General features: G+C 38.2%; 2 protein-coding genes across 2 annotated transcripts; one reads left to right on the top strand and one right to left on the bottom strand.

The window, feature by feature from the left end:
* On the top strand, positions 22681-31906 carry LOC109833908. Its single transcript, XM_020401770.1, has 12 exons — positions 22681-22918; positions 23059-23146; positions 23276-23375; positions 23474-23547; positions 23678-23749; positions 24629-24706; positions 26202-26326; positions 29135-29207; positions 29603-29664; positions 29748-30125; positions 31031-31130; positions 31501-31906. The coding sequence occupies exons 1-12, from the start codon at positions 22833-22835 to the stop codon at positions 31699-31701; spliced, it is 1437 nt and encodes a 478-aa protein (XP_020257359.1). The 5' UTR covers positions 22681-22832; the 3' UTR covers positions 31702-31906.
* Positions 32943-45718, bottom strand: LOC109833907. Its single transcript, XM_020401769.1, has 7 exons — positions 45454-45718; positions 44859-44944; positions 41331-41477; positions 41131-41239; positions 37093-37216; positions 36703-36973; positions 32943-33380 (listed from the first exon to the last, which is right to left on the bottom strand). Exons 1-7 carry the CDS (start codon positions 45584-45586, stop codon positions 33273-33275), a joined length of 978 nt encoding a protein of 325 aa, XP_020257358.1. The 5' UTR covers positions 45587-45718; the 3' UTR covers positions 32943-33272.

Here is a 63647-nt window from a genome sequence, read left to right as displayed (position 1 = left end):
GAGCCACCAAAAGGTGGCTCGGCTTTCGCCGAGCCACCTAGAGGTGGCTCGGTTTTGGCCGAGCCCTCCCGGTGTTTGGTTTTGTGCCGTTTTTCGGTTTCGCGGTTTATCCGAACTTCATTGTTGATCTGGACTCTGATTTGGCAGTCCGGATCCTGATTTGACAGTAAATCCTCTTTGGTGTTGTGGTTTAACGATCATGCTTGGATATATCGCCCGATGGTTCGTTGGTTTATCGAATCACCGTGCCGAGCTGTGTTAAGGGACCTATAAGCAGTTTTATACGCCTACATTAAGGTTCTGAGGTTTTAAATATAGCAATGATATGCTTAAGGAGGAGGTTGAGAAGTATAAGAGGTTTGCGGAAAGACTGGAGCCTTACATGCCACCAGATTGTTCAGAAGTTCTTATAGAATGTTCCGCATGATTCATGTGATCTTCGATTCCTTCATTTTGATCATAGTGTGATATTGTTTCCTTGGTGCCTTGAAGTTTTAAAGAAACAACTGCTTCGATTGTTTTTTCAGGTGCAGCTGTTTTTTTTTAAATTGATTACAACATTATGCTGCAAATTCTCTTGACAAGGATATTCCAGGCCTCGACTCTCACTCGGTACAGTATCTGATGATTCTCTAGGGGAAGCTGAGTGCTCTTCCTATTTTCTTCAAATGTGAAATTGTCAGGGGATGCAACTGATGTTTGATGTTCATTAGTCTCTAAATTTGCACTAACAGATGATTTAGAATATATACTTTTTTATATATAGAAATGAAAGTTTCTTAATATATTCAAGAGAAAGCTTTGCGTTATAGCATGCACTTGTATCATATATTCTATGCGAAAAATGTATTTAATAAATAATAATTGTAAAATTGATGAGTGAAAAATTAATTGACCTTCAAATATGTAACTCTTGTTGTTCTTAATATACATCACGTGCAACGCACGTGTGGCATACTAGTCATAAAAAGAAAGGAGAGTTGTAATCAGAGGTTAGAGAGACTTTTGAGCATTAAAAGAGGGAGATATTGTGAGCAAGTTGAGAGCTTTGGTTGAGGGTTAGTTTGTGAGTTTTGTAAGATTGCAACCATTTGTACTCTCTTTGATTTAGTGAAATCTCCTCATCCTCTCCCCGTGGACATAGGCAATTGACCGAACCACGTTAAACTATTGTGTTTGGATTTGTGCCGTTTTTTTGGTTGTTTTGGTCTTTATCTCGACGTTTGGTTTGATTTGGTTCTCGAAGCACGCCCGTTTGTTTGTCCCGCTTCCGCGCCGCGCACAACAAACAATTCAGTAGTCATGCTTTCTATTAATGCATGCGACTAATAACTTTAAGTAAACGCATGCGACTAATAATGTAACATATACATGAGAGAGCAGCAACAAAACCGAACATGCGCGGAGACCAATTGAAGAAGTCTCGTTTTTGGCGTTCTCTTTGTTTGCGGTGGACGCCAAAAACTAAGGTTACGTTTGCTTTGAAAGAAACCGGAGGAAAAGAAAAGGAAGTAGAAGAGAAAAATAAGTGTCTACTGTTTAGTTAGGATAAAAAAACAAAAAAGAAAGAAAATGAAAACAAGAGATTTCAAAAGGAAAATGAGATGGAAAAATGTCTCGAAGCTTTTCCTCCCCCCGAACCCAGGGGAAATGGGGGGAAATCTGTTGGGGCGGGAATCGAGCGAAGAGGAGAAGACACCTGCCCTCTTAATTTGCCAAAAAAGTCCACTCAGTTTGATTCCATGTGGGCCCACGTAGAATAATTAAACCAAAAATCCTTAATCAACTTGTTATGCAATTATTATGCAATAAAAGGATGAGACCTTGAAAGATGACACCTCACGTATTCCACCTAACATTATTCTCTGTTGGCCCCCTATTTTAAATCCTTGTAGCAAAGCTCTAATTAAACAGGCTCCCATGTTTAGTTGGCCAACAAAGTTAACACTGCTCGCTTGGTTGCATGTGGGGCCCAAGTAAACAGCGTTATATTGGTAGGTTTGGTTGCATAAAGATTTTTATTAATATTATCTATACACTATCCTCAGTAAAAAATTTTAAATTAAATATAATTTCAAAATCAATGAATAATATTAATGGGGGTTACTATATGACATGCATTTAATTGTATTTTTTCATCATCATGATCATGAAGTAGCAGACAATTGCTTTGTTTATAATATAAATTAATTTTATTTTCTGATTCTTTTTTGTATTGAACTAATTCAAATTTTCTTCAATTATGCTTTTATAATAATCTTACAAACCTAACAGCAAAAAAAATAATTTCTTTTTTTCTTTTCTTTTTTCTTCTTCTTTCTTTTCCCTTCCTCTTTCCTTTTCTTTCCTTTCACTTCACCTCAAACCAGACACAGCCTAAAACTCGCAGGAACAAAATCCAGGGAAAGTAAAAGGTGGAAAAATCTCATAGAAAAAAAGATGTGTAAAGAAAGAAAACTGAATTTGATAAAATAAACGGAAAAAAAAACACTGGGATTAGCAAAGCTAGGGGTTCTTTTTTTCAAAAAAAATCTTAATCCCCTAGATAATTCGTACCAGGATTGCAAAAGTAAGGGATGAGGCGGGTTTCATTTTACTCCCCTTTTGGGGGATTATGTAATCCATCCTTAAAAATAGGCAGGATGAAAAATAAACAAGGCAATAAAATATTCATCTTTCCATTCAACCAGCTTTGAACTCACCCGAAGAGGCCTCCACGGGAAAATCCTTTATGGTGCCAAAGATGCATAAACGTTACAAATTTCAAAATATATATACATCGACAAACGATATGTACAAAACCCACGAAAATAAGGAAACTATATTATTATTATGAGTACACGGATCATCAAATTAGGCAGAAAATAAACCATCAAAGGCAGCGAATCCCAGTAAGCTCTTGGGCTCAACGAGCCTCCTCTCAATCTCCTCCCCAATCCTCTTCACGACATCGAAGAGCCCACCGGACGAAGTGGCCCCCGAGACCGAGCTGGGCCCTTCGCCCCCCACCAAAATCCTCTTCCTCCTCTCGAAGTCCTCGACCACCAGAAGAGCTACCTCCGTCATCACAACCTCTCTCCGATTGTTTTTTTTTTTTCCTCTTCTTTGTTTAAATTCTCGGTGATGAGTGCGAGGATATATATATGTATATATATAGTGGTGAGGGGGTTTTAGGTAAATTGAGTCGGTGATGGATTGCTATTTAGGGGTGGATAAGACCGACTGGGTTCATTTTATGTTTTCGTTTGCATAATTTCATTTGTTTTGTTGTTGTTTCTTTTTGACCAGTTTTTTAAACAAATTAATACCATGGGCTCGGTCGGTTTATACCGCTTGTCTTTTGCTAGTAGTTTTCGGAACTTGGGGCTAATAAAAAAAATATAAAGCTTCTAGTGGGTCCGCAGGGTACGTAAACGGGTCGGGTCGGTTCTGTCCGCACCAGTGTAACTTTGCTGGGGACTCTACGTGAATAGTAGATGGGCAAAGAATAATGTGTTAATTTCAGGAAACCCCCTCAACCGGGAGGCGTATTACAGATAACCCTGCTCGACTATTTTAATTTGAAAAAAAAAATCCTTTTAAATTTGAAGGTGTTATAGATAATCTTTTTAAATTTTGAGAATTTGATTTGACCCCCGTGAGCCTTTCTCACTTAGCCCTCGCAAAACTAGCAACATTAAGTCTAACGTGTCATGTGACATGTGGGTGAGTTGGAAAGATCAAGACACCCCTCAATCATAAAAAACTTACCATGATCTTTCGTAGGATGAGTGAAGAGGGGGGATTGGGGGTACTGAAAATTGGTCGGAGGTTTTTTTTAACCCTTTAAGAGATTTTTCTTTAATTAAAATGGTTGACTCTAAAAGAGTATATTGTTCATTTCACATTTTAAAGAAACAACGTCAATGAGGTTTATTGAGAAATGTGAGAAAGATTAGGGGGTTCTATTTGACACGCCATAGAATTTTTTTTTTGCTCCCAATACCAAAAAAAAACTTTGAGATACCCCATAGTTGGGAGGGAGGGGCGGAGGATTCTTGAATTTTCTAAAATGAGGGAGGCTATTTGTTACATCCCAAAATGTGAAGCATATCTTGACATGCATGACAATGGCAACATGTACGAAAGTACATGCTAAGCCTATCATGCACTTAATTGAGAAAGACTATTTAAAAGTATTAATAAAGGTAAATGGTGAGGGGTTTGAGTGTGAAATTTTGTAAATAATTCTATTAGGAGAGGAAGGTTACTCTTATTTGAGAGTACCTTTCAAAATTATAAATTTTTTATTAGCAATAAATAAAAAATTTCCCTCCTTTTAATTTTTCTTCTCTTCTTCTTTGTTAATGAAGATGAAGATTTGCTTTCAAGGGGGCAACCCCTTACAATGTAAGTTTTTAAATTTTTTATTTTCTTATTTTAGAAATTCATATTTTAGGATTTTATTTTTCTTTATATTTTTATATTGGTAGATTAGATTTATTTCATGCCTTGTAGTGTAGATTTACCTTCATACTCTTTTAATGTATTATTTATTTTTCATGCTTTGTAGAATTTATTTTCTTGCATCTTTATTTTATAAGTGTACATTTATTTTTATTAGTTAGATTTCCTTTCTGCTCATAGTTTAGATCTTTATTTCCTTATTCTTGTTCTTATTTTTATAGCTGATTTTCATTTTTCTTATAATTTCGATCACTTTCTTTTATGTTTTCTAATCTAGATTTATATCCTTATTTTTATTTTGTAAATTTAGTCACTAAATCTTGTAAGAGTTCGAGAATTGTATGAAACTAATTTTATTTTTTAATGATTTATGGATTGTTCACTTATGCTTAATATGATCATGTTTATGATAATCAACTAGAAAACAAATTGGTAAAAGAAGAACTTGATAACTATGCTTATCTTAAGTTGTTTGATATGTTATGTTTATAAAATTCTAGAATTATTATCTAGTTGTTATTTTTTCATGAATGAAATTTTGCGTGCATGATAATTTGATAGATTATGCTTTCTTTTGATATGTTATGTTTATAAAATTCTAGAATTATAATCTAGTTGTTATTTTTTTCATGAATGAAATTTTACGTGCATGATAATTTGATAGATTATGCTTTCTTTTAGTAGTTTGATAATCGATGCTTCGTAAATCTAAAGTAAAATATGATACAAAGATTGTAGTTTATAAATCATAAATGAAATTAACTAGTGGATTCAATTTTAGATTTCTATCTTTTCTACTTAATTTCCTCCATCTTTTACTTGTTTTGATTTTCCTTTTTTGATTATTTTTTCTGTTTGATTTTATTCTTTTCTATTTTCTTTTCCTTGCTTATTCTTTATTTTCTTTTATTTGTTCACTCTCTTTCTCCCCCCATGTTCTAGTTTTCTTTTATTTGTAAATAATTACACACTCTTTATATCTCTATACTTTTACTTCTTGTTGTTTACACAAATGTCTATAATTAAATTTAGAAATTTTTCTACACATCTTCTTCGTAGGATCAATATTGTAACTATACCATAAATTGTTAGTTGTCCTCTTGCAACTTTAGTGCATGTTTTTTATGCCCCTCGTCACATATAAAAAAATATTCATGTGTTCTCATATTCTATCAGAAGATGACATGTTGACACCTAATATTTCTTCACCTAATTTACCATTTTCATCAAATTAAAATTATTCATAATTAAAAAAATTCTAATAATCAAATATTTGGTATTCTATTGACATGTTGATGCCTAATGTTATCTTCACCTAATTAAGAATTTCTCATCAAATTAAAATTATTCATTATAAGAAAATTCTAATAATCAATTATTTGGCAATCCTCATATAATGATAATTATTAAAAAATAAAAAAAATCACATAATCATATCCCCCAGTATATATAAATTGGTGCACTGCTACTAAAGACTATGTTATCAAAAATTAACATGTTGACACCTAATCATATCTTTAACAAAAATTTCAAATCAAATTAAAGTAATTCATAATTAGACACTTCTAATAATCAAAAGCCTCCTTTTTAATCCTCTTTACCTAATAACTCTTATCATTATAATATTAAAATTCTATTAATCAAAGTCCTCCTTTATATAAAAGGATTATTCAAGATTAGAAATTTATTGACTACCCATTCAAAGTTCAAAAATAACAAACAATCTAATTAAAATCTGAAAATTATAAACTATACCCTAAGATCCAAAAATAAAATAAAAATAGCCTCATAAATCTAAAATTTCAAAACACGATAAATCTAAAATTTCAAAAAGGCACATAAAGATAAAAATTTTCAAATAACCCCTTAAGATTCAAAAACTATAAATAAACCCGTGAAAATATATGAAAATTATAAGTAGCATCGTAAATTCAAAAAAAGTTTAAACTACGGCTTTTAAAATCCTTAAATTACAAACAATCCCTTGAAAGTACCAAAATTATAAAAATCCTATGGTAAGTTCAAAAATGACAAATAACCTACTCAAATTTTACAAAGTATCCCTTAAAAATTTTACAATTGACCCCTTAATATTTTTAAAAATTATAAATATCCTCTTAAAAATTTTACAAATAGACATTTAAAAATTTTACAGCTAGTTCCATGAAAGTTGTAGTAACAACTACTACCTAGCTAAAATTTTTGAAATATTACAAAAAAAACTCCTTAAATTTTTTACAAATACCCCACGAAAAATCTAAAATTACAAGAAGTCCTATGAAAGTTGTAAACAACCCCTTAATATTAAAATTTTTTAAATAAACCCTTGAGAAATCTTATAATTAAAATAGCACCATAAAACTTAAAAAATTACAAACTCTCCCTCTAAAATCCACAAATTACACATAATTTCTAGAAAAATCAAAATTACCAACGATCCTCTGAAAAGTTCAAAAATTACAAATAGTCCCATTTACAAACAATCCCCTAAAAATTTTATAATTAACCCTTTAACAGTTTAAAAAATTACAATTATTGCCCTAAAGGTTTTAAAATAGTTACTTGAAAATTTTACAAACAGCTCTAGGAAAGTCGATAAAGTAATAAACATCATGCTAAAAATTATAAAATATTATAAATAACTCCTTAAAGATTTTACAAATAACCCTTTAAAGTTTACAAAATTGCAAACACTCTATAAGAATTTATAAAAAGCCCCTAGAAGTTTTTGTAAAATATGAATAACCCTATAAAAACTTTACAAAACTGCCCCCTTAAAACTTAACAATTACCCATTGAAAGTTTTAAAAATCACAAACAACCCTCTCAAAGAAAATTTAAAATTACAAAAGGCCCCCTAATTTAATATATTATATTATACTGCTATAATGCATTGGTGTGGGGAATGTGTGAGGTGAGAGGGTATAATGATAATGGGAAGTCTTATGTCTTGAATGCTAGGGGATAATAAAACTCTCTATTAGCCATTTTGGGGATTAGAGGAAAGTCGTAATTGTTGAACACAGCGAAAATTTCGGCAAAGTTTTTGGTGCACAATAAGAGAGAAATATCGTAATAAGAATTCTCGTCTCACCAAGGAAATAAGAATCTGAAGCGAATATCTAAACAAAGTGAGATATCAGCTCTTCCTCTCATCAGTTCTAGGACTGACTTGTCGAGAGAACCTAATAAACTATTATAATGGCCACAAACAGCAAATCACACAAGTTTACGTGGTTCGGCAAATTGCCTACATCCACGGGGTAAGGAGGGGAGGATCTACAATTAGAGATAGAGAATACAAATAGGATTTACAATCATACAACTTAAACCCTCAAACAATATCTCAAATCTCTCACAATCACTCTCCTCTTAATCTGAAAAAGCACTCTATTTTCTTCTCAAAAGGACATCCGCCACTCTGCAATTTTCTCCTCTGTCTTGCCGACTTTCCCCCTAGCACTTGCTCTTGCACGCTGCCAAAGAAAAGTGAAACAACCAACTGCACAAACCCCCTTTCGCACACTCTTGCACACAGCCCTAGAACCGCAGAAGAGAAATATATATAGCTGCTGAAATCCCTCAAGTCTTCCGGTGGGCCATCACATAGGGGAGATGAAACCAGGCATGCTGCCGATCACGTCACACGGAACGATGTGCCCCCCACATGGCTTTGATTTCACGCGCACATGATTGCTTTGTTGCTGCTATCACTTCACACATCCGCTGGCCCCCACGTTCACAGTAATCCACCTCGGCGAAGTTTTCCCAAAATTGAGCCAACACCAACCAAAACAAATGTCTCGCTTGTTGTGTCTAGTACGAAGTAAAACGATTCACGACAACGGACTTAATCCATAACAAGTCGAGAACCCAAATGAGAATGCAAACACTCTCCAAATGTCAGTATCAACTCACCAAATCAGCTGCATCATAAAGACTGCCTACATATTGTAAAACCCCAAAAATTTAAATATTTTATGATAAATAATAATAAATATGTTATACATTTATAAATAATTAGTTAAGAGTTTATGTGTTTTACATATCGTTTCAGTTAGAATTTGAAAAAACTCAAAAGACCAAAGTTGTAGGTCTCTTCAATAGCTTTCCAACGAATCTTAGATCACCTCATTCTGAGGTCGTATCAGAACGTTATGGCTATTATACCAAACCTCAATCTGTGTGCAGACTGTCAGACGGTCGACCGCAGTGGGCTCGGCGGTCGACCGCTGGGCGTACAGACGCCAGTTTCAGTTCTGTTTCGGGTTGGGTTTTGTTTATACCAAACCCGGTTGTTACCCTAGGTATATATACTCGTTTTGAAGCTCTCAGAACCCTCTTTTGAACCCTAATAGCCTTAGCCCCCTTCTCTCTCTCCTCTCTAAACCCTAGCTCGGAATTTATCGTTTTTGGGGCGTTTCAAAGGATTTTCGGTGGGGTTTCGCGGTTCAGATTGAAGGAGGATCGTCTTTTGGGGATTTGTCAGCACCTGAGGCGAGTAACATCTCGCCCAATCCCTCACCCATATTTCTACGAATTTTTATAATGATTTTCATGAGTTTTGATGAGCCTAAAAGGTATTTTTGTATAAAGATGGATTCTCTATAATGTGGATTGCAAGAATCAAATGTTTCAGTTTATAAAAGCTCACCAATGTTTTGTTTAGTGAAGATCTAGATCTGAAATTTCTTAAACAAGAGTTAAATCACGATTTACTATTTTCAAAACGTTTTTAACATATTTCATATGTGTTTAGAGTGTTGGGGATGTAGTTTACATGTTTAAATTTCGTTGTTTTCTTCCATATGACATATTAGAAATGTTAGATTTTTGTTAACATAGAAATCGGAGTGTTTTGGCTGAGCAGTAAGTTTCTGCTCTGCGCGTGGTCGACCGGAGTGGCCTCCGCGGTCGACCGCCGCACAGTTTTGGTGCACTATTGGTTTTATTATTTTGTTCGTGCTTTCGAGGGATTTGTCTCGATTATCTGATACTAGGTTTCAGATTTACTATATCTCTATGCATGATAGATGACCGAGGACACCAATTTAGAATCGTACACCGAGACACGTGTGAAATTTGTATAAGTATATCTTTTCACATATCTCATCGATATTTGCACAGCTTGTTCAGTCCTCGTGTTGGACTATAATCCATTGAAGTCCTCGTGTTGGACTATAATCCATTAAAGTCCTCGTGTTAGACTATAATCCATTTCAGTTCTCGTGTTGGACATTTACATATTAGACTATGTGTTAGATAATTGTTAAGCTATGAGTATGACACTTATCTGAATCAGGACATGACATGATTACATAAGATTTGGACATGGTAGCTACCTAGATTGGACACGACACTTATGTGATATTGACCTTTGACATTTATATGGTTTTGGCGTGACTTTTGATTAAGTATTGAGATGGGCTGTTTCTTTTAGTTTATTATTCATGTATTAGACTTCGGGTTTGGTAATTAGGGATTTACAATTTGAGATACAAGGTATATACATGAGGGTTTCCTTGTTTGGATTATTTCGCTCGACGTACCTATGCTCGTGTTGTAATTTCCTAAATACTAAAACTCATTATTTGCTAGGATCAATGATTTTTAATTATTATGTAATTAACTATATTTTCTGTATACAATGAGCCCTTGGGGTTGGTTGTGATGTTGCTCGCTAGCGCTTTGACGCTCGCTGTCCCTCCCCCTTTCAGGTAACGAGCCAGGAGTCCGGAGAGTCGTAGGTTGATGGCGATGCACTTTAGCTTCAACTATCTATTTAGTTATATTTTCTTTTGAGCTCCACTGTAGACTTTTGTTTAGACATTTGAGAGTTTTATTTTAGAAGTTGTAAAGGTTGTGTGCCTTATTTCCTCTTGTCAGACATTTTGTATTTGAGACTTGTTGAGAACTCAAGTTTATTTATTTTAGAAATTTACTTGTATTTCAGTATATTAGATGATGAAATATTAATTTGATCTCTATTATTTCATCAGTTGATTCTTGTATTATCTTTTACTTGCTTTTGTACCTACACCTGTTATTGACTCTACTAGAGAGATAGTAATTGTGATGGTAAAACATGTTATTGCACGGTGTGGTGTATGGCAGGTTTGACATTCCTGGTTTCACCTTGGACTGCAGCCTTGTGTGAACCCAGGGGCGTCACACATATCCTCTTGCCCAAGGAGTCAAGCCTCACGTAGTTCATCCAAATGGCCTCCAAAGGTTCTCAATCAAATAGAAAAGTTGCAACTCTTCACAAATATCACCAACGGATCTGTAACTAATAGCGCTCCCAGTGGCCCCAAACTCATCATCTGCATCCAAATCCAAATGATATCCAGATTGTGTCACCTCAGCTAGAATCCCAAACGATGTAGTATGATCTGGAGTAATCTCCACCCAATGTGAAGTAGCATCACTCTCCACCCGCTGTGATGCATCTAAGGTCTGTCCAAAACTCTCCACCTGCTGAGAGTCAATCGGCTCCCTCATCGAAGCCTCATTCAATGTGACATTATCAGACCAAATATCCAATTGAGTTTTACCTCCAATCACAGCAATTGACAACTCTTTAATAGGATGACCTAATTATGTCGAAGACTCAGTCCAGAAACTCTTCTGCAAACCATTGCTTGACAACAAACATCAATCCTCCTCCAGCAAGGCACGGTTCTCCAAATTTGCCACCCTATCTAGTTGCCCCAAGATTTCCTTTCCAACGAAGTGTCTCAAAATGTCGTGAGCTCGGCTCCAATACAGAATCATGTCCATCTTGTACCTCCCACCAAAACCAGAATGAAGTACCTTCACCTTTCTGTCAATCTCACACTTCTTCAATCTGTTGGAGACTACTAGGACTTTATCCAAAGGGGATTTGGTTGCAATCCAAACTCACCTAGAACAGTCACCAACAAAGGAAACCAAATATCTATTACCTCCCAATGATGCCCCTTGGAAGGCCCCCAAACATCCATGTGAACACCTCCAGAACGACCCTTAGCACGGTAAATAGAGGTGTCAAACTTCACCCGGTCTTCTTGTTCACATCAACATGTTCACTGGACTTCAAACAGCAGGTCTTCGTACCCTTTTTCAATCTATGTAAGGAATCAATACTGGAATGGCCAAGCCCTAAATATTGCAGTCTAGTGGAATCAATAGAAGTCGCCACTTCTCCACCTGTCATTATACCTCTAGTCAAGTAATACAGGTTATTCCTCCTGATGCCCTTCATCACAATCTGAGAGTCTTCCACAATCTTGAGAACCATGTCCTTAATTCGAACATTCAGACCCTCTCCAACCAAAGCTCTAATCGAGATCAAGTTCTTCATCGAGGAAGGAACATATCTCACATCATATAACTCCCTAACAGTCCCGTCAAACATCTTGATATGAATTCTTCCTATCCCAAGGATCTGACATGTATGGTTATCAGCCATGTATATCATACCACTATCCAGCTTCTCAAAATTGGAGAATCATTCCCTTCTAGGGCACACATTATAGGTCGCACCACTATCCAACATCCATTCAGATTCATTCGAATAGCTATCTGTAGGACTGATAGAAAGCGAATAAATAGAAGAGTCAGAAATATTATCATCCAATATAACAATGTTTGCTTCTGATAATAGTTGCTTCTCTTTTTCCCTTCTACTTATTCTTCATCCATTCGTCAAGCTTTGGGCAGTCTTTCTTCCAATAATCAGTCTCATTGCACCAAGCACACTGATCTTTTCTAATTATAGGATGTCCTACTCTAGACTGTGACTTCTAATTCTTTCGGTTTGAACCCTTCCCTCTTGTGGCCAACGCCTCTACTACCAGCTTAACTGAAGCCTCCTTATCCTTCTTTCGAAGCTGATAATTCATAAGTATAGCAGTTACCTCACTATACGAAAGAGATGCCTTCCCATTAATCAGAGTAAGAACGAAGGTCTCATGTTTCTCGTCGTGCAAGGAACTCAATAATAGCAACGCCTTGTCCTCATCTTCAATCATGACATCCACATTCGCTAAATCCGTAAGAAGCTTTATGTAGGTGTTCATATGATCACTAATTGAGGTTCCCTTCTTCAACTGGAAATGATAAAGTCTCCTCTTCAAATGTAAGCGGTTCTCAACACTAGCTCTTTGTCAGATACTTGTTTTCGAGAATCTTCCAAATCTTCTTCGCAAAAGTCTCATTCATCACATTATATTTTAGATCTTGAGTCAAACAAGACCTAATCTCGCAAAAGTCTCATTCATCACATTATATTTTAGATCTTGAGTCAAACAAGACCTAATCACACCACACGCCATTCGATTCATCTTCTTCCAAACAACAAGACCTAATCACACCACACGCCATTCGATTCATCTTCTTCCAAACCTTCTCTTCAATATCATCTGGCTTGTCATCTAACTCCAATGTATCCTCCAAATTCTGCGCGTTCAGCGCATTCAAAACCTCGCATCTCCATAATCCAAATTTGTTTGTACCATTAAACTTCTCCATATCTATCTTCATAGAATGGATATTTAAACTCTGAATGGTCTTCGCGCCAGAAGCACCACCCTCAACACCTGAAGCATCTCCTTTCCCCGACATCTTACTCAACGCACCAACGAACGAAGAATAAATCCAAAACTGAAAAGATAAAGTCTTTTACCAAAAGATCTCACCTTTATCACCAAACAAAGCCCTAGACGAACTTTCAAATCGATCTACTCCTCCAAACAGCACTTTTGGGCCATTACGCAAGGGAGATGAAACCGGGCCTGCTGCTGATCACGTCACACGGAACGACGTGGCCCCCACACGGCTTTGCTTTCACGCACACACGATTGCTTTGCTGCCGCTATCACTTCACACGTCCGCGGGCCCCCACGTTCACAGTAATCCCATTATGTCCCAATCTCGGGTGAACCAAATGTGCGCATTGATTAAAGTCTTTGATAAATTAAAATCCCAGTCATTTAGAGATTTGTAGAGGAGAGATTGATTCTTAAGCTATCTAATTTTGAATTTCAAACTTAAGTTTTTAATTTATCAAAGAAGAATTCTACCACTCAATATATCCCCTTTAATTGATGGAAAAAATCTTTATTATCTTATTGTCATAACATAGCAAAAACAGGTATTCTTTGTCTCTTCCTTCATAAGCATTTAATGTATTAGTCAACAGATGATTTATAAGTTATAATCTACAAAGAAATATAATCAATTATCTATCTTATTACACTAGGATAGCTTAGCATATTTGAATATATAAACCAAAGAAATCAACACAATCCATGCAAGCACGGACTTAATATTTGTCTACATACAGTTAGAAAATCAAATATGAAAGATTTTGCGTAATAGTTCAGACTTGCTTGGTGCAGAAAGGAGAAAAAGAATTAGTTCACAGCTAAAAAGTAGGCAAGTAGTGCTAGATCTTTTGGACATATATAGCACAAGTTGCAGAACGTGCACATAAAATACTAAAATGCTTAATGTACAATGTAAAAAGTGCTATCCAAAACTGGTAATATAGCTCATCTGTTTCTAAATCAAGAATGAACTAGGCAGTGTCCAATTCCTCTGACGCGTTACGCCATCATGATAGATTCATTGGATGCATTACTCAATAAATCCCCTTTCTTAATTTTATGTCATGCAGATATGTTATGCCCAACTGATCTATACCTCCAAAAAGCCCAAGCGTTGCCCGGAGCTCTGATACCACTTGTTGTGCCTCGAGAATCCAAACCAATCGCCAAGAAAAGATAAACCAACACACCAAATCAATGGCACAAACAATCAAACACCAGTTTTACGTGGTTCGGCAAGATGCCTACGTCCACGGGGCAAGGAGAGGGGGGGGGGTTCACTATTAGAAATCAAGAGGAACAAACTAGGGTTACAATCTCTCACCAAAAACCCACAACAACTCACTCTTGATCTCTCCAAATGCTCCTAGAATAGAAGCCCAAAGAAAACCCCTTTCAACAGCTCAAAACCCTTGCCTTACAAACCCTAAAATCGTGTTTGGGTATTTATAGAAAACCCAAACGAAACGGGTCTGAAAACAGACCCAACCCAAAACCGCAGCGGCGGTCGACCGCGAATCTAATTCTGCTGCCAATTCTACAAATCTCCACCTCGGCGAAGATTCTACCAAACTGAGCCGACACCGATCAAACCAATACCTCAACTGTTGCACCCAGTATGCCATGGCAACGGACTCATGACAACGGACCCCATCCACAACACGTCGAGACCCAAATGAGAGTGCGAACACTCAACCCCAAAACCAACCGTGTCTACTCACCAAATCGAACTGAGCCTACACCGACTACACCAAATGTCTCACTTGCTGAGACCCAAATGAGAGTGCGAACACTCACCTCAAATGTCGATGTCGCTCACCAAATCGGCTGTATCAGAAAACTGACTGCCTACGTATCCTCTCCAAGGAATCAAGCCTTCACGTAGTTCACCCAATGGTCTCCAAAGGCTCTCAATCCAACCTGCGGCTGATAGCATCATAAACGACCCCAATCTGAAAACAGTCCAACACCTCCACCTGAGATGAAACAATGGCCGTGTCCAAAACATATCCATCAGCTGCATCCATATCAACTACCTCATCATCTGCACCCATAAATAAATGACTCTCATGATGTGCCACCTTAGCTGGAATCCCAACCAATGCAGAATGACCTGGAGTATGTGGGGAAATCCCCACCCAATGTGAAGTAACATCAACCTCCACCCGCTGCGATATCCCTCTGACCTGATCAATACTCTCCACCTGCCGAGAGTCCAAAGTGACAAACCTGCTCAGACCAAACTCAGAAACTCCCCACTGATAGCCGAACGAGCCTCTGAATCCTAAATGCGCAATCGGATCCAATCTCACATCAGCGATGTGACCAAGTGCTGGGTAGCCCAATATCCGACGCCAACAAAAATCTGAAACAGCTCCACCAGATCTAACAACTCTATACGCAGCAGTCGGCAACCTCATAAGACGACCCAAACCTATCGAAGCCTGAATACCAGATCCACTGCTCGACAACCAATGCTGATCCTCCTCCAGAAAAGAACGGCTCACTGAATCTGTCATCTCATCACGTCGCCCCACTATCTCCTCTCCTCTGAAGTGTCTCCCACTGCCATGAGCTCGGCACCAATGCAAGAAAGGACTCCTACTAGAACAAGTACGACTGGTAACCCTTCTGCCCATACACCTCCTCCAACTATTACGGACTACTAGGTCTTTATACCAAAGGGACTTGGTTGCAACCCAAATATGCCTAGTACAATCCCCAACATAGGAAACAAAATAACGATTACCTCCCGATGATGCCTCCTCGGAAAGCCCCCCAATGCCTGACTGAACACCTCCAATAAGACCCCTCATCGGTGGATAGAAGTGCTGAACTCCACCTCGGTCTTCTCGCTCATACCAATGTGCTCACAGGACTTCAATCTGCAGGTCATAGCACTCCTCAACAATCTGTGCACGGTATAACCAATAATATATCCCAGCACCAAATAATGCCACAGTCTAGCCATAGAAGTAGTCAGCGCCCTATCAACTACCGTGCTCCCAAGCAGATAATACAAGTTACTCCGCCTGACTCCCTTCATCACAATCATGGACCCCGATGTGACCTTCAAGTAAGAATCCGCCAAAGTCACCCTATAGCCTGATGCCTCCAATACCCCAAGTGAAATGATGTTCTTCCTCAAATCCGCCAAAGTCACCCTATAGCCTGATGCCTCCAATACCCCAAGTGAAATGATGTTCTTCCTCAGTTAAGGAACGAACCTCACATCAGCCAACTCCCGGATCATCCCGTCACTCATCTGAATCTGAACGATACCAATACTACCAATAGGGCATCTGTGATCATTACCCATAAGAACAGCATCCCCTCTTTCTAACTCCTGAAAGCTGGAGAACCAATCCCTTCTAGGACATATGTGGTAAGTAGCACCAGAATCCAACATCCACTCGGTGGAGTCAGCAACATCAACTGATGGAAGAGCTGGGCACGAATAGCCCAAAGAATCTTAATCTGAAATATCGCCACTAGTCTTGGCAACATTCACCTCTGAAGCTTGAATAGCTTTCCCTTTATTCTTCACGGCTTGCAATTTTTGGCATTCGGCTTTTCAATATCCATCCTCTCTACAAAAGACACACTGATTCCTACCAACTGCAGGATGCCCCCCTCTAGACTGCGATCTTCTCCCACAGTTTGGACTTTTAGCTCTTGCAACCAATGCCCCCGCAACCGGCTCGATGGAAGTCTCATTGTCCTTCTTTCGAAGTTGATAGTTCACAAGGGCTGCGGTGACCTCACTATACGAAAGAGATGCCTTCCCATTAATAAGAGTGAGGACGAAGGTCTCATATTCCTCGTCGGGCAAGGAACTCAATAACAACAATGCCTTGTCCTCGTCTTCAACCTTGACATCTACATTCGCCAAATCTGCAAGTAGCTTCGTGTAGTGGTTCATGTGATCACTAATGAATGTCCCCTTCTTCAATTGGAAGCGATAAAGCCTCCTCTTCAAATGCAAACGATTTTCGATGCTCTTCGTCAAATATTTGCCCTCTAGGACCTCCCAAATCTTCTTTGCCGAAGTTTCATTCATCACATCATATTTTAGATCTTGGGAAGGCAAGACCTAATCACACCACACGCCGTTCTATTCATTTTATTCCAAACCTTTTCATCAATGTCGGCCGGTTTCCCGTCCAACTCCAATGTATCTTCCAAATTTTGCGCATTTAGCGCATCCATGACTTCGCATCGCCAAAGCCCAAAATTATTTGTGCAATCGAACTTTTCCACATCTATCTACATAGAATGGACATTAAAACTTTGGACGGTCTATCGCCGAGAAAAGATAAACCAACACACCAAATCAATAGCACAAACAATCAAACACCAGTTTTACGTGGTTCGGCAAGATGCCTACGTCCACGGGGCAAGGAGGGAGGAGTTTTCACTATTAGAAATCAAGAGGAACAAACTAGGGTTACAATCTCTCACCAAAAACCCATAACAACTCACTATTGATCTCTCCAAATGCTCCTAGAATAGAAGCCCAAAGAAAACCCCTTTCAACAGCTCAAAACCCTTGCCTTACAAACCCTAAAATCGTGTTTGGGTATTTATAGAAAACCCAAACGAAACGGGTCTGGAAAACAGACCCAGAATCAACCCGCTTTGGCGGCGATCCATCACGGTCGACCGGGTCGGTCAACCGCCCTCCATCCAGCAGCAAGCCCAAAAGGTCCAGAGAGTACGGCGGTCGACCGCGTCGGTCGACCGCTACCATCTTCGGTCGACCGCGTCGGTCGACCGCCACCAATCCTGATGCCCAGAAACTCCTGTGCACGAACGCGGTCGACCGGGTCGGTCGACCGCCACCCTGACAACCTGAATCCTGAGCTTGGAACCTGATCTCTGCCAATTCTACAGGCCGGGGATCGATATTGCTGATTCAAACTTCTCATCATTGATGTTGAATCTGAATGCACACATGTTTTCTGGTTCAAAATTATTTCTTTTTGCATATCCAATCCAGTGGAGCCGTGGAGGGCTCCATGAAGAAGAACTTCATTAGGATTGTAGCAAGGTTGAAAATTAAGGGGCTTCACCAAGGCACCTCCATTGTCCACTGTCAGTAGTGTATGAGAACTTGCATATGTGGATTCAGCAAACATAGCTATCAAACATCTGTAGGAACTTCCACCACTTCACTTACGGTGGCTAACTAGATTATATCACTCCTAACTAAATTATTTGAGTAAATTATTTGGACCATGACCTTAGCTCTGATAGGGCCTTAAACAGAAGTTAGGAATCAATTTTAACCCAAGAGCTATAACTATCAAGTATTGACCCAAACTCCTATTTAAACGTATCACTCATTCTTATCTTATCCGATGTGAGACTATACTCACATATTAATCACCTCCACACCCCGTAGTGTATGAGAACTTGCAGATGGAAAGTTTTCCTGACGATTACTATTCTTCAGGAGTTTCCGAAGTTCCCAATTAATAGGATTTAGCAAGTATATATCAGATTCAGGATAACGGGCATAAGCACGGTCAAACCATCCACAAAATTCGATAGCTCAAAATGATCTTAATTTCCCATGATTAAGGGGAGTAAGAACACTCCATACATTTTTTCCTTATTACCGATACTGAATTATATTATTTTAATTTTTGCAACTTAATTAAGGATGTTAATTTATTGATAACCATGTAGCTTGAAGATCTTTCATGTTGTAATTTCAAGAAACGGATATACTAGGTTAAGAGAAGTCATTGCTTGCGGACGCAGCAAAATCTAGCAACGAATTTTGCAGGGAGTTTGGATAGTATGACCGGCACAAACAGGGGCGGATCCATGCTTGTTCAAGATGGTTCACTTGAACCACCTCATTCTTCAAATATTGTACATATACTATACATATCAGTTTGTAAACAAGACTAATTTACAGCCTAGTGGTTTAAGAGTTGGTTACGTTTAGAGAGGTCATAGGTTCGAAACCTCTTTGAAGCTTTATATTTTAACAAACCAAGTTCTCCATTTTATGTTTCTTTCTTTTTCTTTCAATTTATTCATTTGTGAATTCTATTTTGGATGAAGATGAGCCAAAGAATTATCTTTATATTTCTACTTTTCTCCTATTCTCCTTATTTTTGCTTCTTTAAAAAAAATTCTTCTTCTCTTTACTACTATTTGTCTATTGTTATTTAAGCCTCCATTAGTATAGTATTTGAGAAAAAAAATAGTGTTTATTTCGAACCACCACACGAGAGGTTGTAGATCCGCCACTGGGCACAAAGTCAAGTGGTATACGAAAGCAAGGCTACCAATTTCAGCTCCTATTTTGGACTGTACACATAAATTTTATTGAACTTTAATTAATCCATAATTATCAGAAAAAAATTATTACAACAAAAGATAAATACATGTATATTATTCTTGTTGGTGATTCTCTGTTTCTTTTTGAAGCCGTCTTCTTCTTGTAACAAAAAAATTATTACAACAAAAGATAAATCCATGATCATCAACGTTATGATGTGTAGTATATATAGGTTTTTCTAAGGAGGAAATAAAGGCTAAGAACACCTTGTTATTGGGTTTATTAGATTTTCTAGAACCGAATAAACTATCTTAACAATTTTAATTGAGTAAGTTATCCTGCTAGATTTCTAAACTATCTTCTTTTATAAGGTAAATTCTAAGTTAATATGCACATATATTTCTCGGAGTTTTGCTCCGGATAATAGATTTTCTTTAATTTTTAAATTGAACAAAATCGGAATAGTGCAAAATAGGAAAGGTACGTATTATCTTCTTTTTATATTTTTACTAAATTTATGATCTTTATAGGATGTAAAATTTATCTCGAACTTAACGAATGTTTATCATATACCTTTTTATCTAAGAAAAGTTCTGATAATGTTCCACATTTCATAATAAAAAAAAAAGTTCTATGTTAACTGTTTCAAGTCATGTTTAAATTCCAAACTTAAAAATAATAATACAGGCAGCATTTGAAATGTTTATCTACATGGAGCTTTTAAGAAAAGGCATTGGAAGGGAAAGGGGGGGGGAAATATTTACAACACTGCTCAGGCCGCTCAGGGTAGCATACTAATTTGGTGTGGCATTGGTCGGAGCCAAGAGTCGAGGATACCATATTGACATAAATCGTTTGGATGGAAGGGAAGTTGTTGTCTCGGTTTTAAGTTGATATCGACTGCAGCTGGAGCTGGGGGCCTAGAGCGCGTCAAGATAAATTAGACAACAAGGGAAATTTGATAGTTTTCTCATTCGGTTGACTTCAAGATCTTTTTCACTGAAATGGCAGTGATGAGAGCAGAAGCATTCTAAATAATGTTGACAAGAGTTATGGTAAATCTTCACGGCAATAAGGTGATCTTGTGAGTTTAGTGTTTGAATTAGCTTTTCTTTCTCCCTCCCCCTTGCTTTGCACGTGAACGTACATGTTTTAAGTTTTGAATTTTTTATTCGAATAGTAAAACCATGAGTTAATAAATAAAAATTGTATAATAAGATTGCTTAAAAAGAAATGTACGAATTAATTATTATTGTATAGTTATTGTAATTGATTATTTTTCTTATAATAATCGCCCAATGTTAACCTTTTTTAAATTACGTGCCCAAGTCTAAAATTGTTCTTAAATAAAAATATCAATTCTCTAAGTTCTCTTTAATATGTCCCTTCAAATTGAAAGTTATTGACACAACTCTAAATTAACTAAGTTGCATAAACCTTGCTAGTTTTTCTTGATGTTACCTAAAATAGATACATTTGATACCCGTAACATATTGCAATAGTTACTTCTCATTATAATTATTTAATAGGGTAAATTATACTAAACCCTTATGAATTTTCAGCCCGCATGGACTTTCAAAATTACACTAAACCCCTCATGGATTTTCTGCTTCAAAAAAGACCCCCAATAATTTTTAAAATTTTGCAAATTACTAAATGACCCCTATAAATTAGAATTAGAAAATGGCATAAAAAGGTATTTTGAGAGTTGTTGGGGCTTTGGTGTAACTTATCTAAAAGATATTGGGGGCTTTCTACAAAAGTTATTAGGGAGTGATTTCAGAAGTTCATAGGGTCTATTTACTGTAAAATGTTGAAAGTTCATGATACTATAATTTATCTTATTTAATATTATAATTAGTTCAAGTAATATTATTAAAATAATTATACTGTCTATATACTATAAAATATTTATCAAATTTAATTGTTTAATTATAACCTTAAATAATTTAGTACTATAAATATTTATAAAGTTTTATTATACTATCATTAATAATTAATAGTACTATTGTTAATATAAATAAATTTTTTTGTAAAGGTTAGTTTTCAATCATTATCAAATATAGATTATTCAGTATCATGTAATAATATTTGAGAAGATACTATAAAAATATATTAATTAATTAATTTAATTTATTTGATTTATTTTAATTATTTTATTATGATTCATAAATAATAATTATTATAATTTAATTGGTTACTATTAATAATTGTGTATACTTTATTTTTATAAATTATTTTATTCAAACAATTAATAGTTATAGTATAATTGATAATTATAATTATTTAGGAAAGTGAGAAGGTGCATAACTAATAATAGGTTATATTTTTTATTTAATGAAAGATTAAGTAGAGATAATGACATAGTTAGAATTTATCAAAATTTGAGAGGACAAAAAAAAGTAAAATTTTTAGCAACTCAATCCTCTTTTTATATTAATATAGATATAGATATATTGGTAACGCTTTGGGTATGTTTCCTTAAGACCTTTTAATGGTAAGCGAGGGGCTATGTCTTACTGTTTTTCCTAAATAAATACATAGAGAGTAACGATCAAAGGGCATAGAAGAAAGAGATTTCTATTTTTTATTTTTAAAGCAGGCAGTTGCAAAGATGAAATGCAAAACTTCCTCTTTTACAGCTTGTAAACTTTTTCGACTTTGATGGCGAAAATGGACAAAAATGAGGAACATCATTAATACTTTCGTTGTGTCTTAAATCAGTATGTTAGAAAATCACAGGAGTCATGAATCAACAGAAATAACTAAAAAGTATGGCAATAATGCTATTAAGTTTTGAAATAAAACAAAGGGAAAGCCGTAGATTTCAAAGAATTAATTAAATCGAAAACGATCAATTAGATCAACAAGACTTGAAATATTAAACTCGAACTCAATCTATTCCTCTATAAAAATGGGAGGATTCAAGATTCAATATTCATGCTACAAAGTAATTTGCTGTAGCATTTGTTATTGTAGCACAAATAGGAGGATCCCTGCTCTACTATTCATGCTACGTAAATTACTGTAGTATTACTACTGTAGCACAGTCTGGAAGCGTAGCGTTTAAAAACATTACTGTAGCACTAAAAACTATATTTAAATATAAAATTACTGTAGCAGAAATACAAAAATAGATGTCGTGCTTTTGCACGGGTGCACGCTAGTCAAAAGAATTTCAAAACCTAATAGAACCGCGAGTTCATACCTATTAATTATTCTAAAAAAAAAGAACTTTTGGTGAGTATTCCCCCCCTGCCATCTAGCATTGTATCCTTACACGGCCTTTGCACGTGCTAGAAGGCGTAACTATAAACCCAACCCGCGCCTACGTAGAGTCCGAAGCCTCTCCTGAGTCCCTTGCAATTTCCACTTCACGACTCTTTTCCCCAATTCAAAACCCTACAAATCAAATTAAATTATTTTGAAGAAAAAAAAATTAACCAATCACCCTCTCTCTCTCTCTCTACGCGAACCCTAATTCTTCGCCAATCTCTAATCTAATGGCGAGGAGATCGACCAACATCAGCTGCGCGTTCTGCGAGAATTCGAATCTCGCTTCGATCTGCGCGTCCTGCGTCAATTACAAGTAAAATCCCCAATCCAACCCTAATCCACAATTTATCATTATTTCGGTCGGATTTTGTTCTGGCTTGATTTTTTAGGGTTACAGATTATTATTATTATTATTATTGCTATTATTGTTGTATTTTTCTTTTAAATTTGTAGGTTAAACGAGTACAATGCCTCGATGAAGACTTTGCAGAGAACTCGGAATTTCCTTAACCGGAAGCTGGAAGCAAAGCTTGAAGCCAAGGTCAGTCCTTTTTTATTGTAAGGAAAAAATAGACCATTGCAAAGTTTGAAATTTTCTGAGCTATCATCATCTTTGAGTAATTTTGAATGTTTTGTAAGTTGTCCTTATCTTGTAATGTTTATGGGGTAGAAAAAAATGGATGATCAACTTAATTGGAGAATGTCACAAAATGAGAAGATTGCGAAGTTGAAAGAGAGGCTATATAGTTTGCAGAAGCAACTCTCACAAGGTTGGTCTCTTTTATAGGTAATGGATGTTTGATAATAGGGTTTATCAAATAAGATCATTTAGTTTTGTATAAATGTGGTTAGTTTTTGGCTTGTACAGATAAAGCTAAGGCCGCAGCTGTATCAAATAATTTGAAAGTCAGACACGAGGCTTTGGAGGCAGCTTTTGCCATGGTATTGGCTTTCAGAATTATGGTTTACCATCCTACTTAGTAACTAGTTATAGTTCCATTCATGTTAGAGAATATGCTCGGAATCTAGATGCACGTCATTCTCTGGTTGAGTTTTTCTCCTTTCTTTTCAGATAGCAAAAAATCGTGCAGATTTGATAGAGAAGTTCTATCGAAATCTCAATTGCACCCAGAACTTAGGGCATGTAAGTGATCTTTTGTCCATATATAATTGTTTAGCTTTCGTACTACTTGCTGATTTTGGTTGGTGTATTCCTATTTAATTTTTCTTTTTCAGCTAGCTAGAATGACCTTTGTGATTTTTCGCTTTTGACTGTCTGAGATGAAAGCTTTGGCATACTTTTAAGCCACTATCGTTATGTGGTTGTTTTAATTAACACCCCCTCGTTAGATGTCGCCCCTAATTTTTACCCTAGTATGACTAACTCTTAGAATTAACAGATTGTGGGTTTTTATTAAGAAACATGAGATTTTCATTTACTTGTTTTTTTTTGGGAGTTTAAAAATGTTAAGAAAGAGGTTAGGATCTAATTTGGAGAAAAAAAATCTAGTTGTAGAGTGTTATAATATTTAAAACTACTTAATAGATTTTGGGCTGCAAATTAGAAATATGAAGGTTCAGGGGTCTAATGTAATGAGAAGGAATTTCGGGATAATATGACAGAAGAACATAGAACTTTAGCCATAAGACTTAGTTGTAGATGTGAGCCAGACTGATTAGTCAGCTTTCATGTCATATATTCATCAATGGCATTCGTTTTGTATACACACAGTTTTATTAGACAGCTTTAGGCTATAGCATGTGAAAGTTTCATAGAGGAATCGATAAACAATCCACACTAAGTTATTGTTAGGAATTATGAGGTTTGTAATATGCTATTTTAGTTTGTCTATTATCATGGAGAGGTTAAATGAGACATTTCTTTTTCCTTGTACGGATGTAAATAAAGTGGTTTACATAACTTCTACTTTATTTATTACCATTATCTGTTGACGAAGTCTCTATTTTGTTTTGTTCTTTTTCCCCTTAATTGAAGTTTCACGTGCTGGCATGTCTATTGCAGATGGCAATCACCTCTGAGCTTCTTCATAAACAGTCAGTGATTATAAAACAGATATGTAAATTGTTCCCAATGCGCCGGGTAAGATTTCTGACACCAGTACTTTTTATCAGATACAAAGTTAAGTTCCGTGTCATGAACCAATGGAATGTGCATGAGGAATGACTTTTGAAACTGACCTGTAGAACTGTAACAGTCTAGATTAGTTTTCACCAAGGGAGTTGGAGCACTTGGCAATACTCGAAATGAGTCTAGAATACCGAACCATTCTTTCCATGTCTTTTGATATTCCTCATGGTGGATGTTCATGAAATTGGATAAGTTGTTATAATGCTGCTGGGAGGATTATGTGTGAATAAGGTTTTTGGTCTACAGGATGGGGAATACGTCGCAATGCTGTAACTTGGGATCTAAGTCACTTAAAACACATGGGAATTTAAAAAAATGTATAGTTTGTCACTTTCTGACTGATGCTTCAGGTGGCCACAAATGAATCACGATTTCATATAACATTCTAATGGATTTTTATTCGAGAAGGAAGCAAAATCTGTAGGATTTGGTACATATATCTTAGAAATATTTGGATTATTGTCATCATTGTGGATTGTGAACTTTGTAATACGTCAAAAAATTTATTTTGTGCAACTTGACATTTATAACTATTTATTTTGCAGCTCTCTATTCATGTATAGTTGTAACTTTGGTATTTAGGCATTGATTAATGAGTGGAGTTTTAAGCATTGCTTTACTCAGAATTCACTGACACTGAATGTGGTCTTGGTATTTGGTAATAATACTAAAGAGAGTAGCACAGTGTAAATTAACACCTGCATGCAGCTCACAAAAAATTCACTAATAAGGCATTGTTAAATCTTAGTCTACTGTCATGATAAATCATAGGTATAACCTAAGTTACCCGGACACTTTGGCTCTCATACCAGTGTCTGACACTTCCTGAACCCGTACCTGACTTTGACATCCTTGGGCACCCCTTGAATATATGCATACATTTATTTAGACTTGTACTCAAATATATAATATTATTTTAGTTTAAAACACTCGTCATACACTTCTTGGACATATGTCTTACATTTTATATCCACTTCTCATATAAATTATTAGTTTCAAATTTTCAATATGTATAGATGTGTTACCCTACCAGCATTTTACAAATTTGCCATGTCTAGTACCCTCCCCCTTACCTCCTTTTTAACATAGGTTGCAGCCTTATAGGATTGAAAAACATAGTTTGGCATCTTTATCTTTCCGAATGATGTAAACAAGCAGGAGCTCATTTAAGAGCTCCAGCATTCGAGGGGCTTGCAGCTGTCCAGGTGGATCTAGGTGGTGTAAGTGACTCTAGTCTAGGGAGAGGAACCCCCTGGGCAATGGTTTTTTCCCCATCTTATAACCAAGGTTGTTTATGTATTTCAAGGTCACTTCTGTTATATTGATTTGTTATGATTGGATACGCTTACTACTGAAATCATGTGGTTTCCGCAGATGTTTCCAATACTTTCTCATACAGCTTACATTTAACTTGCGTTTGCTGATGCTTGACTCTTCAATGTGCCAGGTGAATTCAAATGGGGAGAAAAAGGATGCTTCAGGTGCTTCATATGATCAAATATGCAATGCACGTTTGCCTAGAGGACTTGATCCACATTCAGTTCCCTCTGAAGAGCTTGCAGCCTCTCTAGGGTTATCTCTTGTTTTTTTTTTTTTTTACTTTGGAGTCTATGATCAATATCATGCAGGCTGTGACATTCTTGAATAAAATATCTGTTGTGGTTTTTTTCACAATTCAACAACATACTAATGTTTTCTGCAAATAAACTTATGCTTCCATAAATGAATCTTTTAGACCCAAAGCATCTCTCTGGTCATCCCATTTTTAAAACTGTGACTTATGTCATTATTTTTAGGATCGTGTGAATTGGGACTTTACCTTTGTGTTTATACAATTTATGACACGCAAACTGCAATTTGTCCTCGTAACCTGCGGAGAAACTATTGGCGTTGCTATGGAGCTGATATGGTAATATTAGTTTAAGAGTATGCTGAAAAGATAATTACTTATGAACATGAATTTTAGGCCTTGTTATATAGGAGCATAGGATGGGAACTGCAATTTTTTTTATCTTTATGATGAAGGTAGAATTGGAAAGAGAGAACCTTTGAGAATAAGTTCATGCTGTCAGTAGCCATATTAAAACCTGCACAATGCTATTCAGTGGAAGTAAAAAAGGAAGTAGACGAGAAAGTTAAACTTCATTTAAATGACATCTTTTGGTTTCATACCATGTAGCATGGATGTTTTTATTATGAATCCATATGCATGTTTACATGCCAACATCTGTTTCGGACTACGCAACTTCCTTGAATATGTTGTGGACTCGTACCTGTGTTTCTTATATGCTTCTTTATTTACATCATGTGTTTGAGATATCTATTTACTTTCATATATACATTTCGAAGACTTTACTTTAGTAGGAAAAGACTATCAAAGTAGTAAATTATATATACCTATGATAATAAGTTCATATATATTGAAAAAATGTGTATGAGGTGGGGGCTCATTTTGTTAAATGAGCTACCAAGATATAAAGCATATTTCGGAACTTGGCTTATAATCCACAAATGAATAATAAGCCAAGTAGATTATAAGCCGAAGTGTTTGGTGAAATAAATGGATTATAAGCTGCATTCAATAAGAGAGTGTTTGACAAATAGGTGGATAATAATCCATCATTATTGTTAAAATGATAAAAATGATAGGTTTTATAACTATCTTAAATGTTGAGGGGTAAGTTGGTCATTTACTTGGTTAAACAAACAAGCTTATAAGCCACCATAAAAATAAGCTAGGCTAGGGCAACTTTTTTTCGGCTTATAAGCCTATGTAAGCCGGTTGCCAAGGATATTTCAGTGGCTTATAAGCCCAAAAAATGGCTTATAAGCCACGTTGACCAGTTCCCAAACATACTCATAGTCTTGTGGTGAGGCCTATCAAGAGCGTGTCACATGGAAAGGCGTGTCACATGGAAAGGCGTGGATCTCACAATTGCTTTCTCTTGGTCGAGTCATCAGCTCATAACCATCAAACCATGTATGCATGTGTGTGCGTGCATAGGGATGAGCATTTGTGAAAAATAAAAATGAAGGCCTATTTCTTTCGCAAAATCATGAAGATGTGACGAAGGACAACAGTTTAATATGCATAAATCATTGTATGTTTTATATTATCAGAAACTCTTGTTTACATTCTTGATAGCATGGACGTATTTATGTATATCGTATGTGAAAATGTACACGTGCGCACATATTTTGTGTATGTGTGCACTTATGGAGATAACTGGATATGAATTTCCACCTCATTTAACAAAATGAGCTATTAAAAGATAGAAGTGGCATGGTCCATGAGTCTCACTACTGGTCTATCTTTTGGTGGCTTATTTAGCATGTAAATATACATATACAGTTACATACATATATAGGATTAATGGTTATGGGCTGGCGGCTCATTTTGCTAAATGAGTTACTAAGAGATAAAGGGTTGTGAGGCCCACCGTCCAATGTGACTAGCAATGTGGATTTCACTACACACCCATCTCGTGGTAGCTCATTTAGAAAATGGGTTGCCGCCTATAGTAGGTGGGAAATAGTGGTATGCGGTGGAAACTCATTTTTCTAAATAAGCTACAAAGAGAGACTAGTGGTGATGCCCACCCTGATAGTCACATTGGAGCATGTGGATCTCAATTACTCCTATCTCTTGGTGTCTCATTTTGTTAAATGACGTGGTAGCTTATATAAGGTACCCCCTATATACGTATGATGTGTATGTATATGTAGTTATACACATTCTTTGGTGTCATGTCATTATGTTATGCGTGCTATTTCCTTTGGAGTTGTCATGTCCTTGAATTGGTTTGTGTTCTTTTTACCTATATATAGTTATACACATTCTCCTGTCATCATCTTATGTGTGCTATTTCCCTTAAAATTGTCATGTCCTTGACGTGTGTTTGTGTCCATCTTATCTTTCATGAATTGGCAAAGTCATGGAAGTAAATATTTCAACTTAACAGATATCAAGCCTACTTGACCAAACATTCAGTGATGTTTTAATTAACTATAAATACCCATTATAGGTGCCTAGAACCACAATTTACAGCCAGTAAAATGAGTTGGACTGCACACTGCACCTCCATCTCAACTAAACAACCTAAATGGAAACAGGTTAACTACATTTAACATGAAACATATTTTGGCTTATTTAGGCGATCATCAATTTAAACACCAGGAAGTTCAAGTTTTTATTCATTTCAAACTTCAAGCAGCCCAAAGGACATGAAGTTTCAATCCCAAAATTTTCTCCATGCCATTTTCCATTTCTCTGTTTTATCTGGCTTCCTTAGTTTTTTTTTTTTTACTTGAGCATCTTTATGATGTTTTTCTTGTCCTGTTTAGATCTATACTAACTGATCATTTATGTCTTTGTTACAGATATATGGTCCAACTGTTAAACCTTGTCATTCCAAGCTTGGCTGCTCCTGCATTGCATAATTCAGGTTTTGCGGTAAGCCATCAATCCTTTTCTGAAACTCAAGGAACTGACACATTGAAGTCTTAATTTTGCTAGACTTTGCAATAAGATTCTCAATCTGGGTAACATAAAGTTGTGATCTTATAAGCAAGGAAACTAAAGGTTACACCAAACTGAAATGTAAAATATTCAATTCTATCTGTTAAAAGAACAATTATATTTCTAGGCTATTGGTTATATTTGTTTATATAAATTTAGGTTTTCCAGGAAAGGCAAATATATGTTATATTTCTGATTTCTAATTTGAGGGCAAATAGCTAACATTGATGCTGCATCATAATCCCACCCTTAGTAAATATATTGCTGGGAATTACTGAACATTTAATAGGTAGAGAGTTTAAATCATTGCTGTGAACCTGATGTTTCAGGGCTCTTGTTCCCGTATATGGCAGCGGGATTCCTATTGGGATGCACGTCCATCTTCACAAAGGTTCTATTTTAATATGAAAAATCTGCCCTGAAAAATAATTTGTTAGCTTGTTATTATGTTACAGATTTTATGTTTTTTTGCAGTAAAGAATATCCGCTTTTTATACCACGTCAGAATTTCTGCTCTGCTGGTGGGGATACTTCTTGGTCTGATAGAAGCTCCAGTACTTTTGGTGTTGCTTCGGTGGAGTCTGAAAGAAAACCTTCTCTCGATGCTGGAAGCAGTAGTTTTAATTATTCATCTGCTTCTCCCCATTCTCTTGAGACCCACAAGGACCTACAGAAAGGGATATCGCTACTCAAGAAAAGTGTAGCATGCATAACAGCATATTGTTATAATTCTTTAGGCTTGGATGTACCTCCGGAAGCTTCCACTTTTGAAGCATTTGCAAGACTGTTGGCTACTCTTTCTTCTTCAAGAGAAATGCGGTCTGTGCTTTCTTTGAAGATGGCGAGCCCAAGGTATGTGTTGGAACTTAAATGTTGAGCAAATCTATTTCAACTCTACAGCACTCCACTAAACATAAGAGCTTAGTCAAAATATTTTCAACCATTGTTGATACTGATAAGTGCTCATGTGTACGGCAGTGTTAATACGGCAGTGTGGAAAATATGTTTGTCTGCATGATACGGAAAATATGTTCATCTGCATGTAGTTCAATAGGTCTATTTCTTTTACATGTGTTTATGTCACAGGGAATAAGTACATTGTTGTAGAGAAGGTTTTCCTATGGTACATTGTTGTCCTAATAAAATATGACAGGGAAGGCAATGAAGTTCTCTTGCTAATATGTTGATCTGTGCCCTATAAGATCTGCTCTGCGAATTTGTGGTACTATTGTGGATTTATCTTATATCTCACAGAGACCTAGCCGAAAAGATGCAAAAAATTTATGTGAGAAATGAAGAATAATTTCCCTCAATTTTTGTACAGAGAACTCATATTTTGATGCATAACTAAATTCATCAACATTGGATCTTTATTTCACGAACACATTGTTTCAGTGTTTTGGCATTTATTTATGCAACAGCAATATTCTTTGATTGTCAAAAATTCCTAGTTAACTTTTCCAGTATTATTAGAATTTCTGGATGTGGAATGCGCACGTACTTTTAAAATATACAGCAGATTTTTTTTTGCTATAATAGATATAGATTCTAGAGGGTCTAAATGCCTATTTAGATCAGCATGTTTCCCTTCCTCTTTAGAATTTCAGAAGTCGGCATTCTAATTATAGAATTCCAATTGAATATTCCTAGTTTCATGTTGCATGAAAGTCATTATGAAACAGCTATAGTTGCACTTTATGGGTAACTGAATTCTCGGTCTTATTCTGCGAATTGAAACAATCTGCTCCTGTTTGCAGAAATGACAGCCAAGCATACAGGCTGAACAAATCATTTTGGAGTGTAAATTCGGCATCATCATCTAGTAGCCTAGAAGAGAGCAGTCATACAAATATCATGGTAAAATGAAGGTCTTAAGATGTCTTCATCTTTTTTTATATAGGGTAAATTGTGGATATTAACCCCTGCAGTACTGTTGTTTTGAACTTATCCTCTAGTCTTATTGTTGCACATGTACCCTGAGTGGATTTTTTTTGACTCTTTTACCCTCGGGGGGTCTATTGTCAAAGACACAAATTTCTTTTTATCTGATGGTAAAGGGTTAAAAGAATTTCACTCAGGGGGTCTATCTACAACAACAAAACTAGAGGGGTAGCAAGTTAAAAACAACTATCCATAGGGGTCTATCGGCAGTTAACCATTTTATCTATGATAATTACATTTTTACATTTATGCCTAATCTCTTCTGCTTTCTGTAATCAATCATCAGCCGAATGCTCAGAATGCCATCTTGAACTCAGAGGCTAGCTTTCTTTCCTCTGCTGAGATGATGATTGATCAGAGAAAATCAGAGAACCTTGTAGATGGATGGGATTTGGTGGAGCACCCAACTCTTCCGCCGCCACCATCGCAGATAGAAAATGTTGAACACTGGACAAGGGCAATGTTTGTTGATGCTACAAGAAAGTAGTTTTCTTCTCTAGCTACAGTTTCTCCAATGAGGACTGCTTTGTTATTTATTTCCCTTTGTTTAATGTAAATAGCAAGTGTGTTTTTCCCACCGGTTCATTTTATACAGGATGTATTCATAGAGAGGGTGAAAAGAAAGCTATATTGGCCTGTACAGCTACATGTAGTGGTTATAATATAGTATAAAAGTAAAGTTTTATTTTCTCCATCGTTGTGGAGCTTGTCTTTGAATCTTTATTTTGCTTCTCGAGTTTTCACAAGTTGTGTAAGTTTTGTAATGAAACGGGTAGGAAGTTTCTTCCTGCTTCTGGTCACTCTGAATTATTGTTTGAGGTTCAAAGTAGTAGACTATGTTCGTAAAAAAATTTCAACTCAAACAATATATGTTCTTTTGAGGACTGCTTTTTTATCCCCTCATTCTATATATGATTCTTGTTCGCCGTAGGCTGCAAGGTAGGGTTTCTGTAGGCAGTTTACCAAGTGACACGTCTCTTCCTCTTCCCATTCCTTTCTCTCCTGCGCCCATATGTGATGCCACAGGAAAAAATAATAGAATTTGACTAGCATTTTTCGTGAAGGAAAACAAATCCTTACTGGACTTGGGGCCGATTTGGTATTGTAAGCAAATAATGTTGTTTGGTGATTTGATATGTTTATTAAAACTGCTTTTGATTTTAAGGGGACACTTTTAGAAACAATATGAGATGCTTTTAACAACAGCTTTTGCCTTTTTTTAGTTTACACACTATGTTTATCTTTTATCTTATAACAATGATCATTAAGCACGGTTCTACCTAACATTTTAACTACTTTTTACGCGGTTTTTTGTATTTGATTACTAAACGGCTATTTTTAGCAACTTGTATAAGTTGCTTCTATAAGTAAGCAACTTATTGTAAGCTCCCGCGATACCAGCATGGCCCTTAGATCTGTAGAACAGTGATGCCATTCCAAGGCGTAATATTACACATTACACAAATGAGAATTGCGTGCAAGATTTTTCTCAGATCACTTTCCTGGTTTCGTAATGAAAATTGCGTATAAAACATTCGCTGGGATCACTTTCGCGGATTTGTTTGGAGTTCCACAGGAGTAACCTGGACAGCACAGGCATAAATCATCCAATCTTATAGAATGTCGTCTAACCTGGTGACATTCTGTTACCAAATACATTGCAGCCTTTTCACCCTCTTGAATAGCTAAAAAAAGCTTAACAAATAGCAAGGCACTAAACCGGTCACATGACAATCAAGCCGAACATTTTTCCAAATACAACTGGCATCCCTATTCCCGTTCCTTTCTAGGGGGGTTTATTATCACAATATCATGCAAGCCATTTCGAAGCTCCTAAATATCCACTATTCCAAATATAAAATTGTATCGGAATGAGATCGGTATCACAATAAAGGAATCCGGGTACATTATGATCACATATAAACAGACTGAAAGCATTTAAGAATACAGTAAAAAGCTATAAGAAAATATCCACCTTTGCCTTCACAATAAGAAACCAAATTCTCCATCCAAAAGATGGGTGCTCAGCTCTATGTAAGATGCCCTTGAGAATTAGAATTATAGAAGTCCAAGTGACTTTAGCTGTTGGACATGCTCCGGAGGAAGGGGGGGTGGGCTCCAATTTCCGCCCATCATCTCATCATCGACATCCTCCACAACATACTCCTGATCAAAGAATCAGAGATCATAGTAAGTTAAGGTATTGAACAAATCAACAGGATTAACCAATGGATGGAGCCCGGGTGGGGGTGGGGGGTGGGGGGGGGAAAGGACCCGGCTTTTTACAGACATACATATACACAATATAGGACTACTTACATTTAGTCCCTCAGATCTGACTATCACACTTAAAGCAGTTCCCAAATCTTTCATATTTAGAGTAGCCTCCCAATCATTTATATTTTGAAAATCTTTGAAGTGTTTGAAAATCCCCTTGTTACATTTTACATTTAATACCGAAATTGTTAACAACAGGTGGGTGGTTAATGAAGGAAGGGTAATTATTGAATTACCAAATCAACCAAAATAAATATGAAAATCAACCAAATCAAGTTCATAATTAATGAATTTAGCTCTATTTTCACATAATCTTTTCCAATTCGTGCTCTAGCAAAGTTTATTTTGGAATTTGTATGGGTATAACTGCATCACACCCAAAAATATTAAATATGATGTATTCCCTCAATTTTGACAAGCTTCTATTGGAGGGAATACTTTCAAATTACTTTAAAGATATGAAGGGTTAATATGGAAAACTCTATACATTTACACATCATATTTTCATGTAATTTCCTTTGCATTGCAAGTAAAATAGGGAGATGCATGTATTTATTTAACATTAGAGCTCTGAAATGGGTTTATATTTTCACGTGGCTTTACAATTTGTGATGGAATTGTGAATTGGGGATTCTTTCATTTGTCACATTTTTAATATGAAACTTCAGAAAATTGAAGCATGTTGATTCATTTGTCACGATGGGTGCATATGCTAAAATGATTTAAGCATTAACAAAAATAATTTTGTAAATTTTTTTAATTAGATTCTTCTTTCACCTAGTTACATATTGAAACTTTATTAAATATTGCCATACTTGATCAATTTTGGTTGATGTATGATCNCCCCCCCCCCCCCCCCACCACCACCACCACCCTCAAAAAAAATTCTGGCTTGGGAGCAACTGATAACATAAAGAAAAGAGATTATGTAGTCTAAAAGATAGCACTTATCGCACATAGGACCCCAATAGTATCAATGTATTAAACCTAGTATCCTTGTGGTTTCATTTTAGCAGATATACTTCTCGATGATTTTTTTTTTTTTTTACTTTTTGACCATCATATACGCTCACTGAATTCACATGGCTAAATGGCACTTCAATACCCTATTGTTGCAAATACTCTTAAGTCGTAAAATGTAGCACTCAAATACCCTAAGATGCCCAGATCTGGTACCTTCTGTTAGTTTGAACTTTGAAGTGAGAATATTCCAGGGAGTATTCCCATGTAATTGTCACATGTCAACATTTAGGACTATTTTCACCCAATTTCTTGTGATAATTACTACTTTACCTACCCTTCTTTTTATTAAATTGTATCATTCATTTTTATTTTTATTTTAACTAGCAATCAATCTCTCCCCTTCCCCAATTTCTTTGCAGAAGGCCATGAAAGCTCTCTCCAGATCATCCACTGGTTCATCAAGTTACAGTGCTTCTCAAGAGAAGAAAACTAGGGTGCAATTTAATTCAGGGAAAAAATTGTAAATGGTGAAACTGGGGAATTGTTTGATAGCTTTAAGAAGATTGGGCATTATCCAATGAACTTGCATTGTCATTTGTAAGTCAAATAACTCCAGGTTTATACAAAATTTAAGTTATCAGTTTGATGACATATCTAGAACTACCTATACTTGACCAATACGTTAGAGTGGTAATTTTAATATTATTATATTTGCTTGAAGGGAATATGCTTGAATGCACAAGGGTCATAGAGGGTTATACATAAATGTTTGCCAACTCACGGTTTGGGGCGTCAGTGAAGATGGAGACTCGGCAGCCAATGACAGATTGCAGGAGTAGCGTAAATTACATAAATGGACTTACAGAATGGATATTATCTTTGTGTTCAAGGGCATATATTTTAGATTCCTCAAATATTTAATTAATAAGGGGATGAATTTATGTAAACAACAAAAGTTAATAGGTAAGGAGACAAGGGTCATGTACAATAAATCTGCTTATGCTCTTAAATATAAAGGTTCATCATAACGTCAATCACATATCATTCCTAGATAATCAAACAACTTTAGCTAATATTTTAAGAGTGTCAATTGATACTAGAAACTCATCTTCCCCCTTTGGTTAGTGTGCAGGAATCTAGGAGAGGATTGGTTAATAATTTACATCTCTAATAGAGAACATGTACACAAGTAATTTTTATATTCCCGATTACTTAGTGACCTCATCTACAAAACCTGCTTATGCTCTTAAATATAAAGGTTCATCAAAACATCAATCAAATAACATTCCTAGTTAATAAAAAACCTTCTGATGACATTTTGAGTGTCGATTGATGTTAGAAACTCACCTTATCCCTTTGGTAGGGTGAACAGGAGTCTAGGAGAGGATTGGTTAATAATTTACATCTCTAATAGACAATAAATATGCAAGTGCTTTTTATATTCCTGATTACTTACTGACCTCCCCTATTTCCTCCGCCCACCACTGCGCGTGCACGCACGCGCATACACATGCAATACACACACAAAGACCACCACTATGTGCATACACAAAACAAATTCTCGTTGCAACCATCAGCAATGGTTTCATATAGCTAGACCCTATTTCCTCCACCCACCACTGCGCGTGCACGCGCGCACATAATACACATGCAATACACACACAAAGACCACCACTATGTGCATACACAAAACAAATTCTCGTTGCAACCATCAGCAATTGTTTCATATAGCTAGAACATATAGATGAGACAATAGAACAACTTGGTGGCCCCACATAATATTAATATCTGATTGTTAATCCAAATATCATGTGCTCAGATTCTCTCCAATTTTACAAAATAGATTATTCACCAAGTGAACCTCACGTCACCAAGTGCAGATTCTAAGGTGCCTTGCTCCATTAAGAATTGTTCAAGCCACTTCAACTTAACCTCATAGAGCCTTTTCCTATGCAATCTTGTATATCAGATATACACTCTAATATACATTATTTTGTCTGGATAGCCTCCTTAAGCATTCAATGCATTTTAAAGGACTCTCATGATGACTGAACGAGACATGAGTGAGCTAGGTCCTTTCAAGGTCAAAAGCAACAAAATAAATTCATATGATACGGGTCATGTTGACTACCGGCAAAGGCTATTGAGCTAATACCAAATTGAGACATACATATTATTGATTGATAGTCCTGTTGGTTCACTGTTTATTGCCAAAAGAAAGCAAACAATTCAGGTAAAAGAGACTCACTTTTGTAAGCATTCGTTTAGCAAGTATGTGATAATGTCGCTGCCAGATCCGCTGCCCAACCATTGTGGCCACAAGTACACTGTAGAATATGCCAATTATGGTGAAGAGACCAAGGACAACCAATCCCATAATAAGCAGTAATGGTAACCCAGCTTCCCCTGCTCCACTTAGGCAACCACATTCGCCTGCGGTGCTTGCACAGCTTTCAAAGCATGTGGTGCAATCAGTCCACATACAAAGTGTACCAGGAAGATGACAATCTGCACACATCCTGGAAAAAAAAGTAGATAAGATGGTACTGAACAGCACCAAAAAACTCTAGTGGTCTTGCAACGGTGAGATTTTAGAGTTCACATGCACACTATTTCTAGTCTCGAGCAAAAAACTTACCCTGGTTGACAACAACAAAGACATAATTCTCGACACGGCTGAGCCAAATCACTGCGTACTCGTCGATCGTAACAAGTAATGACGCATCCTGATAACCCAAGCAAGGAAAAGAACAGAAGTGCCCCTACAGTTGCCAACAGCAATTATGCATAGACGAAAGTGAAACTGACCAAATGCACGCTTTAAGATACAAATGAAAGTATACACCAAGACCCTTTTTACGCAAACCACATGATAATGAATGTGCAGGGACTACTAAACTATTGGAAGGCAGATCTATATGCTAGGCAGAAGAGATGATAGCATTGGTTCTTTTACTCGACTGGAGTAAGTGATACAGATGGAGTTGATATGCTGTTGGGACCATCAAATGAATTGAATAAGCAGTGTCCGGAGCAGATGGTGGCTCTTCTTTCATAAGATTCATTGGCTCTTCTTTAATAAGATTCATTCTTTTCTTAGAGCATCAAGAACTGAGTTTGTTCAACCGTCTATTGTGACGGTTTATGTGATGGATGGTGTTTGGGGATAGATGGTGGTTCTTTAAGGAGAATTCATTCTTTCTTTACCGCAGCAAGAAGCTGAGTTTGTTCATTAAGCATATGATTTTAAAATTTTCATGAAATAATATGAAGATTCTCCAGACAGGACTGTAAGGTGACATAGCAGACGAACATGCAAACCAAAGACATAATGACAACAGAAAGAAGATCAGAAGCCCACATGATAGAAGAACTATCGAAAAAGAAAGTTCAGAGAGCAAAACTAACAAAACTTGCCTCTTAAGTATTAATTACAAACAAAAGATACCCCCATATGAGGAGGGTACAAAAACAAGGGGCTAGAAACTTATAATTCATCTCTAAAAGAGACTGAAAAAGAAAATATGAACTCATAAGTTCTTAAAAAGCTAAACAAATCATATTTCTTCAACTCTACTTTAGAAAATAATAATAAGCTAGATTATTTATCTTTTAATCTTGCAAATAAAGAAACAACTTTAACAAAAGCAAGGCCTAATTGCACCCATTGACTTTTTCATGTATTTCAGACACAAGGAACCTGTCAACAGAATGCAAAGACATTCAAAATTTTGAATAACTTAGAACTTACAAGTTACAAATTCAAGGAAGAACCTAGTGAAGTTAACAAGCTTAATTTAGGTTTAAAGCACTCTTTTCCATATATGCAAGAGGATGGAACCTTTGCAGACTTTCATTTGCCACTCCTATAAGATCAATTACTTATGGAACAATGTGGCAACTGCACGAGAGAAATGCTGCCAGATGTTGTAGCATTTCCAAACAATTAGCAAATTATTCATGAACATAGCAAGAAATGAATAGATTTATGTTATCCTCGGCTATGCATGAATAATCTGAATATTTTGCAATTTATTCAGAAAAAATGCATAAATGTACCAATTAAATGTGAACTTCTAACTGTAAACTGAAGTTTTATGGTTGAAACCTACAAGTATAAGAGGGCTCAATAAAATTATGGTAGAATGTTCTTGTGTAGTAGCCCTTCATTACCTTGCCCTCAATATTTCATGAAACCTTGGATTTCTAGATTACAAGAGTAGGGGTCTACATCTTCCTTTCACTGGCAAGATACATTTATTGCATGATGACTTCTGAATTTCCTGAATACTTCCCAAGCACCATACTTCTGAACTTTGAAATTACTCCAGAACATCAAACTTGTAGGCTGCATTGAATATGCTCCACTAGCTCCAACTTCTTCAGCTATCTCGACTTTGCCTTGAGCACCCTTAGCTTCTACATTACAAGAGTAGGGATCTACATCTTCCTTTAACTGGCAAGATGCATTTATTGCAGATGATTCTGAATTTCCTGAATATTTCCCAAGCATCATACTTTGAACTTTGAATTTATTCCAGAACATCAAACTTGTAGGCTGCATTGAATATGCTCCACTAGCTCTATCTCGACTTTGCCTCGAACTTCCTCAGCTTCTCCATGAATAATTTATGGCAATTTATCTTATGGATTAACCATATGCCAACAATTCAAACTAATTAATAGTTATTATAGGGAATATATTCAGTCCACATCCACATTTCTCTAGTAAATGCATGTGTTACCTACAACCTTAGTCATTCACTTCATCCTTTATGGAAGTGAATAAAACCAGTACAATTATATAACTCTTCCTATCATGGTGACCTTATGACAAGTTCAACCCAGTATATAGCAATACCCATATTAGGAGGCTCGATGAAATTATTAAGCTGTAGCAAGCTGTCAACCGGAAATTGACCCCTCAATTTACATGCCTATACTTCAATCCTGGACGAATGGGAGCTAGGACTTGGATCAAGAATGTGCCTCTTACTTCAAGCATGCTTATAGTCAAAGCTAGGAGGACCAAAAACCAATGACACCTCCAAATTGTGTTGCATCCTTCTTCTAAGTAGTTTCAGACCAAAATTTCTTCATGGGCCTCCTTCAACACATCTAAATTGCTATCCTGACTCAGATGCTTATGAAGGCTCCTATTTTTTCCAGCTTCTATGGTCAAATACCTATTGTAACATCTCCAACTTCCACTTTTAGGCATTGGTGATTCGGCATATGCCCGACATTAGTCTTCTGCATCAGTTCAAGTGTTTCAACTCTGATTATGTAATTTGCAGTTGCCTCCTCAAAATATTGAAAACCTATCATCTATAACCCCCTTCGGTTACGCTTCCTAGCTCTGTCACCTTACATGAGTTTGCCACCATTCAAACACAATATACTCCTACAGATAAAGTTCAAGAACAAATTTCCTCATTGCTACAAAAGTGAAGGTAGCCAAAGATATTCTTTTCTAAATTTCTTTCCAGTTATAGGCACCTATTCTTACTGTTTTCCTTTTTTTCAATTATAGATATTATGAATCTTAAGTAATCTAACATTCTATGAGAAGTTCCTCCATCGCTCCTATTAGTTAATGTCTGAGGGTCTGCTTATTTCTATGGATACTTAGGATTCAAAGGAAAAAGTGGATCTCATACTAATACTTTTGTCGGAACCAAATTACTGTGTCAAACTATCTTGTTTGTTTTAAGATAAAGTTTGTTAGGAGAAGTTGAATATTCTGCCAAATCAGCAAAATACTTTGTCCGGATTCCTCTCCTCTCAGAAGGATTTTAAAGAGAGTGAAAAGTGGACCTTGCATCCAACTTTCCCTCACACCAAACAAAACCCGAAAACAACAACAACAACAACAACAACAAAAAACGGAGATATCTGATTTTGTCAGATTTCTACGGCCCCATTTTTGCATCCAAACAGCCGCTAATTTGATCATTAGCACATGATCATTGTAAGAACTACTTCTAAAGTTTTTCTATAATGTTTCAAAATGCAATAGCCACTACATGATTTATTATTTTATACAGCAGATCACCAATGCTACTAAATGTTAGCAGACTACAGTCATTCCTTATTTAATTTTTTGTTGCAGCAAACACAGAATATCACACCTGAAAGCATATGTCTGATTGTACATAAATGCAAAACCATAAAAAGACTTGGCCAGAAGATCTGAAGATGGAGTGTGGTCCTTTGCAAGCGAGATATTGACCTCTAAGAGAATGCAAGAGTGCTCAGAAATGAATCAAAGAGAAATATCAGAAGCCATTTCCAAATAATTATAGAATATATCTTAAATAATAAACAGAATGATGAACCTCGAAAATTAGTCGAGCAAAAATGCAAAAGAGAAGACAATAAACTCTATAAATGAAAGGGAAGTAGTTACTGACATTATGTGCTGCAAAATACAACAAATCTAAGTCGATGATTATGAGCGAGCAACTACAATGCTTTAAAGGCATTTAAGTAATGCAAGATAAAGATAAATCATTCAAGTAAAGCACTTTCTCCCAATATCATGGGCGCCAGTTACATATGATATATCATGTCAGTAAACCATGTTACCCCTAAAAAATGATCACAAAGTGGTGCATGTAAACAAAACATATTTTTTAAAAATACATAAACATATTTTACTAGTTCAGAGGTTTACCACAGATATAGTAGAAACTAACTCCACTGTCAAAGCCCCATGCGAGCCGCAGCCCATGTTGTTGATGGCCATCAAATAAATACACCAGATAGGCAAGGGAAGAAATTACCTGGGCATGTGCAAGACATGATGATGGAAAATCAGACGGAACAGACTCAACACTCAAGAGTAAACTCAATAGACCTTATTAAAAAACTTACAAGTTGAACGATCGCGAAGATGAACAATATATCTCGAGTCACAAAAAAACGAAACTTCAATGTTCTCCATTTCCTGTCAGCATGAACGTGAACCCTCAAGTAGTAAGGAGCTTTGCAGGTTGTGCAATGAGCAAATGCAAATCCTTCCTAGAGAATAGAGGACAGGAGGATTACAACAATGCCAACCTAGATAAACGCATACAACATAAAGTAACAAAGATTGTAGCAGAAATAATATAGGAGATACACAGATGACAATTAAAAACAAGGACCAGGCATATGAACGATGGAATATACGTAAAGAGAAGAGGCATAAACAGCACGAGAATATATCTATGGCAAAATAGTCACAATTCCAAGCGGAGGCCCAAAACCCCAGTGTCTGCAAATGTATCTGCCAGGGAGCGAGGGAGGGATTTTTTTTCTTTAGAAATGGTGGGCTTTTTAATCTTTATTAGGGTGTGTATAAGTTAAGGATGCATGGAACATGGCTGGCTGGCTATGAGGGTAGATGAGGGCATTTCGGGGGAGGTAGGGAGGGTGAGAGTTGGTCAAGTTGGGGTTGTGGTCAAAGATACTAAACATTTTAGCAACTAAAATTTAGCAATCTAATACTTGGTTCAAGGAAAGCATAAACCAAAGAGACAGAATAGCTTGAATAAATGAATTAAATAAACAACTGATTTAATAGTTCTAACCAACTACCGATAAAGCTCACTAACCCTTCAAAACGGAGATTAAACAAGCAAATACATGGCAATCAGCCAATATATCAGATTAATCGCCATATTCTATGGCTTCTAATGATTATGTAGATAAAATTAAGGAGAAAGAGTTGGTACTACCATAAATTAAATGCATATATCTGTAGTTAGCCACAAATTATATATAATATGACTATCACATGTTTCGGATTTTTCACATGTTTTCATGCGATTATTGATACTATGGTCATGTCTCCGAGTCCCAAGACACTTACAGCACCTGACACTTGTTAAATATGACAGAAAAGTGAAAAGGTTACTTGGCATGGACTACCACACTCGAGCATGAAAACCCAACCAAAAAATTTCACACTTGTCAAATGACCCTTCCCACTACACCAAAACCCTATGAGAGTTGACTATATACTTTAACATGCACCTAGCAGGTAAAGTGCCCTTTTATGGGCCGGAATCTGGACTTGTGTGGTGGTATGATTTTTTTAGAAGTCACTTTAAATTCTTGCTCATCTGTGGAAGGTATATTACAAGATTGTTTTCACCCTTCACTAGTCAACATGTGAGCAAAACATGGTTAAAAATGTGCTAAGGGTTCAAAACAAAATGATTGCTAGTAGAGTAGACCACACCAAGTACACCACACGGCTTGCTTAACTAAGCACATTATAGCTTCTAGAATCCAGAAGTCTTTTATCATAATCAAATTCTCATTATGTTCTAATTTACTGTTATTCCACTCAATGTTCCTTCTGATGCTTCATTACTTATGATCTTCATACACTTTACAACTAGGTATAGTAACAGAATGCTCCCCAATTTTGAGTCCAAACACAAAATAATCCATAACTTCATGTAAATAGCCTAAAAGTCACAAGTCAGTTGAAATAAAGTCTTTCATGTCCAGAAATAATTGTATAAATGATAGTATGGCTATCAGACCCCTAAGAATTTGAACCATCAGTAAGAGAAATTTAAACACACCATACGTTTGCAAATAGCCGAAGTACTAATTAAAACTTCACTCTCCATAAGTGAATTTGCACATGATGGATGGTTATAAGACACATCAAAACCAAACTGGAAATTTATTTGTTCTTCTGATGTATCAAAAGACATTCTCTACCTTGTAGTCTTTTCAAGGATGAGGTTTACAACCAAACCCTCCAAGCAAACTGATAAGCAAATTCTTGCTAATCTGTTGATGATGATTTCACCTTCTGAGGCTTTTACCTATGTTGCTAGAAAGGAAAATGTTCAATCTATCTTTTAACGGAAAAAAAGGGAGTCCTCTAACTAGATGTAGGAATAGGTAAAATGATCCGCCAATTCATTATGTACTGGGTCCTCAAAAAGCTTTTCCCGCATAAAGGTGGACTAATAAGTTGACTAGATATCTAAATTTGTTTACAAATTAATAACATTAAAGAACAACTGGTAACCTTGCTCATGCAAAGGGATACCATTTGATTGAAGGGCTTGCATTTGTTAACCTTCACTTTAAAAATTAGATACAGCGACTAGAAATGGAACCAAGCGATAAATATTATACATGTGAACTGCAGTGTTACTGTAGACGAGATCTGAAATTACAAAGTAGCCATAAGTTTGCACATCCACTCTTACTTTTTTCCCAAAAAATAAATAAATGAAAGATCTCTGCGTGCGTGTATAGGAAGAAAGCACGTCTAATGTGCCCAAGGACACTCAACAATCAGAAACTTCTTTAATTATGTGCCCTATCAATAATAGAAGATCAGAGCAAAGTCAGGAACAACCGCATGCATCAAACATACTTCCGATCACAACTATCAGAGGATAGCTCAAAGTTATTCAATCAATTCTTCAAAAGAATTCTCGAGACCCCTCTCAATTTCACACCGTAATCATAGAACCCCCTCAACCTTACAAATCATTAGTAAACTCCCCCACCACCACCATCCCCAACAGTTTTTTAAGGACATATAACGACGTTTATGTCCGCGAATTGATATGGGCTTAGTGACATGTAACCAATCTAAATGTGCAGAACTGCAGAGACTCTAGAAAGGGGTTTACACCTGTCACTTAATTTTCTTTGCCACATTGTCATCCTTCTGATATTTCATCACCTAATAATAACCCTTTTGACCCAAATTGGGCCTTAATGTTTTTCCATTATCGTGTCCAAATTTATGAGGAAAGAATAATCAAACTTTTTAACTCAAGGTTAGAGACAATCTCTAAATTGGAAAATGACATAACTGTGAACTAACGAGTTCAGTGAGGAATTTAGTATTAGAAGATGGAGGGAAACATATATCAGTAAAGGAGATAAAGGAGTTGGTACAACTCCATATAAATTTTGAGGCACATTTACATCTAGATCAGATTAGCATGAGAATTTGGAAATGGATTGGTTTAAGATGAATTGGCATTAATAACAATTTTATTTGATTATCATAGGAAAATAATGTTATGATGGGCATTTTCGTCCAAAATGATATGATAACATGGGAGGTGTATTTGGTTTTTTTTTTTTAAAGCATAATGGGGTTACTGGTGTTTTTCTGCTAAAATGGAGAGGGTTATGTCATTATGTCCTTATAATGAAAAATGAGAGGCCCTTAATTACAAAAAAGAAACCTCCGCAGAAAATTTTCACAGATTTTGTCTTGAAGATTTTTAAGATAAAAGGAGTGAGGCTGAACCTGTACCACTTCTTTCAGTTTTCTTTGTCAAGCTGTTAGTTTACGAGGATATCAAGAAGAGAATTCAACATATGATTCCTGAATTTACACATTTATATGAAAAGCATCTGGTCATTTACCTTTATAGCTCGCCAATGATCAAGGCATTCACGGTGAACATACTTGGAGGTTCCTTTGCATTTGCATGGAGCTATGAAATCCCTTCCTGAAATATTAAGAGCGAATATAGACATCATTTTACAAGAACATCTTGACCTAATGCTCTTCTCTAAAGTACAACCGTAACTAAGAAAAAAAGCAATTTAATTTCCTGGGCTCCCATATCTTACTTGGTGTACATTAGAGTGTTCATCATGAAACCAATTTTGTGTAGAATTCGGAACCAAACTTCCGCAGTTTCTCATTATTTTCAAAACAAGTGCAACACTTCTTTAGGTTATAATTTTTTTTATTGATTAGAAAATCTCAAGTTTCGCACTAAAGACATTTGAAGTTCAACTCTTCTACAGTCTAAAAGTGAAAATTTAAGGCGCTAACTTCTAAAACCGTCCAATTCCAGATAACAGCACCCCCAAACCCTAATTTCCCCATAACCTCCTAACTAGTTTCCAATAAACAACAGAATCCGTCCAAACTTTCCACTTTTCTCAAAGAACTGGGTGATTTAACAGTCAAAACCCTAGAACTTGGGAAAATACAAGGACAAGAAATTACCATCGGTTTCAAGGCAGATCCGGCACTGTAACTGGTCGTCGTTGGGGCCAGCTTCGAGATCGATCTCGCTGGAACAGGGCTCGGCGACCGGAACGGGGGCGATCAGAGGTGAGGAATCGCCGGGGTCCGCCATTAAAATCTTGTGAGAGTGCTTCGAGAGGGAGAGGGAGCGGGGCCCCCTCTTATGGAAGTTTGGCTGACTGTAGTAGGAAGCATTTTGGACCCGATTCGTGCCTAGTGCCGAGAAGATTTAGGCTTAATTGCAGTTAAGTACTCTATACTTTCTCCCATTTTGCACTTATACACCGTTCGTGTGCGTTTGTTTCCGCCGGAAAAAAAAAAATCTAATATCTAATATCTATCACGTCCGTATAAATTATACTCCCTCCTGATTTAAGCTCGAGATCCAAAACCAGACGGAGACGAATCAGATTTGTCTCGTTCTGAATTCGTACGAGGCGAGTCGAATTACTTGGTTACGAGTTGGGCTTTAAACCCAACTCGTGATGCGACGGAGATGAGACTAAATGAATTTTAGGAACTTTTTGTCCTTTTTTACATTTTTTACTTTCCATTTTTTTTTGTTCTTCAATTTTTTTCCCAAACAATTATTTTTTTTATGATAATATTAATTTATACTTTATAATAATGAAATACAAGCGTACCAATTACAAGAGATGAGGAGAAATAAATGGAAGAAAATTTTCATTTCGTAAAATAATAGCAGGTTTACATAATCATTTGAAATACATTAATGGAGCAAAAAAAGAAATTTTATTATAGATAGTTTTGAAATATTTTCTAAAAATAATTGTGATAGACTAGATATCTTCAATAATTTTGCGTCTTCGTCGTCAATTGTGTTGTGCAAATGTTGAACTTAGTTCCTCGCTAATCGGGATTATCTTCTTCAAACTATTCTTAGAAGAAAGATATTCCTTTCTTCCACTTTCCACGTCAAACCAGTCTGTCGAGCATACAACCATCTGAGTGCTGCTACGGGACCCAAAATATGGGACCAATGGAGGGGACAGGTGAGGTGTCTCCTCCCTATTGCATAATGAGTTGGCATGACCAACTCATTATGCAATAAGAAGGGGACACCTCACTTGTCCCCTCCCTTGGTCCCATATTTTGGGTCATTAAGTCATTTTTCAACTATAAATTAAGTTCATTAAATCCACTGTCCCCCAGATGAATTTCTCATTTCGGTATTTGCAGTCATTCGACTTCTCAAATTTCCACCACATGTGCTTGAAAAATTGGTGGCGGTACCATCCGAGCACCCACTGAATGAGGTGATAATGTAGACCTATATATATATAATAAATACATTGTCTCTAACACCTTGTTAATCTAAAAGAATTTTGCATCAACATCATGATCGTATTGCGTATTATTTGAAAAAATGGTCATCAAATACTTTAGATTAGTAACTTTAACTCTAGGATCTATCATTGCAAATAGATAAAATAAGTTAGGCATCTCTTCAAAATATTTCTTGAATTTTAGATTTATTTGAGAAATAGCATCAAAAAGCTCAGCATGATCTCTATATACAGCAAACGAATTAGAAATTGTACTACGATGATTAAAAAATAAATTAACTGTAGGATAGTAAACTCCAAATAATCCTTTTGTTGCAACCTCATTTTTTTCAAAAATTCACAAGAAATGCATAAACAGTCCACTCCTCCTCATTGATGTACGTACTAGGAGACTTTTTTCCATTAAAAATATTGAATTACTTTTTTATAAGGAATGTAATCCTTAATCATGTACGGGAGCGTTTGGCAACCGTGACGTTTATGCCGTTTCTGTTTTTTTTTCAACAAAAACAAAAAAACGTGTTTGGCAACTGGGGCGTTTTTTTGACTTGTTCCTTTACAAAATCTAAAAATTAAACATTTTTCTCAAAACAAAAAAAAAGGTGTTTTAAGATTCTTTTTTTCATTTAAGCCGCCGCAGCCCGCTCGCCCGTCGCTTGTTCGCGGTGAAAATCGTGTCTTTCTTCATCATTGATTCCATTGCAAATTCTTGTAATAGTTTATCGATTACAAAGATCCGGTCTTTTTTAGATCCGGTTACAACGAAAATCAAATAACACAAGAAATAAAGAAAATTACAACTTTCTCCTTTTGTCGAACGAATCGCAAGATCCTGTTTTGCGGTCTCTTGTTTTGTGTGGGTTCTTTGCCTGCGCCGGGGTTTATCCGTGGACCACCGCGAGATCTAGATCCAATCAGATCTGAGCAGTACGACGGGTATTATTCCACAAAGGAAATAATAGTCGGGGAGGATTGATTCACCAAGGAAACAATCGTCCAAGTCTCGGGATCTAAGACCAAGCTTAGATCCGGAGTACGTCTGCGTAGATCTGAGATCCGGTCCTCTTGAACACCTGCCTTTTTTGGCGTTGACGATCGCTGAGCACCAGATCTGGAAGAGTGAGTCCCCGAAGTCCCAAAGCTCCAATCTTTTCTAAGTTTCGAGTCTTGAATCCGACAGAGCTTCGCCTCCAAAATTTCCAACCCCTCAAAATGATGAGCCTCCTTGGTGGCTCGGTGAGCCGACCTCCAGGTGTTTGTCGTTTTGCCTCTTTGTGCCCGTTTTCCGGTTCTGCGGTTGATAGGTTCGGATTCGATTTTGTGGTTGATTTATCCAGACTTGATTCGTTGACCTGATTTGGCAGTAAATCCGGATCCCGATTAGGCAGTAAATCCACTTCTGAATTTGAGTCTGAAACCGATCTTGATTCGATCGTGATTCGTCCGAGTATGCCCTTGGTTGGATGACTCGTTGACTCTTCGAACACTTGGCTTGATTCCGCACGCGAATGGACGTATTCCGTTGCTTGCGTGCGATTAGTCAATCTCGTTACCTCGTTGGTTTGTCGGTTTATACCGAGCTGAGCTAAGGGACCTATAAGCAATTTTATATGCCTACAGATACCCCCTCCAAAGTATTTCAGTCTCGTTCTTTTATAGAAGAGTCTGGAATACTTTGGATATGATTGTCCCAACCTTCAGTCGGTGTAATGGGACCTTGGAATGACTTCCGTTCTTGATTCCTTCAATTCTCCAGGCTATTCGGTGCTTTGTCGAATGTCTGAAAGAGTTTCGGTGCTGCATTTATTGTCTGACCGTTGTCGGAATTTTGAACTTTGAAGTCGGTTCCTGATTTAGCTGACCATCGATTGTTGGCGTCGAGTCTTTATCTGCTACGCGTTGTCCGGCGTCGTATTGTTGAGTTATCCTTAAGAATATTTATAGCAAACATTCTCCAGGAACTTCTCAAAAAAATTAGGGAACAGTTTATACTCATATACCTTATTGGAGTACTTAAGAAGCAGTTTAACCTCATGCACATGTTGGAGGATTGAGAAGCAGTTTATACTCATATACTCTTCGGAGTGATAAGAAGCAGTTTATACTCGTATACTTTTCGGAGTGTTAGTTCTTTCATTGCAACGCATTGATAGGCGTTGACCTAGGGTTACGCGTTGTCCGGCGTTGACCTTAGGGTTTTGAACGTCGTACGTTGAATTTTTGCTCGTAACGCGTTGACTGGCGTTGACCCTAGGGTTTCGAATGTCGTTGGATGCTCAGGTCACGAGACCAACTAATGAAGCTAATGCGTCAGTGACCCCCGTATTTATAGGATTTTTGGCAAACCCTCAGCCATCAACGGGTTTGAGAAGCCTTTACTGACTACCGTTTGAGTCGGGCTAGCATGCGGATTGTTCAAGTCCGTTCCGCATGTGACGTTAAGCTAAAAGAGTTAACCCTTTTAGTGCTACGATATTGAATACGTAGACTTCGTCTTTCTCCTGTGAAAAGACTAAACAGCAACGTGTATCAGACGTTGACTTAGGATTTTTGGCAAATCCTCAGCCTTCAACGGATTTGACGTGCTCTTACCGACTACCGTTTGAATCGGGCTTACATGCGGATTGTCTTAAGTCCGTTCCGCATGTGACGTTGTGCTAAAGGAATGAACTCCCTTAGACTTGATGCTACGACTTCGAATACGTAGACTTCGTCTTTCTCACGGGAATAGACTACCCGGCGACGCGTGTTAGGCGTTGACTTTAGGATTTTTGGCTAACCCCAAGCCTTTAACGGATTTGATTAGCCTTTACCGACTACCGTTTGAGTCGGGCTAGCATGCGGATTGTCTAAATCCGTTCCGCATGTAACGTTGTGCTTAGAGACTGAATCCTCTACTTCGCCATTGTTACGGGAATAGGCTACCCGGCAACACGTATTAGATGTTGACTTTATCCCTACTTAGGCTTCGGGATAAAATACCCCAGACTGGTATTCTGGTGTCTTTTCAATCGGTAAAAGACTAAACCGGCGACATGTGTTAGATGTCGACATATCCTTTCTTAGGATTCAGGATGAAATTCCCCATGCGAGTAAGACATGGATTCTGGTGTTATTAATAACAACCTGTCACAATGTTGAATATGTGAACGGGTGTTCTTTTTAACGGTTGAGAACTAACCGGCAACGCGGATTAGGCGCAGACTTATCCCTGTTTAGGTTTCGGGATAGAATACCCCAGAATCGAGCTCTGGTGTCTTTTTATACGGAAAAAGACTAGACCGGCAGCGCGTGTTAGGCGCAGACTTATCCCTGCTTAGGATTCGGGATAAACTTCCTATACCTGTGAAGTACAGATTTTGGGAGTTGAAAAGGGTGGTGTCTTCTCTTGGGGAAAAGACAAACCCGAGATGGGAGAGGAAGAATTTTATATTCTATCTCCCGATACTGAAGAAGAAGAATCTTATATTCTATCTTCAGTTGGAAAGGAGACTCGAGGTGGGATCTCCACCCCCATAATCCGGAAAGGTGAAACTAAGGGTGGGATCTCCACTCCAAGAATCGCAAAGATTCAGACAACCCTAACTGTCAGAAGGTTTGATTATCGAACTAAAGATGAATTTCTCGTTTATCGAGAGTAAATTGTGGTTTTGGTCCTAACTGTAGGAAGGTTTGACCCAGCAGGAGTTTGAGATGACCCTAACTGTAGGAAGGTTTGATCACTCGATTTGAAAGTGGACCTCTCGTTCATTGGAAGAATCGAGAGAGGATTTTGGTTTTGGTCCTAACTGTAGAAAGGTTTGACCGAATGGAAGGTTTAAGACGCTCCTAACTGTAGGAAGGTTTGATCGCTCGATTTGTGGACCTCTCGTTCATTGGGGAAATCGAGAGGGGATTTTGACTGTGGTCCTAACTGTAAGAAGGTTTGACCAATTGGGACTTTACGTCCGGACTCTAACAGAGAGAGTGTTGAGTGCACAGACACGGTGAGAATTTGAATGGGAGTTCTAATTCATTACATTGCTGTGGTTTTGGGAACTTCCCGTTACATAAATCGTCCACCCCCAGTTTCCTCTGCGGAACTGGTTCGGACATTATTATCAGTTACCTAACCGGGTTATCCTTAAGAATATTAGCTTAAATATTCTCCAGGAATTTCCCGTCAAAAGTGGGGAAACAGTTTAGACTCATATACCTATTGGAGTATCAGGGAGTAGTTTAACCTCTTATACCGGTCGGAGGATTGAGAAACAGTTTATACTCGTATACTCTTTGGAGTTTTGAGAAACAGTTTATACTCGTATACTCTTTGGAGTTTTGAGAAACAGTTTATACTCGTATACTCTTTGGAGTTTCTGCCGTTCTCAATTGGCTTACCTTAGCGTTATGACGCCGGCTTCAACCAAGGTCTGAATGCTATTCTTGAGAGTAAAACAATCCTTGGTGGGATGAACGACCCTCCTGTGGTATGCACAGTACTTTGGGTCCGTAGTGTTGTCAGCTTCCTCCTGATTTGTGATAGGTGGTAGCTTGATCTTGTTACCTTCAAGGAGGGATTCGAAGATGGCTGGAACGTCTTCGTCCTTGAAGGAATACTCTCTTTGGAGTCTCGGACCCGAAGTCTTTTGCTGCCTTCGGGATTGCTGTTGTGACGCTTGATTAGCACCACCAGTAGCTGCAGGTGTTTTGCCCTTACAGGTCTGGAGAATGAATTCCTCGGTGATCGGGTCCCGGCAATTCATCGCTTTGTTCCGGAACCTTTTGACGAAGGTGTCGACTAACTCCCCGTCCTTCTGCTTCTCATCAAGCAACGATCCGATAGATACCTCAGTGTCGTCATCGAAGAAGTTAGCGAGGAATTTGGTCTCCATGTCGTCCCAGCTATTTACGCTGCCTGGCTTGAGGCGGCGATACCAATCAAAAGCCGCTCCGCGAAGAGTGCCGACGAATGACCGCACCATCAGAGGCTCATTGCCGGAAATAATACCCAGGTGCGATTTGAAATAAATCAAATGCTGAGTGGGGGAACCCTTCCCATCAAACGGCGTAAAGTTAATCAGACTAAACTTCGCCGGATAGGGGATTGATTCTCATTCTCGTGGGTATGGACAAGGAATGCCCGTCTTCTTCACCTCTTGAGCGGAGATCAATGTGTTGATTTTGCTCTCGAGGTTTTTGATCTTCAAATCTTCACTTGTATCTTCGTTGGCATCCTCGTTACCACCCCCTGCATTGACGAGAGGGTTATTGGCATTGTGAGCTTCATCCCTATCCGTGTGCTCCTCTTCCTGAACAACCTGGTTAGGGCGGCTTGGTTCACCTCGCTGGTTCGTCAGTGCCTGCATTTGTTGCTCATGCATTTCTCTCATAGTCTGCATGGCCATCTGCATCTCGAACCTAAAGCTTTCCTGTTGTTTGGCTATGGCATCTTCGAGCATCTTGGCCACTTGTTCCGCGCTTATCATCAGTGACTCGCGGGGTTCCCCCTCACTGGACACTGTATTATCTGATGCGACTGCGGAGCAGGTATCCGACTCTTCACCTTCTAAAGGTACTCGAGCAGGTATCCGACTCTTCACCTTCTGAAGGTACTCTTGTCCGAACCCTACCATAAGTTCCTCGTGCGATTGCTCCAGACTGCAGACGGGTTAGACGCCGGGATGCTTTCAGAATCGACTCGAAATCATCCCGTGCCGATGTCCCCTTGCTGGTCATGTTGGTGGTGACCCTCGGAAATTCTCCGTCTTCAATCATCCTTCTTCTTCGTTGAAAACGCCTAGGCCTGGGTTTTGGCGTCTCTGCACTGAGTCTTTCAAAAACTGAAACTCTTTCGGGGACCGCCTTGATGCAGTTGCATTCAGACAATACCGCCCGAATGAGTTTGGAACAGGGGCATTGAGTTTTCTGTTCTCGGGGACTCCTCTTCCTGGTTCTATTCGTACCCCCAGCACGATAGTACAACTCGTCATTTTGACAGTCGGAGTAACCTATCGTGTGTGGGCACGACTTCTCAGGTATAACACTATCACTATCAGATGATAATGTTTCCATCTGAGGTTGGATTGCCTTCTTTGGGTTTTCAAAAGTTACACGCCTCGAAACGTGCCTTTGTGGGCGTGAGTCTTCAGCGTGCTCTTGGACTTCGATGCGCAAGTTGGTGAGCGCAGCTGCCTTGAGTTCTTTGTTATGTTGGAGGTGATGGCGACCCCCAGCGTATTGAGTCGTTCTGGGTTTCTTCATTGGGCCCAAACGCTCGTGAACTGGAACTTTGCCTCTCTCGTCGGGAACTGGACCGAGGCGCTCCAAAACTGGCTTCTTCCTTCGGGATGATTCTGCAAGATCTCCCGGAGTAGCCATAGGAATTAACGGCGTTCGCCGGAGGTTGAACTGTCAGGGGCTGCAGTTGCTGCTTTTTGGTCTGAACCGCCGCTTCAGACTTCGGCCTCCAAACTTTGCGAGTTGGTGGCGGCTTCTTGGCTACCTCTTTCTGCAGCTTTCTACGGGCTTCTTCAGCTTGAGCCCGTGCCTGCGCTGATAGTGCGCGGCGCTTGCGAATGCGCTCCTCCAGTGTTGATCGGTTCCGTTTGACACGGACCCATTCCATTGTTGGCGGCTTGGAAGAGGCGCCGTTCATCTGTTGTTGAGGCTGTTTGCCTCTCTTGTTCTTTAGATCCACGTTGTAGCGGATCCCGTCAACTGACTCCATGGCCTTTGCGAATCGTTTCGCAAGGCGTTGACGTTGCCTTTGGTGGGCTCTCTTCGAGAGAGTCACCACGCCCTCTATGGCAGAAGAGTTGGCCAGAGCAGATCTGACCTGGTTGGAAACTGGAGGAATCTCACCCGATGCGACCTTGGCATCAAACGGGGCGAGATCTTCGTTGGTGGCTTCGACTTCTTCATACCAACGAACCTTTCTCCGGGAGGAGAACTTGGACTTGCAGGGGAAGGTTGATCCGGACGAGGACGAGATGTACTTCTCGAACCTGGCTTGGTCGAACTCATACTTGACCTCCTCCTCGACCGGGATCGGAATCCGCGGCTGCGACGCATCGATCTCGACAGCGAGATCGTCGGCTCCCACCGTGGTCGCCAGATTGTTCGCGGTGAAAATCGTGTCTTTCTTCATCATTGATTCCATTGCAAATTCTTGTAATAGGTTATCGATTACAAAGATCCGGTCTTTTTTAGATCCGGTTACAACGAAAATCAAATAACACAAGAAATAAAGAAAATTATAACTTTCTCCTTTTGTCGAACGAATCGCAAGATCCTGTTTTGCGGTCTCTTGCTTTGTGTGGGTTCTTTACCTGCGCCGGGGTTTATCCGTGGACCACCGCGAGATCTAGATCCAATCAGATCTGAGCAGTACGACGGGTATTATTTCACAAAGGAAATAATAGCCGGGGAGGATTGATTCACCAAGGAAACAATCGTCCAAGTCTCGGGATCTAAGACCAAGCTTAGATCCGGAGTACGTCTGCGTAGATCTGAGATCCGGTCCTCTCGAACACCTGCCTTTTTTGGCGTTGACGATCGCTGAGCACCAGATCTGGAAGAGTGAGTCCCCGAAGTCCCAAAGCTCCAATCTTTTTTAAGTTTCGAGTCTTGAATCCGGCAGAGCTTCGCCTCCAAAATTTCCAACCAAAGTCCTCTCAAATGATGAATGACCCCGATAGGCACCCTTTACTGTGCCCGCGCACGGAACAGTGTCGGCCACCTCTAAGGTGGCCTCTCGGCTCATGCGATGCCACAAGACGGTGCTCGGCCCCGGCCACCTTGGTGGCTCGGCACGGAGCCACCGTCTTCGTGCGCTTCGGTGAGTGCGCCGACGCCACCTTGGTGGCCGCCCGAGCCACCAAGAGAGGGTGGCTCGGCCCTCCGAAGCCACCAATTGGGTGGCCTCGGAGGTGGCCGAGACCATCTTAGGCTGCTCGGCCGAGCCACCAGCTTGGTGGCCCGGTGAGCCGCCTCGATGACTGTCGTTTCCGCAAGCCTCTTTTCGCGGTGTGTTTCTGTCAAGGTTTCTTTTCCACTCTTGGTTCTATTGTATTCTGGTTCTGTGCGTTTGATTTATCCAGACTTGATTCGTATGACCTGATTTGGCCAGTAAATCCGGATTCCCGATTAGGCCAGTAAGATCGTCTTTCTGAGTTCGAGTCCGAAACCGATCTTGATTCGATCGCTGATTCGTCCCGAGTATGCCCTGTTGGCATACTCCTAGTGACTCTTCGAACACTGGCTTGATCCCCACTTGCTGATATGGTACACTATTCCGTTTGACTTGTCGTGGATTAGTCAATCCTCGTTGCTCGCTTGATCCCGTTTGTCGGTTTGTACCGCAGCTGAGCTAAGACCTATAAGCCCCATTTATATATGCCCTACAGTTGACCGGCCAACTGCCCGTCGCTCGCGTTGCCCGTCGGGCCCCGCCCGCACCTCGCGCCGTCCCGCCTGCCCATCCGTCCGGCCATCCGCCCGCCCGTCGTATGGCCGCCGCCCCGCGTGTCCGGCGCACCGCCCGCTGTCACGCCCCGCTTCCCACAATACCCGGTGAATCGGAAACGTGCAACAAGCCCGCGGCGGTATTAGATTAAGGAGAATAAATAAAATGAATATTTCTCCACCTTAATATGCTAGCGTCCTGGAAAATAATACATGCAAAGGCACAGGTCCCCGATCACAATCACAAGAATATTAATAGACAAACTCAGAATAAAAAATATCATATCACAATGGGATATCATCCAAGACATAAAAATACGGGTCAAACATGCCCTTATACAAATCTGAACAAATGAATACTGAAGAGATACAAAATACACTGATTAATTAGAAATGGAAGGTAGTACAAAAGAAAACGGATAACCAATAACTAAGCTTCAGCTTCTTCTGCTCCGTCTGCAGGGCACTCCTGCTGAGAATCCTCTGGCTCCTGATGAACTCCCAGCTGAACCTGTTTTTCTTCTAAGTCTGACGTACACCAGAGAAAACAGGTGTACGTCAGGGTGCATGGCACACGGCAAGATCCGACCCCACAAAGAAAATAGAACGAACGGAAATCCAATGCGAAAAACGATACGATAACAGAAACAACAAAAGAACGTACAACTGAAATCCACAAATCAACATGAAAACACTACTAAATCATGATAATATAGAGCATCCAACATCGATCAGGTAACGAGATCATGCAGCTAGCGATCAGTCTAATCATCCAAGTCACAAGGTCATACAACTAGATGGAATTAATACTTAAAAATCTACAACTCGAGACGTAGTACGTCGAGCGAAATAATCCAAACAAGGAAACCCTCATGTATATACCATATGTCTCAAATTATAGATAATTAAATATTAACCCCGATCTATGTATGAAAAGAAATATAATTGGTCCGCATCTCACATGTATCCATAAATCCTAACCAAAGTGACGACATCAATTCACCTTGTCTCAACAAACCAACCCCAGTGGCGACACCAATCCATTGGTAACAAGTCATATAACTAGCCATCTTATAACAGGTCACTGGTTCACATCTCACACAGAGTCAACGCTCATATCATCGGATAACTGACTGTTCACATATCCCCCACGTGCATCCAATCAAATAAATTCATGAACCAAAGTAGCGACACCGATCTACTTTGACTCAACCAATCAGCCCCCAGTGGCAACACCGATCCACTGTGACTCAACATACCAACCCCAGTGGCGACACTGATCCACTGGTACGAACCTGGAAGATATATCAACAGTCTTATCCAATTACATGAACCATGACTTCCCCATCCCAACACTTCTCGCTTTTCTAAGACAACAACACACGAGTCTCTAGGTCTTACTCACGTCACACAGGTCATTCTAGTTATAAACTACTAATGATTCTCAATACAATCAGGAACAATAAAAGCAGGCATGTCAAATACAGTAAAATAATCACAAATATGAAATGTAATCATGAATCAGCAACTACATACTTCAGAAAATAATTCCTTTCCTAAAATAATTTCTTTTAAAAATTATTTCTCATTATAATAATCCAAAATATTCTCTTTCCTAGAATAAATTCTTTAAAATTATTTCTCATCAATTATTATTCTAAAATAATTCTTTTTCTTAAAATAAATTCTTTTTAAATATTATAAATTCTCCAAAATGATTCCGTTATCAAAATAAATTCTTTCATTTCATTATCATTATTCTGAAAATATTATTTATCACATAACTATAATTTAAATCAATATTATTCATCAAACCCACGCAGATAATAACAATTATAAATTAACATAACCAGATAATTCACCAATTCATCAACAAGCTCACGCAGAAAATAACAATTCATAATCTAATTTATGCAACTAAATAACAACATATATAAATTGGAAATGACGAGTCAAGAGGAGCGGGATCTTGCCTCGGGTAACGTCGAACGAGTCGACGTCGACGTGCAAGTCCTCGGCGAGCGTCGATGTGACGGCGGCGAGTTTGTCGGAGGAACTCGACGACGAAGGCTGTAGGCGGATCTGAGGAGGCAACGGAGTTGGCGTTCGTCAGGCGGAGCTCAACGGCGAGGAGGCCGGCAACTGTGGATGTTGATGGGCTGGTTGGCGACGGCTCGACGACTACGAGAGGAGGAGATGGCGCGGCGCGCGATCTGGAGCATGCGCGCGCTGCAGTTGGTGCGTCAGTCGCGCCAGGAGCTCAGCAGCGGCGTTGCTGGGTAGCCTCGTCGCGCCGAAGCCGAAGGCCAACGGGGAGAGGAGGCGGGGCTTTCGTGGAGTGAGAGAGGCACGGAGACGGGACTGCAGGTAGAGCCGGGCTGGAGGACTGGCACGCCTGTCGGTAGGCACGACGACGAGTCTGTGGTGGCGGTTGTACCGGGTGGCCATCTCAGATGGAAGCAGCCGAGCGGAGGCGCGAGGCAGCGCGGTTCGCTGAAGATTGAGAAAGGAGGAGGCTAGTATTCCATGTCTTAGTGCCAGGGACGAGGGAATGAGCCTTCCTCCGCAACGACAGCCATAAACAGGCCGACCAAAGTGTCCATTGGGCATTTCAATACTTCAACACCGCTTTGAGGTAAGAGTGTCTCGCGGCCGGCGATCAGCACCTTCTGAATTTATTTCAGCGCTCTTACATGCGTTATGGGAATGCATCTGAGTGATAGGTCGGAGACATGAGTCTCGGCGGGCTGTTAGACTCGGTCCCAACGAGGCTTGGCGCGGAGGACGTGGTCGGTCATTAGTTCTGGGACACGCGGCTTTCATTGTGGTGGTGCTCTCGCCTCGTCTGCTCTCGTGGATTCCGGAATCCCGACGTAAGCAGCGTCCTAGGTGGTGGCGCGATGGAGCTGTGCTATGGCCCGCGCCGTTCGTCGGCAGCTCCTGACGGCCGCACGGGCTGGATTTGAGCGCGCTTACGCGTAACTGCCGTTTTGATGAAAGCAAGATATATATATATATATATATATATATTATATAATATTATATATATAATATATATATATATATATATAATATAATATATATTATTATATTTAGAGAGGAGAAGAGAGGACGAGAGAGAGAGAGAGATTTGATTGTGAGAGAGAGATCTTTTGAAAGTGACCAGGTAGAGGTGTGAGATCTGAGTGGCAGCATTTTAATGCATGTCAGAGAGAGACGAGAGCGAGAGAGAGTACGTGATAGCGTGGTGGGTGAGGATGGGGTGAGAGTTGCGGTGGAAACACGAGGCGGGGATTTGCGCTGAATTGGGGAGAGGTTTTAGGCGGGATCGTAGAGAGAGATACAGAGCTGAAATACCGGTTGCAGCAGGAAAAACACAGCGCGAAATACCCCCTTAAATAATTTAAAATATCATAAAATTTATTCAAAATAAATATTAATAAAATTTACTTGTCAAAATAATAATAACAATAACAATAATGAAGTAATAAACTATTTATTTTAAAAATTTTACCAAAACAATTAAATTTATAATTAGCAAAAAACTATATAAAATAACCTATACTGTATTTTTAAATTGCTAGAAATTCTTAGAGAAATTGCCGAAAAATACAAATATTTTAGAAAATAATATTTAATATTTACAATACAGAAATTATTTAAACCCTGTATTTTAGAAATTTTACGGTCATTACACCGCCCGCCGCCTTGCTCACCGCCACCCGTTGTCGTTCCCCAGTGCCCGCTGTCGCCTGCCCCGTCAGCGCGTCGCCAGGCCACCCTTCACCCACCGTCACCGTCGTCCTCAAGTAGGGACCGCAATCAACGATGCTACACCCGTCACCGTACGCCGCCCCACCTGCCACCGCGTTGGCCACTGCTCCCCGCCAAGCCATCGTCGCGCCCGCCGCCGTCCACTCCGTCGGGACCACGCCGATCCACCCGTCGGCCGCACCACCGGCCACCCGTCGTCGCCACGCCACCCGTCGGCCATCCGCCGGCCCGTCGCCATCCGCCATCGGTCAGGCCGTCGTCCACTGCCGCCTACCCGCCGGTTAGCCGATAGTCGTCGTTCCTGCCGACGCCCGTCGGCCGGCCGCCGACCACCCGCCACCCGACCGCCGCCGCCGCCCGCCCACTGCCGCTATATAAATGGTTAAACTAGTTTGACCAAAATGGTGTTTTCAAAACACATTTGAAAAAGAAACACCATGGCATGGTGTTTTTTACAAAAACACAACAAAAAAACACATTTATTACCAAACACACCCGTAATAACTACAATTCCATTGTGTAGACATATCTAGTTGAAGAAGACTTTTTGCTAAACCAAATTGTTTAGTAAAATTCTTAAAGTTTCTTTATCTAGATTAACTACCCTTCATAAATGTAATATTCTATGTAATTTACCAACATATTTCTCTACTATTTTCAGCCCATCTTGCACATAAAAGTTGATTATATGACAAAGACACCGTACATGAAAAAGTTTATCATATAAAACTTGATTTAAAACCTCGATTAAATGTTCAATAGGGGGAATATTTTCACTAGCATTATCAAAAGATATAAAAAAATATTTAATTTTTAATTTCATAATTTTGATGAGTTTCTAATATAGCATTAGAAATATTTGTAGTGGTATGTTGTTGTTCAAAAGTAATTAAAGATATAATATGTTTAGGAAAAATGTGTCAAGGCCCCTAAAAAAGAACCCCATATGGCCCAGCCCCATCAAGTTTTTCTCATGCTGTTTAGCCCCAAAAAACTCAAAAAAGTGTGGCTCAGCCCCAAAAGCTCACTTTTATACATGTATGCTTTGTATTTGTACAGATCTTCCGAAAATACCCTCTTCTCACCAAAACCGTCATGCTCACTCTCTCACTCTCTCTTCTCTCTTCTGTTGATCAAACACCCAAAACCTAACCCAAATCCAATCCCTCACTGACGTCGGCACGATGATCCGACTCCTTCACGAATGCATCGCCTATCAGCGCTCTCTCAATGTCCGCCTCGACTCCCTCCTCTCCTACCCCCTCGATCTCGACAGCAACCTCCTTGCACTTCGCCGCTCCTTCTCCCCTTTCCTCTCCCTCCCCCACTCTAATTCGTACCTCTTCCTCTCCTCCCTCTCCTCCACCGCCTCCCTCACCCATCAAGTTTCATCTTGCGTTCGCCAGCTCAACCTCGCCCAGTCTCAATGCATCTCACCCTCTCATACATCGACGTTGCACTTCACCGTTCACAGTCACTCGAAGCCACTCAACGATCACTCGATGTCGAGGACTATGACTCTATCACCGCATCAAGAATTTGTTATCCGTTGGGGTTCCTTAAGGCCCGGATTCAAGAGAGGTGGAGACTAACTTGGATGAGATCTTGTCATTGATGCATTTGGGGGTGATTATACTAAGTTCATGATGTCAAAGATCAGGGGATTGAGGTTCGTTGATCCTGAATTTAGTTCAGAGGCTGTGAAGAGATTAATTATTGGGAGTTTTAATGGAGTGTTGCAGAAGCTAATTGGGTATATTTGGTCCTTGAGGAGTTCTTTATGGTGGAGAATGTAAGGGAGGCAATATCAATTAATGAGCAGCAACTAGAAAGTCTGACAACATCAATGATGGCTGATGTGATTGTATGGGTCTGATGTTTCATACATATACATCAATGTCATCACATTTCAGGTAAATATAATACACTAGAGAAAGTATGAATGAATCTGAAGAAAGTATGAATGAATCTGGTGTCATACGTGCCAGACTTGCAGCTGAGCTTCTAATAGAAGGATGGGGATAGAAGAATCAAGCAAAGGCATTAAATAAGGATGGAGAAAATTTTGTTTCAAAATTTGATTGTTTATAAAAATTTGTGCGCATGTTTATATTGTATTACTGGTTTTGGTTATATTAACAGTAAGTGTGGATGACAAACAATGCAACAAGCTTGATTTTTATTATTCTTATTGTATTTATAGTATTTTTGCCACCAATTTGATATGTTCATTGTTAATACCACAAATACTTAACAAGTTCAACTGGAAAGTTAACAAGTTTAGTTGAAAGTTAACAAGCATCGCCGAAAGTTAACATTGTTCGAATGAAAGTTAACAGGAAAAGCAAAAAGTTAACATGTTTAGCCAAAAATTAACATCCAACTCCAAAAGCTAACACGTTCAAATGAAAGTTAATATGTACAAACTTAAATAGTTAACGGTAAATATAAATAGCTTACATATAAAATTATTATACTTCAAATACGATTAGTCTTACATTCTTATAGTTAATATTGCTTGAATACACAATTTGAATAGTATTCTATGGTGAAAAATACTTCAGTAGGAATAATAATACTATTTAAATTTTGTATTCAAGCAATATCAGCTGTAAGAATGTAAAACTAATCATTTTGAAGTGTAATGATTTTATATATAAGCTATTTACATTTACTATTAATTATTTAAGTCTCTTGTTAACTGTGAGCTAAACGTGTTAACTTGTGGTGTTCCCTGTTAATTTTCGTTTGTACATGTTAACTTTTGTATTTCCTGTTAACTTTTGGCTGAACAAGTTAACTTTTGGCACTGCTTATTAACTTTAAGATGATGAAATTTTTTTCTCAACAATAGTTCCTCGCAATGATTAACTATTTAAGTTTGTTGTTAACTTTTGGCGTTTTCTGCTAATTTTTAGCTGAACAAGTTAACTTTTGGTGTTACTTGTTAACTTTCAGATGATGAAATTTTTCTCGATAACTGTTCCTGACAATGGTGAGAATGTAGTGAGATCAGAAGATATTGTCAACAACACTTTCATCATTTCTCAGTGGTGTTACACATCATTAACTGAAAGGGGTCAACAATTTGAAAGTGTAAAAAATTGAGACTAGTTTTGCAATACTATTCTATGACGAAAAATACTTGAGCTAGGAATAATAATACTATTCAAATTGCGTATTCAAGCAATATTAGTTGTAAGAATGTAAGACTAATCGTATTGAAGTATAATAAATTTATATGTAAGCTATTTACATTTATCGTTAACTATTTAAGTTAGTACATATTAACTTTCATTTGAACGTGTTAACTTTTGGCTGAACATGTTAACTTTTTGTGTTTCCTGTTAGCTTTAGTTCGAACAATGTTAACTTTTGGCGATGCTTGTTAACTTTCAGCTAAACATGTTAACTTTTTAGTTGAATATGTTAAGTATTTGTAGTATCAATAATGAACGTATCAAATTAATTGATGGAAAAATACTATAAATACAATAAGAATAATAAAAGTCAAGCTCGTTGCATTGTTTGTCATCCACATCTACTGTTAATATAACTAAAATCAGTAACACAATATAAACATGCACACAAGTTTTTATAATCAATTAATTTTTGAAACAAATTTCTCTCCATCCTTATTCAATGGCTTTGCTTAATTCTTCTATCCCCATCATTCTATTAGAAACTCAGATACAAGTGGTTCAATATACGCACTGTGGTCAGCCGAGCTATAATGCTTAACAACGTCCTCATCCAACCTGACTTCAGCAACATGCTAGTGGTCCTAAAAAAATATCCTGGCAACTTGTTACCATCGGACCAACAACTTGTTGGTACCTATTATGCTTGATTTGTAAATATTAACTAGTTCTATTTCGCACCAGAAACACACATAATTACTCTCTCGAGAATGCAACCAGTCTTTGATAACACCACATGTAGGATGAAATTAGATATGCATATCTTCAATAGACACACAAACATTGTCCATAGTGAAGAGCAATGTAGGTAACATCAACAACATGATCGTTGATATCAGTATCAGATTCTTAAAGCACAAAAAAAGGACCATACTTTTTTTCCTTCACACGCTAAGAAAGAAGTACTAAGAAAGAAGTAGCAAATTACAACATTTCTTTCAAATTTCTGAAGCACAAAAAGTAACTATACTTTTGTACATTTTGAGCAAGTGGAAACAGATACACTTTAATCTTAATCAGCTACTCTCTTTTACATCAGAAAGTGACTATACTCTTAGTTTCTTCTTGTCGGGCTTCATTTAGCGCTACCGTTAACATCACTTGAACTCCGGCGATGCCTCCGGTGACTTCTCTCGCCCAAACGCCGATCCAACGTCGAAATCTTTATCTGGGCATTAACGAGGAACTCCATTCTCTGAACCTCGAGCTCCTTGAAAAAAACTCATCCTCTGCTTCTCAATGTCCATCGCCTACATCGTCTTCCCCCTCTCCACCCTCTCGTAAACCTCCCCAAGCCCTAGAACCACCCTCACCAGCAAGCTCCACCCATCCCCCTCCCCATCCTCCACCGTCGCCACCGACGATCTCAAACTATTTTTGATGTTGACGCTAACACTGTTGGTGATGGTCTAAGTCCTCGTCTTCTGCAAGAATTATGGTAGGAACGTCT

This window comes from Asparagus officinalis, chromosome 3, assembly GCF_001876935.1.
Source record: "Asparagus officinalis chromosome 3, Aspof.V1, whole genome shotgun sequence".
NCBI lineage: Eukaryota > Viridiplantae > Streptophyta > Magnoliopsida > Asparagales > Asparagaceae > Asparagus > Asparagus officinalis.
Note: the sequence above shows the minus strand (reverse complement) of the source record. Positions and strands in the feature narration are given on the sequence as shown.

Excerpts from the sequence above, each read along its gene's own strand:
- LOC109833907 (XM_020401769.1), bottom strand. The coding sequence starts at position 45,586 with ATGGCGGACCCCGGCGATTCCTCACCTCTGATCGCCCCCGTTCCGGTC. Across the intron at positions 41,478-44,858 it reads ATCATTGGCGAGCTATAAAG|GAAGGATTTGCATTTGCTCA; the intron begins GTAAATGACCAG and ends TCTATTCTCTAG. Across the intron at positions 36,974-37,092 it reads CTTTGTTGTTGTCAACCAGG|GATGTGTGCAGATTGTCATC; the intron begins GTAAGTTTTTTG and ends TTTTTTTTCCAG.
- LOC109833908 (XM_020401770.1), top strand. The coding sequence starts at position 22,833 with ATGGCGAGGAGATCGACCAACATCAGCTGCGCGTTCTGCGAGAATTCG. Across the intron at positions 22,919-23,058 it reads GCGTCCTGCGTCAATTACAA|GTTAAACGAGTACAATGCCT; the intron begins GTAAAATCCCCA and ends TTAAATTTGTAG. Across the intron at positions 23,376-23,473 it reads GCAGAAGCAACTCTCACAAG|ATAAAGCTAAGGCCGCAGCT; the intron begins GTTGGTCTCTTT and ends TGGCTTGTACAG.